Source organism: Amborella trichopoda, chromosome 10 (genome assembly GCF_054954075.1).
Source record: "Amborella trichopoda isolate Santa Cruz 75 chromosome 10, AtrichopodaSantaCruz75HAP2 v2.0, whole genome shotgun sequence".
Lineage (NCBI taxonomy): Eukaryota > Viridiplantae > Streptophyta > Magnoliopsida > Amborellales > Amborellaceae > Amborella > Amborella trichopoda.
Window position 1 is genome coordinate 3,517,672 of NC_142345.1, and position 68,675 is coordinate 3,586,346.

The 68,675-nt window shown below is 34.9% G+C and overlaps 3 protein-coding genes and 1 long non-coding RNA gene across 6 annotated transcripts; 2 read left to right on the plus strand and 2 right to left on the minus strand.

Moving 5' to 3' along the window:
* The first annotated feature begins 9,856 nt into the window (after positions 1–9,856).
* LOC18438461 (uncharacterized) lies at positions 9,857–13,884 on the plus strand. 2 transcript variants are annotated; one of them, XM_006848650.4, is made up of 4 exons: positions 9,857–10,462; positions 11,919–12,008; positions 12,710–12,806; positions 13,524–13,884. In XM_006848650.4, exons 1-4 carry the CDS (start codon positions 10,210–10,212, stop codon positions 13,660–13,662), a joined length of 579 nt encoding a protein of 192 aa, XP_006848713.2. In that variant the 5' UTR covers positions 9,857–10,209; the 3' UTR covers positions 13,663–13,884. The 2 variants fall into 2 exon arrangements, with proteins under 2 accessions (XP_006848713.2, XP_020525679.1); XM_020670020.2 differs by having other exon boundaries at positions 9,864–10,462; positions 12,713–12,806.
* An 11,443-nt stretch (positions 13,885–25,327) lies between these two features.
* On the plus strand, positions 25,328–38,796 carry LOC18438460 (appr-1-p processing enzyme family protein). 2 transcript variants are annotated; one of them, XM_088850082.1, is made up of 15 exons: positions 25,328–26,287; positions 26,400–26,540; positions 27,051–27,128; positions 27,283–27,338; positions 27,569–27,688; positions 27,800–27,870; positions 27,982–28,075; positions 33,468–33,680; positions 34,324–34,575; positions 35,204–35,312; positions 36,047–36,114; positions 36,634–36,703; positions 37,093–37,167; positions 37,351–37,442; positions 38,403–38,796. In XM_088850082.1, exons 1-15 carry the CDS (start codon positions 25,967–25,969, stop codon positions 38,482–38,484), a joined length of 1,842 nt encoding a protein of 613 aa, XP_088706208.1. In that variant the 5' UTR covers positions 25,328–25,966; the 3' UTR covers positions 38,485–38,796. The 2 variants fall into 2 exon arrangements, with proteins under 2 accessions (XP_088706208.1, XP_011625048.1); XM_011626746.3 differs by lacking the exon at positions 26,400–26,540.
* A 4,739-nt stretch (positions 38,797–43,535) lies between these two features.
* LOC148780007 (uncharacterized) lies at positions 43,536–45,648 on the minus strand. The gene is made up of 2 exons (XR_016043134.1): positions 45,529–45,648; positions 43,536–44,295 (listed from the first exon to the last, which is right to left on the minus strand). It is a non-coding gene; the product is annotated as an uncharacterized LOC148780007 (long non-coding RNA).
* A 10,202-nt stretch (positions 45,649–55,850) lies between these two features.
* Positions 55,851–62,440, minus strand: LOC18438458 (Saccharopine dehydrogenase). Its single transcript, XM_006848647.4, has 2 exons — positions 61,712–62,440; positions 55,851–56,764 (listed from the first exon to the last, which is right to left on the minus strand). The coding sequence occupies exons 1-2, from the start codon at positions 62,399–62,401 to the stop codon at positions 56,078–56,080; spliced, it is 1,377 nt and encodes a 458-aa protein (XP_006848710.2). The 5' UTR covers positions 62,402–62,440; the 3' UTR covers positions 55,851–56,077.
* Between the last annotated feature and the right edge of the window lie 6,235 nt (positions 62,441–68,675).

Here is a 68,675-nt window from a genome sequence, read left to right on the forward strand (position 1 = left end):
ATTCTTCCAATTGTTGTTTAAGTTCCTTAAGTTCTGCAGGTGCCATTTTGAAAGGTGCCTTAGAAATTGGGGCTACCCCTGTCAATAATTCAATAGAGAATTCAATTTCCCTGTCAGGCAGTAATCCTGGCAATTCTTCAGGGAAAACGTCGGGAAATTCTAGAATAACTAGAGTGGTATCCAAATTTATCTCTTCCTTCCTATCTTCTTTGATATAGGCAAGAAAGCCTTGACACCCTTTTCGAAGGAGGCGATTAGCTCGAATACAGGAGATTAAATATGATGGGGAGTCTTCTTTGATACCATTGAAGTAAAATACTTGTTGATCAGGAACACTAATGGTAACCATTTTCTTGTCACAATCAATACTTGCATGGTATGCAGAAAGCCAATCCATGTCTAAGATTACATCAAAATCTTGAATTTCTAAGAGTATTAAATCAACCAACAGTTCCTTTTCTTCTATCTTTATTACACAGGATTTGTACACTATATTGGTGTCACTTGAATTTCCCATCGGTGTGGTTACCTCTAGAATGTATTCTAATTGTTATGGTTCTACCTTTTTGTGACATGCAAAGTGTGGTGACACAAATGAATGAGTAGATCCAGGATCAATCAAAACATGAGCTACTTTTTGGAAGATAATAAGAATACCTTGAATCATTGATTTTGAGGCATGTGGGTCTTGCTGGGTGATTGCAAATACTCTTCCCTTCGTCTGAGGCTTTTGAGCTATTTCTTCCTGCTTTTGAAGCTGTTGCATCTGTAAGCTAGGATTCTCTAATCTGGTGCCTCAATTTTCCACATTTAAAACATGCTTCAGTATTTCAATAACAATGGCTCGATCCATGGTTTTTTCCACATTTTTTACATGGTTCTATTGGGCTTTGAAGTGGCAAGTACCTTGGCTTCTTGTTTGCCCTTTCAAGCTGTTGTCGATTAGATGGTGTGGGTCTAACCTGACTTTTTTGATTTTTCATCTTTTGGTAATCTTCGAAATCTTTTTCGACAATTTGGGCTCGATCCATTATTTCAGCATAAGTTCTCAATTTTAAGACTGATATTCTGCTTCTAATAGCTGGTCTAAGACCCCTCTCAAATTTTTTCACCGTTCTTCCCTCATTGTTAATCATATGTGGTGCAAACCCGGCCAATTCAGTAAACTTGGCCTCATACTGTGCTACTGTCCGGTTTCCTTGGATTAATTCCAGAAATTCCATTTCTTTTTAGTCTCGAATAAAATCTGAGAAATACTTTTCATTAAATGCCTCTAGAAATACTTCCCAAGTCAAGAGTTTATTTTCTTTAACCAATACCCCTTTTGTCATTCGCCACCAATGTTGTGCTTCACCTTTTAATATAAAAACTGCCAAGGTCACCTTCTTATCATCAGGACATTCCATTACCTCGAATATTTTCTCTAATTGCATAATCCATCCCTCGGCTTCCAGTGGGTTTACAACACCTTTAAAAGAAGGTGAGTTTAATTTCTTAAATTGTTCGATATTACTCCTACCATTTCCCGTAACTGACTGCCTGGGTGAATTGTTGTCTTTCATCTGATGTTGCATTAGAGCAACCATATATTCCAAGGCTTTATGAATTCCTTCCATATTAGCTTCAGCTAATCTGGATCTTGACTTCGTCCTAGTCTATACATGCAATAAATGTGATTTTAAGTACATTCTTTTTAAATTTCCTAAGAATCTTAAACCTATTGCTCTGATACCGTATTTGTCACGCCCCAAGAATTTACAATACTGATATTCCTGAGATGTGACAGTCAAAACATATATACATCTCTTGATAGGACAAATTTACAGTGGCGAATTCTTACAAAATAACAAAAGAAAGTTTAAGCACAACTACAATATCTTCCAGAGTTGATCCTGACGAGTACTCAAAATGAAACCGCAGTTATCCTGAAAAAATGTTTACCATAATTGGATGAGTTTGGCTACTCAGTAAGTGATCATCATAATCCTAAAAATAATCATGGTTGAAAGATATCAATATTTTCAAAAAGGAGATCTATTAACAAAAATGCATTAACAATTTCACTTTAAAAAATGCATAATTAAGTATAATCCGAATAATTGAAATGCATATAACATTTTAACGGTAGTGCATAATTCAAAGGATTTCACAAATTACCCTACTGGCGTCCCAAGTAGGTCACATATATACACCATCAGCATCCTGATGGGTCCACTTAATCCCTATTGACGTCCCAGATAGGTCCACTTAATCCCTGCAGATCCACTTATACCTCACTGGTGTACCGGATGAGTCCACTTAATCCCTACCGGCGTATCGGATAGGTCCACTTATACCTCACCGGCGAACTAGATGAGTCCACTTGTATACTTAAAGTATTTCTAAATCTCTTTAAATATTCAAAAGCAACAATATCATGTACTCAACATATCACTGAAATTATTAATATGAATTTCACAAAAACCATTAATAACAGTCACTCTCAATTACATTTCAAAAATAACCAGTCAAATATTTTGGGCCCAAATTTAGAAAGGTAGCAGTTCGTAAAGACATTTTAGCATAATTACCAATCTAATATGCATAGAAAAATTCTTATAGAAATTCAACAATACGGAATTATCACAATTTATGGGATGTCAATTCGTAAATAAACATTTCACAGACAATGATATAATCAATTGCAAAAATATCAGTTTTCAAATAATAAGGCAGCCATTTGCGCATGAAATTTACAATGTCTAAATATTAAAAAATAGTAGAAAAAATCTCACAATTTTACTAAAATGTATCTAAAATTTTCTAACAATAGACAAGAAAAATAAATAAATTTATTTCTAAGAATTTACAGCATTTAAAATTTCTAAAATAGATAAAATATCCCAATTTTATTAAAAAGATTATTTTCCAAAATAATGAGATCGCTTGCGAATAAAATTTATCGTGCCTAAAATTCATGATAATAAGCAGAAGTAATTATTTCATTTCATTTTTAAAAAGAACGGATTATTTTTCAAGATAATGAAGTCGTTTACCTAAAATATTTGAGAGGAAGCTTCCGATAAAAATTCGGCTAGAGAGAGAAAGAGCTCACTGCATTTCGACTAGAGAGGGAAAGATCTCAAAAAAATTTTAGGGTGGGAGTCCTCGCCTCTTCTATTTAAATTCTTAAGATACCTTATTATATTATCTTATTAAGTTACACCTCATACATGAGGTGTAACAATTATATTACATCTGAACGTTTAAAGCCCACGTCCACTAAAGGACGTGGCAAGGCAGCCAAAAACTTAAACCAAAAGCTTTTTAAAATAGTGATGGTCCCTAAGGACCATCATGCTCATATGGACCATCACTTATTAAAAGTTTCTTTTTTTTTTTTTTTGAAAGTTTAAGATTGTTACATTCCCAACTTTATCAAAATGTTCTCTAAATTAGACAAAATATTCTAGGTAAAGAGGTGGTCTATTGACTCGGTTACTTCGTCTTGGTTCAGGTAAATGTTCACTTTCTTTAGGGAGTTCAGAAAGAGGTTGGGTTGGTTTAGAAGTTTCAGGTTCAGGGTCTCGAACTACATCCTTGTTTTTTGCCTCATCATAAAAGTTTGCTTGTTTTATACTCACCCTTACTTCAATGAACTCTTCATCAAAGAAGTGAGCATCGCAGCTTTCAATAACCGTACCAGTTTCAAGATTGTAGAATCGATACCCCTTACCATGATCTAGGTAACCAATGAAAATGGATTTGACAGTTTTGGGTTGCAATTTGGTTCTAATTTGATGTGGGATAAGGACATGAGCCGAGCAATCCCAAACTTTCAGGTGTTCAAGGGAGGGAGTACGACCTGTGAAAATATCAAGTGGGGCAGCTTTTGTGGGAGTCCAGTTAAGGATGTAACATGCCGTTAATACGACTTCTTCCCAAAACTGCAATGAGAGATTTACGTGCCCAATCATACTCCTTACCATTTCCACTAAGGTTGTATTCCTTTTCTCAGCTACACCATTTTGTTCAGGAGCATAAGGCATAGTGTACTGATGGATGATCCCATTTTCAATGCACAATTATTTGAAAAAGTTAGATGAATATTCCCCCCCTCTATCGATTCTAAGGACTTTAATTTTCAAGTTCGTTTGATTCTTTACTTGGGTTTTATATTCTTTGAATTTTTCTAGGGCTTCTGATTTTGCATGAATAAGGTACACATGGCCATATCGCTAGTGGTCATCTATAAAAGAGATAAAATATCTTTTTCTACTTTTGGTAGTCACATTCATAGGTCCACATATGTCACTATGAATGATTTTTAATACGCTAATAGCTCTTTTTGCCCTGGTGATATTTTTCCTTATAAGTTTTCCTCGCACACAAGACTCGCACACTTTCGATAAATCTCCCTTATAATTATGAAGAATCCCATCTTTTTTTAATCTTTCCATTCGTTTGATATTAATGTGTTCTAACCTCATATGTCATAGGGTAGCATCTAAATTCATTAGGGGACGAGACATATGCAACGTTCTCTTTTATTTCAATGGTAAATAGCCCGTCTACAAGTCGTCCAGTCATAATCACATCTTTCTCATTCTTGACCACCACTTTCTTCTCAATGAAAGTGGTTATGAATCCAGCCATATACATCTTAGGGACCGAAACCAAGCAATTCCTCATATTAAGAGCATAAAGTGCTTGTTTTATGATCAAGGTGCTCACACTCTTTAGTTTCAGCTCAAAATCTCAAACTCCAAGTACATTAGTCTTCTGATTTCCTCCCATATAAATATGCTGCTATCTTGACTCCACGGGAGTGAAAGAATAATAACCTTCCTTGGTGTTTGTGACATGAGCCGTAGCCCTCGAGTCAAGACACCAAAAAGCTTCCTTGGGGTTAGTTAGCATGGACTCGAAAACGACACATGTCAATTCCTTGTTAGTTCCATCAGATTTGTTAGACAGACAATTATTGGCTATGTGGCCCACCTTCTTGCAAATAAAACAAGTTCGAGTCTCTCACTTTACTCCCTTATTTCCAAAATCTCTTCTTTTGAAATATCTTTTCTTCTCAAAAGGATTTCTTCCATTTTCTTTCTTAAATTTAAAAGATGGTTGAGATTTTACCATATGCACAATATCCCTTGGGGTTTGCCTTGAACTCCTCATTTCTTCTTCAGAGTTGATGGTCGTGATGAGTTCCTCCAATTTTGGTGCATTTCTTCTAGCAGAGATGGAAGATATGAAATACTCCCATGAATTAGAAAGAGAATTCATTAAATGAATCACTTGCATAGATTCATTGAGCTTCATGCCTGTATCTTCCAAATCTCTTATTAGCGCATGAAACACGTGCACAAGAACGTTCTACCATTTTTAAATCATTGTACCTTCTCATAACCATAATTTGCTTCATGAGAGAGGGTTCAGCATACTCTCTTTCCAGTTTATCAAAAATCTCACTTGCAGTATAGATTGACTCGTACTCAGAAGCATACGAGTCAGTCATGACACATAAAAGAATGTGTTTGCATCTCAAGTTCTTCCTTTTCCAATTGGAGTACTCATATTTGATTATTTGAGATAAGTCGTCAGTTGGACGATGAGGTCGGTTCTCAAAGAGTACCTCATGCAAGTTTTCTTCATAGAGCACAAATTTGATTTTTCTTTTCCATGAAGCCAAGTTGGTCCCATCAAACATTTCGGTTTTCAGGATTTCAGAGATGAAGGTACGAGCAGCCATTATTTTTTATTCTCAAGCAAAAATAAGAAAAGACTTCTAATGGCAATCAAGTAAAACTAGCTCTGATAACAATGAAAGAAAGACCTATGTAATCATTTGTCGGAGAAATACAATTTTTTTTTTTAAATAATAATCATCCCTTATAATTTTAGCAATAAGATCACTCACAAATGGTCTTTTTCCAAACAATAGAAATTCCAAAAATTAAATAACACATCAATAAAATAAATCTCAACTACATGATGTCATTCATACAACCTAATATTGTACTTGAGAATATAAAATAAAAGAACAAACAATTAAAAGAAAAGATGCTGGAGATTACCTCAACCGGGCTTTTTACACCCCACACCGAGTCACCACATCTAATGGCGCGGGATCACTGGTCCAGCTTCAATCTCGAACCGGAAAAGCTAATTTCCGCCAAACTAGGTAACTACCTTTAAATCTCTACAAAAACCCTAACTCCAAAATAATTAGGCTCAAATCCTAATTTTTCCAACCCTTAACTTAGATCATGAGAGAGAGAGAGCAAAAAAATATAAAAGAGTAGGGAGAGCTCAAGGGCGTGGCCCCTAGGGAAGAGAGAGAGAGAGTTTATGGGAGAGAGAGGGGTGTTGAGATGGGGGGAGACTATTTATAATGAAATTTAGGTCTAGGGTTTTTTTAGGGTTTCTCATAGTTTGCCTCGTTATTAAGATTGAATATGGACCGTTGATCAAGGTGACTTGTGGGGTGAGAGATCTGAGCCATCCACTCCATAGATGGGCCATTAATATAATGAAATATGCATGAACCATTATCTCCCTTTCCTTAAATTATTTTCCCATCAATATATTTAAATAAATTAAATCCATTAAAGATATAGTGCATACCATAAATTGCATATTCCATCTCATATTTTCCATAAGAATATTTCAATAATATCAAGTCAAGATATTCCTTTAATAATCAAGATAAGATATGGTTAATATTTCCTAATCAATATATGACCACATGCTACAAGATGTAGTTACCATATTTAACAAACTTGAAGACAAAGCAACAAAATAAGGTATCCAAGGGTGGGGCGTGCCACCCATGTATGGTATGTGGGGACTCACCTAATACCCACATGGTGGGCCCATGTGCACTATGGGTTCCCATGTATTTTTTTTAATAAATATTTTAAAATTTAAACAAAATGAATTTTAAAACATTATATCTTTGTAAATTAATAACTTCATTTTTATAAGTCCAAAAATAAGAAATAAATATCAAATGACTTATAAAAATTCAAATAATAAATCTAAAATAATTTAATAATAAAATCAACACAATTAAATTAATATGATGGAAAGTGGATCCATATGGTTCAAGAATTCAATCAACGTTCATGGGTATTCCACCTTCAACTGTGGACTACAAACTACACTTGCTTTATCGATTCGACCACAGCTCTATGGTGCATAGGGGTATCTCTTGCACATGCATATGCTTCACCTAAAGGTGGATATCTAGCTTTCCCAAATGATCTATCTATATGCATACCGTGTGATGGAACATGGATGAGATTTTGGCCCTTATCTCTGTAAGCCTACCATCACGCACAAGGGTCACACAGTCCATCGGCTCACTCATTTAGGCATAAGCTCCGATCTCATCAAGGGCTAACCCAAAAACCCTTCTCGGTTTTTTTTTTATGCCCGGGTACCTTAGGTTTTCCAACGGACTGGCCTAGATCGTCAAGTCACAGTCCGTTATCCGTAAATACCATTTGCTTAGTATGGTCTTCGATGGACATCACTCCCACTGAATTTATGTTCCACTATAGTAAATGTTTTTCATTACACACTCATAAGACCACATAAACCCAACAAGGTGTGCCTCTAAAATACGTCGAAAAACGATATTTTGATTTTATAAAACCATCTAGTTGATCATCTTAATATTGAAATATATGGATCTGGAAAAAAAGAGAAAGATTGGAAGTCCCGAAAATAATACATCTTGTGATACATTATCTAGACCATCTATTTTCAAGAATTTCATGTGTTTATAGATCTGTTGGATTTGAATCATTTTTGGAGTTTAGAATCTCATAATTAGAGAGGAAAATAGATTTATGTGTCATTTTTTACACCAAAATTGTATCATATAACAAAGTTTGGAAGTGGTTGCAACCTTATGCAGACCACACTATTTGTATAAAACTATAATCATTTGGAAAAGAACCCGGATTCTATGCGGCCAAGCCCATATATGTAGAACTACGGGCCTCTTAATAAATCTTTTTTTGAAATGGATTTTAAGACTTAATTTTTAAGGACATGTAATCTCTAACATAGAGATCATGAATATGAATAAATAAATAAATTTTAAAAAACTAAAATAATAATTCTAGTAATAAAATATTTGGACCATTAGTTTCTGTTATTTTTAGATGGAACACTTACTTACATCCATCTTTAAGATGGATGCTTTACACTTTTTGGACCGCATATGTAGAAATGCAGTTCAATCCGCATGAAACAATTTTCCTTTCGAAAAAGAGGAATGGGATCGGAGATTGATTACCTTTGTATGCAAATCTCACAAATACTTCGTGCCAGCATATGTGAAATCAAGCAATCAAGATGTGACATTTCTGTACATAAAATCAGAATGAATTTCCTCATATTTTAGCATGTCAGATGGTATACCTTTGGCCCTACAATTTCTAATCCGGTAGAATTGATTATGTATTTTTAGTAAAAGTGACCATTTATTTTAGTAAAAAGTGGTCACAATCACTTTTAGTCATTGTATATGAAATCTAATAGATGAAAGTGTGTTACCAACATTCGAGAAATATTGTTTTGGACCTTGTGTCCAAATAAGGACACATCCTCAACAATCCTTGTATTCAAAATAAATGGTCTCATTATATATATTTCTTTTTATATAAGGGTATGGTTTGCATATGGTTGCAACCTTAAATAATCAAAGTAAGGTACGGGCCTTCAAACTTTGTCATGGAATTTTGATTTCAAAATTTTTAGGATGGCCAAGAATCTATTTTCATCTCTTATTATAAAATTTTAAACTCTAAAAAATAGTTTAAATCAAACAGATCTATAAACGCATGAAAATCTTAAAAATAAATTATCCAGATAATGTGTTGTAAGATGTATGAAAATATTTTTTTCCCCATATCGAGACATCTCGATGTGGAGATGATCAATTAGATGATTTTCTAACGTCAAAATAGGCTTTTCCAATGTATCATTGAGGTACACCCTAATTCTACAATTTAATGTATCAACCTTATATAAACTCGATGTGGTTTGTACATGGCTTAGGCCCTAAATAATCAAAGTAAGGTGCACTTTCAAATAATGTCAAAAGATGTCTTTTCTGCCCAAAAATCTTGATGATGGCCTAAAAATTTACTTTCATATCTAATTACAAAATTTAAAGCTTAAAAAATAGTGTAGATTAAGTAAATCTATGAACACTTGAAAATCTTGATAATTAACCGTATAGATAATGCATTACAAGAAAACACCACTTTCAAGATTTGAAGTCTATTTTTTGTAATGTCCATATATCTAATGGTTGAAATGATCGGATTTAAAGATTTTTCCACATCGAAACAACTTATTCTAGTAAATTTTTGAAATAAGCCATTATTTAGGGCCTCAACATTATATACATTTTTTCCATTTAGACAATCCATTTAGAGAAGGAAAAAGTTTATATAAGTATCTTACCTTATAATGTAGAACTACAGATGCCCCTCAAAAATCAATAAGAGGTAGTTTTAATGTTGAAAAACCTTTTGATTGATCATCTGGATATCGAGATATATGCCTATGAAAAATAAAAAAAAATTAAGTTTCAAAAATAGTGTATTTTACAATATATTACCTACATCGTCTATTTTCAAGATTTTCATATGTTTATAGATTTATTTGGTTTTAATTATTTTTAAAATTTAAAATTTTACAATTAAATATAAAAATAAATTTTGAAATAATCCTAATAATTTTACTTCAAAATTATATACCATAATAAAATTCAGACAGGGCCGTATCTTTATACTTACGAGAGCGTCCGTACGACAACTGCGCCTTTTACAGAATAGTCCATCAAATTTCAAATCAAGACTCAAAGCTCATAAATTTTTTTTATTAAACTTCGCAACACATCCCAAATCATAAAGATAACTAATGATTAGGATACTTGTGTATCAGAAAAAAAAATAGTGTATAAAATCTCTACAATATATGTATTTTCTAACCCCCGCCCTCTCTCCGGCTCTTCTTTCTCTACACAGTGGATAAGCTTCTAACTCCACAATTAGTGAGCATTATTTCAAGTAAGCTTCTGTTTGTTTCTCACTCTATTTTGTAGATCTGGGCTTCTTGATCCTATGATTTCAATGGGATTTTCATTCACATAGTCATCGGTCCTTCAAATCATTGAGCCAGATTCTCTCAAAAAAGCCAGTAACCATGCTTTCCACATGTCTTTCACCACCCTGTGTCCCCATTTTAAAGCCCCAAAGGCCTCAAAAAGTGGTGACTTTGGGTAATGGAGAAAATCGATTCTCTCTCATGGATTTGTATATTCAGAAAAGTGGGCCTTTTAGTGCTAAAGAAAGGGGTGCAACGCATAGAGCTCCCGCTTTCACTGCAAAGTCCCAGGTTTTACAGAGGGCTTTAGCCATGGTTGCTTCCTTTTCGATCATTCTGAGCTCAAATCCAGGTACCCAATTAACCATTTTACTGTGAAATTTTTTAGCACTGCAAAATTGAACTATCAATTGTTCAGGAAATACACAAAGGTTTCTTTCTTGCAACACTTTAGAGAAATTTTGTGCTGGTTCTTTTATAATCTGGGATTTTTATTTTATTTTTAATTCATGGAGTTCAGTGGTCATTGAATCCTTATTTTGAATTTTGGGTTTTCCTGATATTTGCTGAGCTAGAACCATTGTATAAGGTCTCCTCTGTTTTCCCTTTCATTGAGGAAATTCAGTCCTTAAGCATGGATGACCTTCCTCTATTATTTTCTGCTTCATTTATCCTTCTCTCTTTATTGCTACATGGGGTTTTTGGAGAGAGAGAGAGAGAGAGAGAGAGAGAGAGAGAGAGAGAGAGAGATGGGGTTTTGTGTAGAGAGGGAGATGAGTTTTTGTGTAGAGAGAGATGTGGGCTGGAAATTGGGTTTACGTATTTCAAGTTTTCAACTATGCTAACCTGATTGAACTTCTTCTCCTTTTCTCTCTCCCAAGAGCATCATATTATGATGCATAATTTAGTTGGTTGCCAATTCTTGGCTTGTTGAAATCTGTTTTTCTTTTTCCAGTTTTGCATTAGTAGCATGCATTAGTTTTATCATTAATCTCGAAACTATGAACACTTTTCAAAGCGTAACGCATAATGAATGTTACATCTCCTAACTTCTTTTAAACAGGAATTTCACTGATTTTGGTATTAAGTGTGTGACTGCCAATTTCATTAGAGTTCTCTTTAGCTATTTATGCAAGATTAGATGTTTTCCTTTTCTTTCGTCCTTAATTTGGTTACGTTTTGAAACAGGCATCTTCTGTCTAGTTTTGATCTTCATGCAAAATCAAGTGCTTTTCTTTCCTTCCTCAATTTGATTGTATGCTTTAAAACTGTTTTAGCCCCACTTATTAAGCGATAATACTAGAAAGTATGAAAGAGTTATAAGAGGTAGTTTGGTTTTGGAGTTTTCCTTTACCCGGTTTTGTAAAACTCAGGTTTCCTTCATAAATGGGTGCTTAGCACCTGATTCTTACTAAAGACACAGGTCTCCAATTAATCCATTTAGTCCAGTCTTGGGGTTTAGGGAAAGCCTGCTGAGAGTGTGTTTTCTTAACATCTGGTTTTGTAGGACAACCAGTTTTTTTCCTACTCAGAGCCGAATGACCCCTTAGTGAGTGTGGGTTTAGCCTTCTAAGAAAAGAGAGAGATTGCTAATTGCTATCCCCTCGCCCGTGCCTTCTCCCCCCACCGCCCCCCCCAAAAAAAAAAAATACCCTTCATTTGTATTTCTGTGTGTAGCTGTAGCACAAGGTGCTTTTGTGATTAACTTTACCTCCCTTATATACGAGAACAAAATTTAATAATAATAATGATGAGCCATTATCAACCAGGCCAATTCACGTGCTTCTCGATATTTTCCTCTATTGCAGTTCATGCAGGCATACTCTCTGGGTTCTCGGGCTTGGAATCCATCCCTGGTCCTCAGCTTCCACAGTTTGATTTCTTGACACGATTCAATGGTTGGTTTGCCTTCATACCAAAGCTCCAATAATAGTTAATCACTTTTTCCATAATTGAAGTATCTCAAAAAACTTAAGGGGAGTTTGTTTGAACTTAAGTTTTATAGACAACCATATTCATCCTAATGAGCAAGCACATGAAAAAAAAGAAGAAAATAGTTATTTTGAGGAGATATAAAATACATTAGATAAAGGTCATCCATCTCAAGAAAAAGGGAGTGAGAGAGCTCTATTTTTTGGCTTATGATTGACAGTTTAAGGGAGCTAATTCTTAAAATCTCCATTTCTTACTGGTGGGTGGATGTGTGTGAGTGTGTGTGGGTGTGTGTATGTTTATGTGTGTGTGTGTGTGTGTATGTTTATGTGTTTGTGTGGGTGTGTGTATGTTTATGTGTGTGTGTGTGTGTATGTTTATGTGTGTGTGTGTGTGTGTGTGTGTGTGTGTGTGTGTGTGTATGTTTATGTGTGTGTGTGTGTGTATGTTTATGTGTTTGTGAGAGAGAGAGAGAGAGAGAGAGAGGGAGGGAGGTTGGGGGGGGGAGGGCAATTGTTAGAAGTAGAGAGACTATGGAAATGAGAGATGGGCCAACTAAAGAGTGATGGGAATCGATGGAGAGAGAGAGAGAGAGAGAGAGAGAGAGAGAGAGAGAGATTGTCTTTTTTTCTATTTGTCTGGACATTGGATATGTGTTTGCATGCAGAAGAGAACCAGAAGAAGTATGCTGAACAGGATGCTAGGTTTAAGTCCACTACCGTGCTTAAAGAACTATTGGAGCGTTCCAAGTTGAACAAACAAAGGTAACCTAAGACTATGAACTTTTAATGCCCATGAATTGATTGGTGAGTTTTGTTTGCATTCATGTTTGTGTTTGTGTATAATCTGTAGACAGCCATAAACTATTGACTTCAATTCTAACCGAGATTGGGTTGAGAGAGAGAGGGGGGATGGGACTCAATATCTTCTCTGCTTCCTAGCTTGAATAATGAATTTAATTTATACTACATTTCAGTGTATGCTGGTGTTTTTGTGTAGTGCCTTTTGATGGCTAGAAAGAAAAAGTGGGTCAGCTTGTTTGGTTTTTTGGGACAAAAATCAGGGGTTCAAACCCTTGAGCGCCCTCTCTAGGATTAGGGTTAGAGTGAGAGAGGGGATTGGTGGTGTTTTAAGTCTTCTTCTTCAATTAAATTCTCAGAGGAAGAGGGAGCTGGGGCTTTTGATGAGCACATAAGTAGCAAGGTTCAAATGAGAATAGCCTAGCAAATCCCATGCATGGGAGAAAGAGCAACAGAAAGTCAGTTCTTTTATTCTAGTGAAAATAAAGATACTGAATTCTTGGAATTTGGTTTTAAGAGTCTGGGCCGTTTTCATGATCTGTGCTCCCCATGTTCGCTTCACACCTTATATTTGTTTACTCAATCATTCTGATTGTTGAATTTGCTACGATAGAAGATTGTTTTCCATGTTATTTAAAGACAAGATACAAGGTCTGATAGAATTGGTGTGATCATTCTTAGGAACCAACAAGAAATTCAGGATAAATACTGCATTCGAGGTGCCGAATGGGGTGTTGGAGATTGTTCCACTCAAGGGATGACATCTGAAGACAGAGAAACTTTCATTGCCACCTTGAAAGCGAAAAGCACAGCAAAGTAACCCATTTGTATTTTTTTTAGTAAATGGTCTCTCTTTCTTTTCAAGTTAGATCAAAGTGAAGAAAAGTGTGCCCTCAAGAGAAAGTAATGTTCTTCAAATTTATATCATTGTATGTATGATCTTTCTTTGAAACATGATGGGGATTGAGTTGGCTAAACTCATTTGGATTTTCATTGGATTTCTTGTAATAGACAGAGGAAACATTTTTATGTGTTCCATACCCATGATTTGTGTTTTGAGAGCCACAACCGTCCGATCATGATAGGATGATTGGGAGTAAGCTGAGAAGTATGTTGAAAGTAGGTGTCAGTTGTGTTTGTCAAGTCTTAGATCAGATGGAGTCTTAGATCAGATGGCAAACAATGTCGTAGGTTGGCATTTGTTGTGTTTGTCAGGCCATAATTGATAGGTAATTTCATTGTCAGTTCATTGCCAACCATTCGATCTAGGACACATAGAAAGCTTGCCCTCTACACAATATTTGTAGATTATAAATTACATAAGCATGAACATCATATGTGAGGAGTTTCTAGTGTTCTTTGACTTCCATGTGGGGTTGGTAATGGCCAGGCCAGCCCTGGCTCGAGCTTCGCCTGGGTCTCCATAAGGTTGGCCCAAGCCTGCCTCATCTAGTATTGGGCTGAAGAACCCTTGGCTGGTCATGCCTAATAGTCTCAAAAGAAACAAAACAAAACCAAAACAAAAAAAGGCAAAACCGCAAGGCTGGTGCAGCCCTGTCATGCCCTGGCCCAAACTCAGCCCACGTGTGGCCCAGACCCTAGTATTACATAGCTCGGCCGGGACTCTCGGCCCAGTGCCAACCCTCCGATGATGATGATGAATGGCATGTAACATACCTTCTTACATATTTACATAAAGAGTAAGCCTTTAATCTTCCTAGAGGAACATTTAAAGATAATGTTTCTTTCTATTTGGAGCATTCTTTTGAGCTCCATACTAATATGTTTTTAGAAGTACTTTTGAAGGGCTCCTTCAAATGAGATAACAACTTTGAACTCCAAAAACGCTCCAGATCCGTTAGATCTATTTCCATTTTATATGGACAGTGTTGATCTAGTTGTAATAGATTTGGGCCACTTTTTTTCATGGGAGTTCCAGCCTCTAGGTCATGGAGTTATAAGACCGTATGGATGATATTGGGGAAATTTACATCCGTACCGGTTTTTTGAACCGTTAAAATGAAAAAGGACAAAATTAGGGCATTACTACTCGAAAGGATGACCTTGACAAAAATAGGGCATTATTACTCGAAAGGATGACCTTTGCGAAATTTTTATTTTTTGACAAATTCCCCATGGTCTGATTTTTTAATCATCATACCTTTTGGTAACATCAATTGCCCAATTAGACCTCATTTTTTGAAGATTTGAGGTGGTTCGATGTTAATTGCCCATTTAGAACTCATTTTTTGAAGGTTTGAGGCGAACCACATTAAGAAATATCAGATCGCGCTTAAACCTCAAATTTTTTGAAAGTTGAAGGTTGTCATAAAAACTAAAAAATAAATTTAATATGCAGTTTGGTATTTAAAAATCAGACTCGAGACAAACTTTGAAAAATAAATAAAAAGCTGGGGGACAAGGATCTCTGCATAATAACATATAATTTAGGACCATCACGTAATAACAGTCACATAAAATAGTACGACATAATTCTCCCATGATATTAACGAGGCCCATTATTTTATTTTTGTCGAATTCGAGAGCATGCTGTCCATCTACTCCCTCGGGTGAAATTCAACTCCTAAATTTTAAGAATGTAGTATCTTCAACATAGGAACTAACTTAAAAAAAACGAACAGTTCAAGTCTTACTCGTTGTATGGTAAAAAAAAAAAAAAAATGTTTCAAGTCTTACTGCCTATCCTTTTTTAGAGCTCCGCCTTGGGTCATAAAGAAGCTCTAGTCTTTGATGAGGAATTTCCTCTAGAGTCGCAGTCAACATAGAAAGAAGATTCACATTATTAAATGGTCTTTAGTTTGCATTCCTAAAAAAAAAAAGAGGCTAATGACACCTTACTTACTCACTAATTGGTGGTGGCATTTGTCGAGAAATCAGGGGCTTCTCTGGGAGAACATTATCTTTGACAATTATGGGAGAGAGTGAAAGAAAGATTAATGTGATTTTGTGGGGAATATATATTTTTATTTTTCTTCTTTTCACCCCTTTTCATTTCATTTCTTTTTATTATTATTATTCTTTTGGGAAAGATCATTTACAAGTAGTCTTATTACAATAACTCTTACTTCAAATAAAATAAAACAAACCAATCCAAGATCTTAAAAACCTTAATGCCACTCAACCCATTTTTTTTTAATCAAAAGAAAATATCTAAAATTCTTATACTTGAGAATATAAAAACAATATAATTAAATATAGCAAAAAAAAAAAGTGTCGGAGATTACTTCAATCGGGCTTATTATACCCTACACAGAGTCACTACTATCCGCTGGCACGGGATTAATGATCAACCTTCAATTTCAACAAGGAAAGCAAGTGTAGGTCAAGTCACACCAATAGAACATGAACCATTTTGATCACAAATCAAACCCTAGATGAATTCCCTTAGCAACCTAGTTTGAGAGAGATGGATTCCCTTTTTATTATACCCTAAAATCCTCAGCCATAAATCCATAGTTGAGAGATGGGAGAGAGATAGAAAGATAAAGTGCAGAGATTTTGGGTATAAACAATTATTTTTTATAGTCTTTAAACAATATTTGGGTTTCCTAGGGTTTTTCTTTGCTTGCCTCTTTTTGTGAGATTGAATATGAACCATTGATCTTGGGTGACTTGCGAGGTAAGAGATTTGAGTCATCCATTCTATAGATGGGCCATCAAGATTGTGGAAGATACTATAACATTTATCCCCTTCTTTCTTTTAACCATTATCCCATCAATATAAATCAAATAAAATAATATTACTCATAATGTTGTGTTTTATAAAAAATATGCACAAGACTTATCAAAGCCTTTTAAAAGATTCACTCAAATCTTCTTTAACCATTTATCCCATAAAAGATAAGACCCCCTAAAGTGGGGCGTGCCACCAATGGGAATAGGAAGCCCCAAAAATTGGGGTGTGCTACCCATGTGGTGGCTTTGTTGCCCCCACCAATTTAGGGCTTGGTGGACCCATATGCACAATGGGTCCCCCAATGCTATTTTTAAATAATTAAAAATCAATAAATGATTTTAGAATTAATTTGAATATTTAAAACATTAAAAATCAATATATTAATTTTTATAAATTCAACTTTTATCAATAAAATATCCAAAAATCTAGAAAAATTCAAATAATAATTTTAAAATCATATCATCATAAAATAAACACTATTAATTTCATAGATGGGATAAGGATCCATATAGTCTAGGAATAAATAATCTGGGGCACTCCACCTTCAACTGTAGACCATAGTCCACACTTGTTTTATCAACCAACCCAACGTTTTCCATGACCCACAGTCTATGCAAGGGCTCATTATTGCATGGGGCTTATTATTGGGTCACCAAAGTTTGGCTGATGAGCCAAGGGGTCGCAATCCTAGTCTGTAGATTTCAGGTTCTCCTCTAAAGATGGGCCAAGGTCACCTATACCTGATGCGACCAGAACTCCTATGACGCATAGGGGTATCTCTCGCACATATATAAGCTTCACCCTGAAAGGTAGTTTGCTTTTCCGAAACGATCTATCATTATGCATGCCGTGTGATGGTGCATGGAGTAGGCTTTGGCCCCATCTCTGAAAGTCACCATCACACATAAAGATCGTACAGTCCCTCGGCTTACTCATCCGGACATACTCCAACCTCATCAAAGGATGACCCATTAAAACCCTTACCGGTTAATTTTCTATGCCCAGGTAACATAGGTTTTTCCCAACTGATTGGCCTAGATCGTCAAGCACAGTTTGGTATCAACAAACATCGTTTGCTTAGTATGGTCCACGAGCGACCACACTCCTATTGAGTTCATGTTCCACTATATCATTTCATTTTACAAGCACTCATAAGGCATTTAATGGCCACATTCACCCAACCGAGACCAAGAAGGCCTTATTGCCCACCGTTCGCTTGTTAGAGCTAGAGTGTCCTGGGTGTGGAAAGGAATTCTTTCGGTGAGGAACTTGTTTCAGACTTACTCCAGGATGGTTGTGGGGTGTGGCTCATTGACTAAGTTCTGATATAGTAAATGGTTACTGCAATACCCACTTAAAGTAGCTTTTCCTGAGCTCTACCACAGGTCTACCTAGAAATTTGTGAACGTTGCTTCAGTAGTCTCACATTATGGTTTTCATCCAGTTAGGGAGGTTAAGCTAGACGTTCGACAGGTAAATGGGATAGTAGAACAACAATTCGTGAAAATGATGGAAGCCTTACATGAATTCTTCTAATATCCTTTCAGGAGGGATAGGCTGGTTTGGACACCTAATGCTAGGAGGGCCTTCTCGGTGGCTTTGTTGTATGACATTCTTTGCCATGATCCTTAGTTGGACGTCAACTGCAAGGTTGCAACCTTCTGGAATTGCAAAGCACCGCACCGTGTTAAGGCTTTCTTGTGGTTGCTCGGCCTTTGTCGCCCTCTAACCCTATACTAGCTTCAGAAGAGAGGTATGATCACTCACTTTGTGTGCCTCATTTGCAAAAGTGATGAAGAGAATATAGACCACCTCTTTGTACACTGCCCCCTGGCTTATGAAGTGTGGAACTGGGTCCTTAAAGGTTTCTTCTAAGTCCCTCATTCCTCTATAGATACTACACTTCTACAGATTGGGTACCCCCCACTCCCTTCTCCTAGTTTAGCACTATAGAGGATTCTCTAGGCGGCAATGATTTGGATAATTTGGAAGGAACGAAACCTTCGCTCCTTTGAAGGCAAAAAGAAAAATGTTGCTCAGATTATTAGATCAATACAAATTGTCTTAATCCTTTGGGGATCTGCGGTTGGTCCCTTTCGTCTGATCCCCAAGGACATTTCTCCACTCATCTTAAGGAGCTTCTAGTCTTCAGGAATCTCGAAGTGCCTCTTGGGTTAGATCTCCTGAAGGTTGGCTTAAACTTAATTTTGACAGAAGTCTTAGATTAGAAGATGGCTTGGCAGGTTACAGAGGTCTTCTAAGAGATTCCATTGAGGTGGTCGTATGGCAATATCAAGGAAGGTCCCATATCTGCGATATTAACGAGATAGAGTTGAGGGCTCTGATAGAAGGGATTATTAAACTGCAACCTCGAGATGATAGAATCATTATTGAGGGGGACTCAGCCAATGTCATCTCCTAGTACAAAAGCCCAGACAAGGTGCCTTGGGTAACGTCCACTATGGACGTCATTGTCTCTCAATTGCAGGGCAAGGAGGTGGACTTCCGACACATATTTCAATAATGTAATACGAAGGCTGATTCTCTTGCTAAAGAGAGCTTTGTTGTAACCGCTCTCTCCTTTTCGGCAGGGTTAGTTTTTTCTTCTTTGTTGCTCTTTGATCTTGTAACTTGTCATACAAACATACAAAAACTAAGGCCCGAGCCGCAAAATACAATATGTGGAGCGGGCCAGGCTAGTGCTGGGAAACCATAGCCCAAGGATAAGGACCGAGCCGGGCCGAGGCTTGGGTCAAGGCTATGATAGGGCAAACCTGACTCACCCTGCCTAGCCTTAATTTGGGGTGTCCACTCTTCTCATTTAAGCGCACCTAATAAAAATAGCAAAACATATAAATACCCCCAAAAAATTTAGTGGTATTTTGGTTTATTTAATTTTTATAAATATTTTTTGGTAGTTTTATTGGATTCGCCTATTTTTTAATATAGATCCTCAAAATTTCCAGTAATTTGGATTTATTGAAACAAACTTAAAATTCATATAAAAAATGTAATGATGATCAGTGGATCGTTCTAGATTTAATTTAGGGTATCAGGTTGAAATCAGATTCACACTATATATATAGGAAAACACTACGCAACGCCTATAGGCGAAAATGAGCAGTGATTTCGCTTGCCCCCATTACCGTTCAAATTTCATCGCGCGGTCACGATTGTCTGGTAGTATTTTATTTTTTATTTTTTTTTACAAATTGGAATGACCTGAAATTTGAAACAAATATTCATAAAAAAATAGGGAAATCTTTGAAAAATACAAAAAAAATATTTTACATGAAAACAATTGACCAAAATACCCCCAAAATTTTTGAGGGTATTTTGGTCAAATTGTTTTTGCGTATAATTTTTTTATATTTTTATTACATGTGCATCAATAAGATATACATACCTTCCAAATTTCAGGTCATTCCGATTTGTAGAAAAAAATAAAAAATAAAAAACTACTAGACAATCGTGACCGTCCGAAGAAATTAGAACAGTGATGAGAGTAGGCAAAAGCACTATTTATTTTCGCCTATAGGCATTGGGAAGACTTATATATATATTTTACAACCCTTCAAATTACAAAAATTCAAGATAGAGAGAGTTGTGAAGGGTAGATTTATTAATTTTGTAGTCTATTTTTTTAAAAAAATTACTTTTGTAAGGCAATTTTGTAAATATTACTACAAAACAAAAGGGTACTTTTGTCATCTCTATAAAGGGTAAAATTGAAATTTTAACCAAAAGACAATGACACTTTACAAATAAAGTTTTAGGACAATAACTTCCAAAATATGATCGTATTTTTGTTAAATTTCAAATTTGCTCTTGTTGAATGGTAAAGTTACATATTTAAATAATTTTTTAATAAAAAATAATGATTTTTTTGATAAATATACCCATCACAACCACTTCTAACTTGAACCATTGTATTTTGAGGGGTTGTTAACTCTAGACAAACCTATATATATATATATGTGTGTGTGTGTGTGTGTGTGTGAAATATATAATGAGACTATTTACCTTTGGTATAAGGTGGTCATAATTAATCTTGATCATTAGATGTGAAGTTGGATGGCTGCATTTATTTCATTGACCAAATTCAAAGTTCAAAATAAATTTTTTCGAACTTTGTGACACACCTAAGCTTCAGATTTCACATCGGATAGTTGTACATTATTGTGACCACCTTGTAGAAAAGGTAAATGGTCTCATTATATACAATCCCATTAGTTATTTACATTATAGGTAATTTTCTTTAATTTTTTCCCCTATAACTATTTTATTATGCTCTAAAACCCAAACTCACTCTCTTCTATAGATTTTCATTGGTGTCAAACCTTCGCAACAATTATCATTTTTCAATTATTATTGAAGTTTTAGGAGGACATTATAGTGTTTGTATTTTTTATCGAGAATTGCATAAGTTTTCCTTAACTTAATTAAGAAGTACTAATTTGAGGGAATTCATATAATTTTCAGAATTTATTAAGCCTTATCTATTATATCTCTACTGTGTAGTGATAAAAATATTTTTCATATCCTTTACTTTAAAATCGAAAGCTTTAAAAAATAAAAGCAGCAATTCATAATTTTATAACGAAAAAGCAATCCATCATCATATTTATTTATATCTGGAAAATATATACAGAAATAAATAAATAAAAAAATTCCGCTTATTTTTGTGTATGTATGGAGACCTTGTGACCGAATGATCTGCATGCTTTTCATTTCCAAGAGTGTAATTACGATATCAAGAATGTCATAGTTATTGTTTTTTTTTTCAGAAAAAAGAAGAGAAATTTATATGCACATCCCTGTTAATTCCCATTATTTCAAGTTCCGAAGTTTAACTAAGGGATTACTACATATATAAGTTTGGTGTATGGCATACATTTTAAGTTGTTTCTCAAAAACTTAGGGCCTTCATGGTCAGAAGATCTATAAGTTTGGACCTTGAAGGTTCTAGGTTGATCTTGGATCCCAAGAGCCACTTAGGCATCTCAAACCACTTCTTGGCAATGCCCAGGTCGCTTCTAGGATCTAAGAAAATTTTGGGACCTTCAATATTAGAATCTTGCAAGTTCTTACCTTGAAGATCCCAAGATGCTTCTAGATCCTATTTCCCAGGAGCCACTCTGACGTTGTCCTAGGAGAACTGTGGACCTTTAAATGTCCTAAGCTTATCCTATATACTTCCAATGTTGAAGATCCGAAATAGGGCAATTTGGAAAAAAAAAAAAAAAAAAGTTGAAAAATAGGTATGAAAGTAAGTATTAGCTTTTAAAGCAGATTTTAAATAATAATAATTATGGAGGATATTTACATAAATTTCTCCCATAAAGAAATAAAATACATACATTAATGTTAATCATATATATATATATATATATATATATATATATATATATATATGAAATCCTTGTTTTTTACTGCTATGAGGAAATATTCCTACCACAAATATCTAAGCCACGCTTCATAAAGTTCATCAAATATCACTGAATTTATATGTAATGTAACCTTAAATCAATAATATATGATGCCCCCACTGCCCATAGCAAATCGATTGATGAAATACTACATTTGCACAATGATCGAGAGGGTCTAATGGACATCCCAAGAATTTTAGTTTAGGAAGCATAGATGAATTTAAAATACACAAGATTTAAATACATAAATATTTAGAAAAATTTATGAGATTATAAAGTTGAGTATATTTGCTAGTATATATCTAAATAAAATATCAAAAGCAGTGTCTAACTTTAACTTCAACTTATGTACCAAGTCTTACATTTTGGGGTGGCAGCGGATCATGTAGGGATCCAGACCCGAAAAAATTTATGGGAACCAGACCTGACTCAAAATAAAAAAAATATTTAAATATTTTGTTAAATATAAACATTTGTTATTTAAATGTTATAATTAAAACTATATAGTTATATTTATTTATATATTATTAAAATTATATATATTAAATATTATTTAAATAATAACAGGTCGGATCCACGTGGACCCAGACCCAAATAATGTTCGGCTCTAATTTTTGGACCCATACTTGGACCCAGGTCGGGTCCGGGTCCCCTTGCAATTTGCTCACCATCAGTCTCAATGAGACATTAGAGCAATTATTAGTCGACATTTTCTTTTCAAATTAAATTTGTTATTACTGCTTTTGAGGTACAGACACTATTATCATGGAACTTTGTTTTCTCACAATAATAAAGAGAAAACTTAGAGCCTCCAAATAAATTAATTTTATCAGATTTTTTGGAATTATCATGACCATTTGGATGTTCTTCGATGAAATAAAGGTAAAAATAAATTTATAAAAAAATAACTCATCGAGATCTCCACTTTCTACGGTCCCAACTTTTGTTGGACCCATGTCTACGCCAACCAAGTAAGTAGGCCAAATATCAATTAAATGGTCAAATAACCTCACATTATCGGTTAGGGGTGTGGCTTGTATAAAGCTGAGGCCCTGAACAATACAAAATGTTATTTCAGTACTGGAAATCTTTGTAATGGCTTGAAATTTATTTTTATATCTAATTATAAAATTTAAAGCTTGAAAAATAATATAGATGGAGCACATTTATAAACACTTGATAATCTTGAAAATTGACGGTTCAGAAAATACATTACATGATACAGTATTTTTAAGACTTGAAATCTAGTTTGGGTGCAGTTGACATACGGATGCATCCGTAGCTGTAGAGGTAAGGTGCACCTTCAAATTTTATCATGGTATATAATTTTGATATAAAATGTTCTTAGGATTATCTCAAAATCTACTTTTATATCTAATTATAAAATCAAAAATTTCAAAAATGGTTAAAATCAAGTAGATCTATAAACATATGAAAATCTTGAAAATGGACGGTGTAGATAATATGTTGTAAAATGCACTATTTTTGCTATTTAAAATTCATGGTCATACATCTCGATGTCGAGATGATCAATCAAAGGGTTTTTCAACATTAAAACTACCTTTTCCGATGGATTTTTGAGGTGCATCTGTAGTTCTGCATTATAAGGTTGCATCTTTATATAAATTTTTTCCATCTATTTTTCTCATGCATAGATCTTGAGGTCCAGATGATCGATTAAAAGATTTTTGAGCATCAAAACAACATCTTCGAGTAAATTTTTGAGGTATGCATTGATTTAATTGTTTAGAGCCTCACCCTTATATAAACTTTTTCCAGTAGTTAATGGTCAAATAATCTTATAAAATCATTTAAGAAATCAAATGATCATTATTTAACAACAGTAATTGCAACTCTAAATAGGCAAAAGCATTTTGGTGATTTTGCCACACTTGAGTGGCCATAGCAATTACAAGAAACATACTATCGATTGTTTAGAGTTAAGACATGGAATCACACTGAAAAACGTGACTCATATGTTGCTAATCTTGAACGTCCAAGTGTATTTTTATTATTAGATAGCTCTATGTTGCTAAACTTGAAGCAATTAGGCAAATTTTTGTCGTCACTAAATAAAATTAATTATCAAAATGCCATTGCTTATTCAGGGCTTTCAATCTTGAATAAAGGCAAATTAGTTAATATATTGTTATATATCTTAAAAGGTAAACCAAAATTTTTAATAGCAACACTTCTAATTCTAATGTCAAATAAGAGGATTTAATTTCGAGCGCATACAACATCTTGTACAACAATCCCTCTGTTCCTATGAGAATTTTACTAATCCGAAATTTGGGATACATTTAAGTATCACTAGAATACTATTTTAAAGAAGAAAAAAAATTGGATTTTGAGTTCTTGAATATATATAGATCTTTACCTCCAAAAAAATTTGACGGTCCTTGTTCAACCTTGGGATGTTATTTTTCATTAAGCACATCAAGAACCTTTTTTTTTTTTTCTTGGGGCTGATCACTAGATTCTAGAGATGGAATCTCTAAAATTTTGGATCCAAAAATTGTGGGTAGCTTGAATTTTACTTGAGAGAGAAATAAGCAGCGTGTTCCCGTGGGAGCATGAAATCTTTTCACTTTTCTCCTCTAATGATTTGCAATTTTAATCTCAAAGTGCCTGTCAAATACACGTAATCATGATTTTGAATTCGTAAAGATGGGTAAAATATTAAGCAACTCGTAAGTGGGATGCATTTTGACAAATTTCCCTTTCTTCCCGCAAAGGCCCGAGGTTACTTACGGTTAGCAATAGGCCGAGCCTGACCCTAGCCCGGCCCTAATTCTCATATGGTTGGCCCCGGACCAGGCCGGGGTAAATAAAATCAAACAAAAATTAAAGTAAAAAACAAAGAAAAATAGGACCGGGTCATGTAGACTTTAGTCGGGCCCAACCTGGTCTTAACCTCCGGCTATGGTTGCCCGGCTTATACATGAAAAAAAATAGATTTCAAGTTTCATAAATAATATATTTTGTAACACATTTTTGGATCATCAATTTTCAATATTTTCAAGTTTTCATAAATGGATCAATCTATACTATTTTTGAAGCTTTAAACTTTATTATAAAGAAAGTTGAAAATATATTTTAAAACTATCATGAAGATTTCGAGTATTGAAACCACATTTATCTACACTATTTGAAAGTAGGTTCTAATTTGATTGTTTAGAGCCTAGGCTCTATACAAACCGCACCCTATAAAATATAGGGCTTTTTTTTTTTCGAACTTTTCTCGAGGCCGTATGTGCAAACAAGAAATCCAATAATTTACATTCTCAATTCGTTCCCTCTCTCTCTCTCTCTCTCTCTCTATTGATATAGAGAGGGAAGCTGAAAACCCTAAATTCAGTAGCTTCAATCATGGTTGATGCTGAAATACAGGACTCGCATTCTAATTGAGGTTTTATTCATTAGAGCAACCTTCTATTGGGGAAAATTAGGGTTTCACAGTAGCAGTTGGAATGTATCGATCCTTCATGGAATATTTGCGTCCTTGAGGTTCTATCTGCTATATCTTTTAGTTTGAAATCCTTAATTTATTGAATTTGTGATGATATTTGATGGTGTTTCCATGAATTCGTGGTGATATTAGCTGAATTGCTATCGTGAATGGCGATAGATATAGATAAAACACGGATTTTGTGTTAAAAGGATCTCAATTTTGGGATTTGGGAGTGCTTGTAGTTCTAAATTATATGATTTGAACTGAGTGCCTTATAAACAAGATATTATTTTGTATTTTGTTTCTAGGATTTGGGTTCAGGGAAATTTTATTTGGTGTCTTACAGCTTCCATTTTTAAGGTTCAATTCCTTGAATTAGGAGTCTGGTTTTCTAGCGTTTTCTTGTTCTGGGATTGGACGAATGGGCCAAAAAATGGATGAAATTTGGGGAATACGAGTTCCTGATGATTGGTGAATTTGGCTTTTAATTTCCCTTTTCTTGTGGCCATCAATATACAAGAAATCTCAGCATTTTCTGAAAAAAATGTATCGACCGGTGACTTCAGCCACTAGTCGAGGTGGAATACCCACTGATAGTGGTGGGGATTATGTCGTGAAACTTGACCAAGTTCCTCGTTGGAGTGATGCAGAGCAGCGATCTATATCAGTTGATGGGGTTGAAGATCCTTCGTTTTCCAATTCATACTTTTCTGATCCTTTGATGACTTCAAGTGAAGGGGACACTGGTCTTGAAGGAGGTGTTTCAAGGTTCCCTGTGGACCATGAAATCAGTTCAAAAATTTATCTTTGGCGGGGTCACCCATGGGATCTCGAGGTTGATGCAGTAGTTAATTCCACAAACGAGGTAAGGTCTTTATCATTTCCTTTGGAATCAATGTTCATGAATAATTGTTTTAGGTTCATGACATATTGTTTGTTGAATTTGAGTATCGTTGCCTCTTTTGTGTAATATGTATATGAATGCCGAAAGGGACTCTTCTTTTGTTCAATCCATTATACTGGATGAGGAGTTGTTTTTGGTTCTTCATAGTTTAGGTTTCCTAAATATTAAACCTTTTGGGCCCTATTGGTTGCATCATGTCAGCTGGAGCTATAAGGTAACAAAATTATTGGTGGATATTGCAAATGATGCATTTTCAATGTCTGGATTTTGTCTTACTTACAAAAATATGGTTCTATGGGTTTATTTGTCTCCTAGTCATAGACACTTAGTTTTTAAATATTCCTGCTAGTCCTGTGCTTTCTGGGCCAGCTGACATATTCGATTTTATTGCCTATGTTCCCAAATCATACCATATTGTTGATTTATTCATTTAAGCCAAACTTACTCTGTGACTCCATGACGCCTCAGTGAGCCATAATCAGATTCATTGCTTCTTGTGAAATAACAATATAATATTCTAGGAATTGTAATTGAATATAGGAGTAACTCTTGTTCAGTGACATTTAGCTATGGTAGTTGTCTAACTTTAGATATTGCTCATCTTTTAAAAAGTTTTCATGTAGTTTGGGATTTTAGATTGCTATTTCCTATCATGAAAAATTTCCTTCAATAAAGAAACCATTTCATTGTGACACTCAATATTTATTTTTGTGCTTTCAATTAGAGTTTGGATGAAGCGCATAGCAGCCCTGGTCTTCATGCAGCTGCAGGACTTGGCCTTGCAGAAGAATGTGCAACTCTGGTGATATTCCTTGATATTGCATTTTGGCCTTATGCATTATTCTTTGTATTTCATGTGTTAACTTCACCCAAGTTCACTGGTATTTTTGGTTGTGCATTTGCTCAACATATCTAGAAAGTTTGGAATATGTTCTCATTTCAATTCTATTTGGCAGGGTGGATGTCGGACCGGAATGGCTAAAGTTACAAATGCATATGACCTTCCTGCAAGGTAGCTATTTGAATCTTGACATATTATTTTAAAAGGTTGAGTTACTTCCCTTATATCGTTGTACTTAATTCTTGTTTCTCATGCAACTCATTGCTTTGAAATAAAGATTCTGAATATTTTTTGCATTTAATGCCTAGACTCACAACTCATGCTGTCAACATTTGATTTTGAGGCATCGTTATGTGGATGTATTAGAAAATGAATTGCTCATATGCTCTATGATATGGCAGGAGGGTTATTCACACAGTTGGTCCAAAGTATGCTGTCAAATACCATACGGCTGCCGAAAATGCTCTCAGCCATTGCTATCGTTCTTGTCTCGAGCTTCTTATTGAGAATGGACTTCAGAGGTGAGGTGGTCATATGTTAGCTTTTGCATATCTTGCATGGTTGGGAGTGATGTATATTATTCTTCTCTTAAGTTTTGTAGTGGTTGGGCTAACTTGAGAGTTTGGTCGCAGTATTGCTATGGGCTGCATATATACAGAGGCCAAAAATTATCCTCGAGAACCGGCTGCACATGTAGCTATCAGTGAGATTGCCACCCTATTTTCTTATTTATAGGACTTCCTTTTTCTTTTTTCGACAGAGTGGGAGTTCTACTTTGACTATACCTTATAACTGCTTTGTTGGACTTGGGTAGGAACCGTTCGGCGGTTTTTGGAGAAGCAGAAAGACAAAATCACTGCAGTTGTTTTCTGCACCACTACGGCATCTGATACAGAAATTTACAAGAGGTGACTGCCCTGCTATTTTTTTGTAGCATAATACGATGTGTTGATTGAACTTGATTCAGTCTGTATGCCACTTGTCTAGACCTGGTCAATTGGACTTGAATTTTGCCCAAATTCAAAGATCTTATGTCTAGTTTTCTATAATATTTTGTGACACCATGGTACTATAAGAATAAATTATATATCAATCAATCAACATAATGAGGAAAACAATTTCAATTATTGATTTTCTTCATGAAGACAAGTTTGTTTTACCCAATGGGCCATTACTGTTCTCCAGAAGCCTAGGCGAGGCTTCGGAATTGCCAATGATTTTACAGATCGTTCAAAACCAACAACTGTACATGTTACAGGCTCTCTGAGTAATGGTCAAGTCTTTGTAAGTCCTGGTCTGAGTTCACTCATTGAGTGACTGAGTTAAGTTGGATGAGTCGCGAGTTGGCTCACCAAGTATTGAAATCTCAATTACAAAAGAAGTTGGAGAACAGCAATCTTGCTTTCTGAGATCATCTTGGAATGGATATGATGACAAGAATATATTGTTGTAAGTCTGGTGCACAGACTGGGTAGATCTGAGACTGATTGAGCGACATCAATCCGTCGATCATGCTGGTAGATCAAACAAGGAAAAATTTTCTTTGATCACCGTCAAGAAAGGGAAAGGAACAAGGGTCTTTCCAGCCCTTTCCATGCCATTACACTTTTAGGTTCTGCACCATCATACTTGGTAGGTTTTCTATCACACATGTTGGGCAAATCTCAACTACACCAGGTAGGAGGAAAAGTTCATTTCATTAATCAAAAGCATTAACAACCTTTTGTTGCCGCAAAGTGACTCTCCTATTCCCAAACCGTAGTGAAACAATGAAGAAAATGCCCTCTAAACAAAAGAGAAAGGATGCGGTTAGCATGCAGCCAGCCTGCATGTTGAAATGCAGGCTTGGCAGTAAATATATTTTTAAATATAATTTGATCCTAATTTTTAGAGTATATATAATCTTTAACATGGAGATAATGAATATGAAAAAATAAATAAAATTTGAAAACTAGAAATAATAATTATATTAAGAAAACATTTGGACTGTTAGTTACAATTGTTTTTAGATGGACCACCTATTTGCGTCAATCTTTAAGATGGATGCTTTATACCTCTGGACCTCATTTTGTAGAAATGCGGTCCAGCCCACATGAAACAATTGTTCAAAGAGAAATGACTAAAATACGCTCATTCTCCAATTTCCCACACAACGAAGTCAACATGCATCATGGATGCAGCCTGCATCAATCCCAATTCCTGCATGCATCCAAGTCCCACCTATAGGGACCCTCAATACATCAACTCTAGATCACCTTGAGTGACTCATTGGAACTCTTGACTGTTGACTCTGACTCCTGGGAACTCAAAACAACATAACCTACTTTGAATCCACGCAGACACCTCACCTTCTACGTTACATGGAGCCCAATCTTGTCCCTTAACTATAAATTACAAGAAAAAAGGACTTCACTGGCATGACAATTCCAACACGCGCAACTTAACAAATAAGGCAATTTCAAACATGTCTGCCTTCAAAGTTCAGCTCAGCCTAGCTCTTGGGTTTAACCCCAGCCTCAGATGTGATCTACATCATCCTCCCCATGTTGGAAAGGACTCGCCTTTGAGTTTTTGGCACTGCATTCACCATCCTTCCTTCGCAAATGGTGAAGGCCTAGGACTCCTAGGTTTTTCTTCTTTTGAGGCACAAGGTCAAATATTTTTGGCATGTTCCAAATGGTTCCAAATTTGGCATGTATAGTAAGCAAAAAGCTGTCAACTTTGGGGCTGGTGTCGAAAACCCTTGCCAAAGTTGAAGCGTTAACTCCTGTTGACGAAGTTCTCCTTCCACCAAATGATAAAATCCATGCGCCTTCTTTAAACCACTACTATGGACGATAATAAAAACCCCACAAGAGCTTCCTCTCTTTTGAAATGAAGCAAATAATCGGCTAAGTTGTGAGCTGTAAAGATTGGTCATGAAGAGGCATTAACTGATTTCACAGCCTCACTTCTAGTACTATGAGATGCAGTGCTCATAGCTCAACCATGGGCTCTTAAGAGGTGAGGGTGATATGATGATTTGGTCATTAGCTTATGGCATAAGAGCTAGGGCCTGGACACAAGCATTGATTAAGTCGATGAATGCTTCATGTGTGTATGCAAATCCGTTTTTGGTGCCAACCAGCACTGGGATTACTGTCTTGTTCACGACTTTGGCACTTCTAACTGTAACTTCAAGGGGTGGCTGATTTATCTGCTTGCTGAAAGGAAGAAATGCATGGCCTTGCAACTGAAAGTTGGGTGAGGAATGATAATTAGACTACAGCGTAGACCGAACAGGCTTGTCTCCCATCAGAGCATTGGAAACAGCAGTGCTAATTAGCCCATGTGCATCACCCACGTTGCTCACTTCATAGCCAACACAGGGACCAATACGTTTGGCTCTCACATAGCCATCAAACACACCGTTAACATTTAATGGTGCCATCTGAAAATAAAGAACTTCAATGCAAATCTGGTACGACTGCAAATGATAACCGTATTATAGTTGACACATGTATCTTACCTATCTCTTTCCGCTCCATTTGCAGTAAAATGAGGGGCACCTAGTCCATCTAGGTAGCCACATCATAATGTTTCACCTGCAGCACCTACTGGGTCTGACTCGGTCGAAGTTCTAAACTGCTTTCCGATTTCAGTGGAGTTGTAGATAGAGAGAACAAATAGAGAGAACAACCCCAATACTATCAAAACCTCCACATCTCAAATGCAGGAGTTCTAGTTGAGACCAGGCACTGAAGCCTCCTATTGTTAACACGTTGACAGGAGTGCCTTTCCCATAACAGCAATGTTCGAGAGAGGTCATGACAGCATCAAAGTTCTTTGCCACGTTTGGCCTGTCGTCATGCACACTGTTGTCACATCTATACTTCCGCTAATCTTCAAAAGGATAGGCCCATCAAGAAACTGAAAACATTTAAGACACCCAGAGCATGTCTACTCAAATATGCGATGACTTTTAGGTCTCATTTTCAGTATCAGAGCATGGGCTTGTGTGACAAGCTTCAGAATATGCAGAGCAGCAGAAGCTGACAAGAAACCAGCAGAAGTAGGCGTATTCATTTGATGTCCGAAGCCATGGCCTCTTGAACAAGACTAAGGGCAATGTCCCATGGATAATGATGGCATAAGCTCCTCTCAGAGAAGTCCAACTAGTACCATCTCGGCTTACTGAATTCTCTTAAGAAAACCAAGTGCTTCCGCACAAATCAAACACAGCCTGGAGAACAACAGAAGGATTTCCCGTCGAAACAATGGAAACTAAGCTCCATCTAATATTTAACCCATGAACTTGATCAAGACTGAAAGTCTGAACTCAAGCACAATTATGCACTGATTACATCAGAATGAGCAAAGCTGCTGAGGTTAAAATCATGATTAAGCACAAGAAGAAAGACATTAAGTCTCTGTCATGCCTCCTTTGAAAAGTCCAATCAAGGCATCCTCACAAGGAACTTGACATCTGTGATTCATAGAGTTGGACATTAAATGTGCAGGCAGAAGACTTTCTACTTTGCAGTGAGTTGGAAAGTGCGCGCTAGCAGGTCAGTGACCTCCATTTGACCAACATCTCAAAGCCTCAGCATGGGTTGGCCTACCTGCTTCTTTACTTCCCATCGTGCCATGCTAATGCATAAACACAACAGTAAGGTTCGATTGAGAAGATCGAAACCTATAGGTTTTCATCTCTTGGGAGCATTGTGACTCAATCTCAAAGAGATACAATTCAACAAGAAACTAGAGATCAATGCGTTCCAGGTCACGTTGCCCCTCATAGACATCTCATCCCTCATGTTTTGTGACATTGAAAACTACCACAACTGCGATGCAAGTGCAGAACTCTATTGGCCACAAACACACCTGAGGGGAACTCTTGTCTTAGGATGCCAAACAAATTCTTTATCTTTGAGGCTGACCTATGCGGATTGTTGTGGGGTTGAGATGCGAGTATTAGGTTCCTTAGGTTTGTTTTTGGCGGAAGATGATAAGGAATGAATTTGGTTCTATCATCAAAGCAGAGTGACAGCTCAGCCTGAATTCTCTTGTTGAGAGTGATTTCTACAGCCCTTTGAGAGCTTCTCCTACGGCGGACTCACCAGCTGATAGTTCAGGAGGGGTTACTGATACAGGCACATCCTTAGGCAACATCATGAATTGGGCAAAAGAGAGAACAAAAGCCAAAGGCTTGGGTGTGAATTGAGCTTCCAAGACTCAAAAACCTCATGTTTGAGACTCGTGCTTTTAATCCATATATTGGAAACCAAAAAGTTGCATTATCTTCCTAGATATATCAAATATCATGCAACCAATTTCCAAGATAAATTAAGATTTAAGTAAATTATTTATACCCTAAAATACCCTTTGAACAAATAAAAAAAAGACGATTATTATGAATGACAGTCTTTACCCCTAACAAAGACCAAACTACACTTTCACTCATTAAGAATTTCAGAAGATGATTCGGGGTCTTTAGAAGCATTCTCCAGCAAAGCCCATTGGCAAAACTGGCGTAGCTTGTAGATCTCTTTGTTAGCTTTCCAACAGGTGGTCATAATAGTGAATCTTAGCATTGAGTAAAAAGTCTTGCCTATTGGAAAAATACACTGTTCAAATACAAAAATTGACCTAAGTAGCAAGGTAGCCGCACAAGTACTATCACCCATTTGGATATTGTGAACAAGCACAGAAATGCAGATAATGCTGCTCTGGCTGTAGAAAAAGGCTTAGAATGGCCAATTTGACCTTGTTTTCTTATGTTTGGTCCAATTCACGCCCAAGCCTTTGGCTGTTCTTCTCTTTCTTGCCCATTGATGTTACCCATGTATGCACAATACATCACATGTCACAGATCTTTTTATATTGGATGAGTCTGTAAAATCTAGGGTTTGTATTGTAAAGATGCGGATATTTGACAGCCAAATACTCTTTTGTGGTTCTTATTTTGCGTCTTATTTACGTGAGCAGTTGCATTCTTAATTCTCGGTTGCAAGAATTTTTTTGGAACTAAGTGTCGGTGATGACCTATGTCAATTTTCTTTGTTAAAAAAGAGATGTCAGCCAATTGAAATGAGGTTACTCATTTAAGTTGCAGAGGCTGTGAATATGGATAATTTTCCTTGTTCCATTTTACATTTTATTTTCTAAACAGTTCAACTTGTCTTGTTGCGGTAAAAAAGATAAGTTCAACTTCTTGTGGTTGCTTATTAAAAAAAGTAGAAAAATGAATTTTATGGTTCAAACATTTCTTTTTGTGTGCTTTACTTCACCAATTTCAATCTTTTTTACTTCCTTTTGCAGATTGCTTCCACTTTACTTCCCTCGGGATAAACATGAAGAAGAGGTGGCATTATCAAAGCTTCCAGCAGATGTTGGTGATGAGAATGGTGAGACAACAATAGATGAACGCAAAATTAGAATAAAGCCTCTTCCTGCTGTGTCCTCGACCATTCCTAAGCCTCCAAAGGCTCCTGTAGAGCTTCCCCCCAGTGATGTTGGATTGACATTGAGACGGTGGGTTGTAATTGAACATTGTTTTTAGTTAACTCCATTGGCCACTCATTGTTGTCTTTGAGTTTGGAAAGTATTGGAATGGTCAGATCCATCAGCGCCAGTACACCTTCTCTTAATATTCCTATATACTGCTTGAAGAAATATTTGTTCACAATGAATTCATATGTTCACCTTGTGATGGGAAAGAGATTGTCCTGCAAATATGGCTTTTCACATGCCATACCCAAATCATTGACAGTATTGACCATTACAGTTGCCCCTTGCATGTAGTGTTAACTGCTAAATTACTGATTTTCCTTAAATTTCGTAAAGCTTGGTTACACTCTGGACATAATGTACCACTATGTTCTCAACTGGGAGGTGTCTCTTTGTGATTCTATTTTCCGGTAATTATTTTGGTTTTGCATTAGCCTTCAGATAATGGTTTCCTCTGCCTTTGTAAGTTTCATGTTTTCGTGGGTGTCACACTGCTGGATAAGGTTTATCCCCTATTTGTCTTATCTTGCACACAAAACTCATACATTACTGGGGATGCAAAACCTTTTCTACGATATACTTTACATTGCATGGCTATCTAATGAGCACGGGTTCTACTGATTTCTTTGGTCAATTAATCTTTACTGAAGAAATGAAATGCATGCAGGAATTCATCTTACCTGGATTCATACTTGGATCCGGCTTTCATGTCCTTAAGTAAGGATCCAGACCAAAGGCGGAAGGAACAATGGCATAAAGCTGCTCAGGCTCAATCTGGTTGGAATTGTACTAAATTGCTGGGATTTGGTTACCTTGGAGGACCTTCACTTTCTCCTGCTGAGGAGTATTCACTCCATTCAAGATACCTGGCAAAAGCGAATTCTCTTAATCTGGCAGAAATTGCAGAAATGAGGATTGTGTAAGCATCTAATGCCTTCTTTAATTTGCTCGTGTTCCTTTTACTGGAAGTTTTGTCTTGGTGTATTGATATCTTAACAACACCAAGTGATATACTGATAGCTTTGTAATTATGACACGTTTGTGCTTCTATAGAGAATATCTTTCATTGGAAAAAATGGATGTGAGACATGGACTTCTTAGGTCATCCATCCTCACACCAGCCTTGCTTAAAGATGCAAAGAGGTACTCTGAAGTACCTCTTCTAGCACTTTTATCTAAAAAGAAATCATGGAAATCGTAAATAATTAGCTCACTAAGTGGGATTCAAATTCAAAACTTCCCATGAACATGGATGAGTGCTTGATTTGTGGCATGTTTCTAAAAGAGAATCACTTGATTTGAGTCATCCTTTCAGGGGGGAATATCTTTCATGTATTCTGCTTATTCAACTTTTGGATTTCCTAGTTTCTGAGGATGTGCTGTCTGCTCAATTTGGCTTCCTAAAAGTTGTATCTTTTTGAACGTATTTACTTGGTCTAAGTTTTATTTTTCATTAGAGATACTGTGGTGGTGTAGGTGGTGATCCCAAAATTTGACTTTTTTGATGGCGGTTCTATGCTAAGTTTAATATTTATTTTCCATTACAGATACCGTGGTGGTGTAGATAGTGAGGGGCGTCCAGTCATGGTTGTGGTCGGAGCTCATTTTCTACTGCGCTGCCTTGATCTGGAGCGGTTTGTCCTATATGTAGTAAAGGTTCGGTTTATTGGTCATGTTTATGCTGTGTCCTTCTATATTATAGATTTAGGATGCTCAAATTCAATCCAGAGCAATTCTGAAATCTGAACTGTGTTTCTTTGATAATAGGACTGTGTTAAAGCACAAAAAGAAGTGCGCTAACTTACTGACACTAAAGAATTATTGAATAATAAAAAACATTGACACTAAAACATTACTTCTATTTAACCATGCTTCTTTGATCTTGCTAAATATGTTTCTCTGTTTTTTCCTTTTGGGAACTTCAGCAAGTCAAATTTTTATGAATGAAATGCTCTGATTGTCAAGAGAATAGTGCAAACAATTCTTTACCTGAAATTAAGGCGATGCTCCTTTTATATTTTATGTCTTCATGTATAAAGTTACTGGACCTAGAAATCACTGTGCTCTGTTAGATCCACAGGTGTAATCCTAGCTGACTTGTCAGCAACTGTTACTGATATCTAGAATGCATAAATTAGTCTTTCTGTTTGAGGTGGTCATATTGTCTCTCCTTCAACTTCAGAATCATGAGATTTGTGGCTTAACTGGTTGTCACATATTGTAAGAAAAAAGGAGAAGTGGGAGTTATGTGTCTGTTAAATCAATGATGATAACCGGTGTAACATGCTTATCGTGCTGAAAGCCTGAAATTCTCTCATGGAGATGTTTTTGTAAGCTTTTGTTCTACTTCTGTAAGCTGCTACTTTGATTAAATTTTTTTTTTTTTTCAGGAATTTGAACCTTTGATACAGAAGCCTTATACCATTGTCTACTTCCATTCGGCAGCATCTTTACAATTGTGAGTACTGTTTAATTTATTTCTTTATGTAATTTTCTAAGTACTATTGTGAATGCAGTTTATTAATTTATTTATTGCAAGATTTTGAAATACATTGGATTAGTTTGTTTCTATAGGCACTCATTTCTTGTTTTCTATGCCCTCTTTTTTGGGATTTCTGTTTGGTTCGGTTCTTTGTGAGTCAAAGTTTGGTGTGTGCTTAGAATCGTCGAGTTGAGATTGGGCTTACCCAATCTTGTGTTAGCCCTAGCCTGAAAAGAATTATGTTTTGTTATTGTCAGTCCCCTTTGATTAGTTTGGCCTGGGTTATGATGGCTACATGAGATATATAATTAGTTGTACACTGTTAGCATATGTATTTTAGATTCACACTGTGTACAATATTGACTAGCCTAAATCATAGAGCCAATTAGTTACCAATCCGCAATCCTTTTTCTTATCTAGCTTTAAATGTTCTCTTTCTCCTGTGAAGCTGTCTTACTGGTCTACTGAGCATTCTACTCCATTTGAGTTGAACAGGCAGCCAGATTTAGGATGGATGAAGCGGTTGCAACAGATACTTGGCCGAAAACACCAGCGTAATCTCCATGTATGTAAAACTACAACTAAAAATAAGATGCCATTCCCATGGTTATATTATCATTTAATTGGTTGTACAAATAATAAGGGAAACTTATCAAAATGCACTTAAAAATTGAACCACTTAACAATTATCCTAGGTGTAATTTGATAAATTTCGAAATACATTTTGATGTGTCATTTGATGGGCTATTTGAAATTTGATCAAAAGAGTCGTGAGCTATTGAGAAATATAAGTAAAATGTAAAAATAGTTCTAATTTTATGAGTAGTTTGATAAATTTTCCAAATAACACAAAAGGAGTTCTAGTGTCACTTCATTGGTCTCTCTTTTTTCTTTTTAGTGAAAAAAGAAAAATTGTCAGGCGGGTTTCTTATATTTTGATGATAATTTATGCAGGCTATCTATGTTTTGCATCCTACAATGGGGTTGAAGGCAGCAATCTTGGCTTTACAGTTGCTAGTAGATGGAGAAGTCAGTTCTCTTTCCCCTATAGTTTCAGTAATGAATTCCTTGATATGGATTGGAATGGAGTTCCCTTACAAACTGCACCCCCCTCCCACCCAAAAGGATCAAAATAATATATCATGAAGTAAAATAAAAAATGAAATGGATAGCTATTGAAGTGTATTTGAAAATTCTGGTTTTTTTCTTTAGGTGTGGCGAAAGGTTGTGTACGTTGATCGCCTTCTGCAACTGTTCAGATATGTTCCTCGTGAACAGCTGACCATCCCCGATTTCGTGTTCCAGTGAGTTTCTCACATCAAATTTTTCCTGTTCATGTTTTCCTTTCCTGTGATCCATGACTATCGGGAATGGTGGGAACTATAGAGACAGCACAGATTTAAGATAATTGCATCAGAGCATTAGCTTTTTTTAGATGTTTATTTTTTGTTAAGGTGTAGATCTTCTGTATTACTAAGAGCAAATATTAGTTTTTTAATATTTTAAATAACAGTTTCAAAACATTACCGGAAGTCCTCCATTAATCAAAACTAGACTTATTGCGATCACCTTTACCAATTAACCATTTTTATTTCTGTGAACTCTGATATCCATTGCTTGGCCATTTCCATTCTAACAAGTCAGAATATTATGACCTTTTCAACAGATGCTCATGACCCAGTCCTAAGCGATATCTCTCTTTTTTTTTACCCTTTTCCTTACCTCTTTATTTGTTGCTTCCAAATTTAAAAAAGCCACGATCATGTCAGATATATCAACGGATATATTGTTTCCGGATCTAGCCTGTCATGATATGAGGACAGGTATGAAGATCAGGTGATACCATCAAATATCACTGCTGTTTTTGAAGTACATTAGCTGTTACATAATGGTGTAAAGGGCTTAGATATTGGGTTTTGAACTACCAAATGACAAACAGCATTTGGTATTTTTAAAATATCACCTTATATATTTCCACTTTGTATTAGTTGTTTTAAATATAAAAAATAAATAGCAGAAAAATAGAAAGGTAAGAAGTGCATTATTATTTTTCTGAATATCCATCAATATATCCAACCTTTGGTTATCAGATTGGCCTCTTCTCAATGTGACTATTTATAATTTTATACCCTTTTTTTTGGGTAAGTCGGTGGGGCAGAAGGCCCCCTTTTTTCGAACCTAAAGGCGCGTCACTTGGGCTACTACTGTTTGTGATCAATTGACAGGATTTTTAGCATTGATCTTTGCAAATATTTCTTGTTTAGGCATGATCTTGAGGTGAATGGAGGAAAAGGACTCATTGTCGACCCAAGAACAAAATACATATATCAGAGACATGCTAGTTAAGACTTGAGAAGAGGCATCAAGTTCCATGGTTTGAAGGTTTGGCTTTCTTATGCTCTTTGATCACAAAAGCTTGATTTTTCATCTTTTGTATTGTATTTGTAGATTGCTTGTTGTTATTTATTGAGGAAAAAGAAAAAAAATGATTGCCTGTTATGTAATTCATCGATGTTCCTAAATGAGGAAATGGATACAATAAGAGCTTTTGTGCTTTTGCAACTCTGATAGTGTTCATTCATTTTACAATTTGTTGATCTGTTGTATAAGCTTCCTGTATTTGAGAGAAATGAGAGCTCATTTTGAGTTTGGTTTGGAGCTTGGTGTGTGCTTTATTTCTGTGGGGTTGGGCCTCTACATAGCAGGTATTGATTGCAAGTAGTTTAGCTGTTAGGATTTCTTGGCAATCTCTCTCTCTCGCGCTCTCTCTCTAGTTTAGCGATTGGGAATTCTTGGCTCTCTCTCTCTCTCTCTCTATATATATATATATATATATATATAAAATAAACTTTACCTATTAATTGTGAGGGAAATGAAAGATATGATGATGGCATTTGGGTTCTGAAATTTGAACAGCATGCTAGAAGCTCCTCAACTCTCCGATGTTAACAATGGAATGCGTTAATTGTTTACGTCAGACAGGATAGCTAGCATGCTTTTTGAGGCTAAAATTTTATGGGAGTATACTTCTTATTTTAGACCTGAATTATTTTCATTTTTCAAAGATTCAAAATGGGGCTTGAGCCGGAGCAGCTAGGGATGTTACCGGGTGTGTGTCCGGACGCTGTCCATCCTGGTTTGGGGCCAGGCCTGGGCTGTTAGTGGCCTAGTCCAATTTTTTTAATTTTTTTTGGAAAAGTGTTTTTTAAGTCAGCTGACTCACCTATCGATTTGTAGGTCCCCCCTGAAAATTCATCTTTACATCAATGATTTTGGGTCCAAAATTTTGAGATTTGTTAATCTCAGCTATTGTGTTGTTTTGTTTATGGATTTTGTTTTTAAGAACTAAAAATTATATATTTTTTAAAGGAAAAAGTTTTATATTCAGTCAAGGTTCTAAACAATCAAATTAGAGCCCACCTCAAAATTTTTACTAGAGTAAGTTGTTTTGATGTCCAAATACCCTCAAAATGATCATCTCCACATCAAGATGCAGACATGAGAAACATGGATTTCAATTTTTGGAAATAGTGCAATATATTTTAAGGCTGTTTTTTCAGTATTGAAACCACATTTTTCAACACTATTTGAAGGTGCCTTTTACTTTGATTGTATAAGGCCTCGGCTCTATAGAACCACACCTTTTTTTTAGTATGTTTTTTCACATACATTTTGAGGCAGGGTGAAAACATTTTTTATTTTTTTACGTCCATCTCTAAGATGCATGTTGGGATGGACGTATGATGCATGAGACATGTTTTGGTGAGTCTGATGCACGAGGGGAGACATGTTTTGGTGAGTCTGATCCATTAAACCATTTTTTTTGAAGTATATATTTCAATAAATACTTTTGTGGGATTTATATAGTGCCTAGCCCATCCCTACTCGATTTTTCGGGCCTGGTTTGCGCTCGGACCTAGTTGTAGTTGTCATGAATTCAGGACGGGTGGAACTAATCTTTCGAGCATGTGCCCGTGGTCTATATACTACGCTGGCTAGGCCAGAACTTGCCGGGTTAATAGCCCTAATCAAGCCTGAAATTATCTTGCTGCTTGAGCATGGCCCGAATTTCAAGAGAACAGGTTTGCCCCACTTGCCTGTGCCGAATTCAAGAGAACAGGTTTGCCCCACTTGCCTGTGCCTTGCGCACCTCTCCATTGCACAAAACCAACTCCAATTTCAGTGTCCCTAAATGTTTATATAAGGGGTCAAGCTCCTACATAGGAGTGAGGTGGATCTAAAAAATCCATTTGAAAAAGGCTCCTCCACCAAAAAAAAACCAATTGATGATCTTATCTTAAAATTGTATGGATAGGAAATGAAAAAAAAAAAAAAAAAATTAAGGCCTAGATTCATCTTATATCACATTATTCTAACCATTCGTTCTCAAAATGAGATTGCCTACAAAGAGATCATTTACTTTTTGTGTAAGGAGGTCACAACTATTTTCACTCATTAGATGTCAGATTGGCTAGCTTGGCCGGTCAAGATTTTTTTTTTTTTTGAAACATTGTGTCTAATCAATGGCATTTTTATAACCATCCATTTTGAAATCCAAGAGACAAAAATGATTGTGACTTCTTTGTACAAAAGGTAAATGGTCTTTTTGTATCCAATCTTTTTCAAAAAATTCAAATGTTTATAAACTCGTTAAATCTACTTTATTTTCGGGGGCTTTAAATTCTATATTTAAGGTGAAATATACTTTCTGGTCATTGGGTTTTTTTACCCTATGACTACAATTTTTTTTAGCTATATTTAAAAGTGCGCCTTACTTTGATAGTTTAAGGTTGAGACCTTACAAAAGCCGCACCCTTTTCAAAATAACATTTTTACATTAGCATACGTGGCGCATGTAACATCCATCTTGTTAGAAAATGGTAGACCCACAAAAACTCTAAATCGACTGCGTTAAAACCATGCCAAAAACTTGTCTTTTATTTTTAAAATTTATTTTTGCAGGTTCCTACTTATCATGGTTGAGATCTTCATTCCCTCCAATTTTGAATCCAAAATGGATCTCCAAAATAGTTTTTTAGATAAAGGATGCATTTAAGAGATTGTAAAGACCATTTATCTTTTTGAATATGGGTGATCACGAAGTCTGAGAAATTTTTTTCGAACTTTGTGTGTATTCAATGACATTCATACAACGATTTATTTTGAAATTTAAAAAACAAGAATAATTGTTACCTTATAGAAGATAAATGGTCTCCTTATAAACAATCCCTTCATTTAAATAGATCAGCCAGCTCACAAAAAAAACAATCCCTTCATTTAAATAGATGAGTCAGCCAGCTTATTAAAGAAACCTTGTTTCTAAATAAATGCCTAAAAAACGATCTTACACTATCGCATATTAGCACGTAAATTCAACAGGACAATGTAAATTCAACAGGACAACTGGGACATATTAGCACGTGACGTGTGGCACGACAACGGAATCCTTTATGCGAGGGAAAAATTTGAAAAACCTTCGCATCGATCATCTCTATTTAAAAATTATGGTTGTAAAAATAAATTAGGATTTCAAACTATAAAAATAGTGTAGATTGTAACAAATTATTTAGAAAATAGTATATATTGTAACAAATTATCTAGATAGTCTATTTCGCCCTAAAAATAAGTGTTTATAGATCCACAATATCTATCTCTTTTTTAGTTTCAAATTTTATTGTTAGCCTTGGAAATTGATTTGATAGACATTATGGAGATTTTCTTTGTCGAAAGTGCCTATCTCTTTATTAGTTTCAAATTTTATTGTTAGCCTTGGAAATTGATTTTATAGCCATCATGGAGATTTCATTTCCCGAAAGTGCTTTCCGAACTATTTATCAAACTCAAAGTGTATTCGCCCCCGAAAATGCTTTGATGTGATCGATTTTTCATAAGGAAACTGGCTGGTTACAAGTAAAAGATTCACGGGAGATAAGGTAATCATGAAACTTTGACCAATATATTTTACAGCTCGCACCCAGTAAATGCTCTGATATGATCGATTTTTCATAAGGATACTGGATGGTTATAGGTAAACGATTCACGTGAGATAAGGTAATCATGAAACTTTGACCAATATATCTTACAGCTCGCACTGCTTGTTGACATAATTCATGAACCCAATTACCATAAGAAACATATTGTTGATATTTATGAAGGATGACATTTTATTTTGTTTTCATAAAACCTAGGTATTATAGAAACCTCATCACTAAGTATAAAGACTCAGTATTAAATTGTCCACCTATATGCAAGAGACGTTTTATTTTGTTTTCCCTACGTCTTATAGAAACCTCATCTAAGTATAAGACAGACTCAGTATTAAATTGTCCACCTATATGCGAGAGAGCAAATATTAAAGGATAAGGTTTCTTTAAGGCCTCGGTTTTATGAAATCAAAATAAAGCATCGCCTCAAATACTTGTCTAGAAAGAACTTTCAGTAATAAAAATCTCTATGATGGATCTAAAATCAATTTTAAACAACAACAACAATGAAATTTAAAACTAAAAAAATGGTAAAGATCTTGCAGATCTATGAATACGTATTTTTAGGGTGAAATGGACGTTCAAGATAATTTGTTATAATTTACACTATTTTTAGAACTTGAAATCCTAAAATTTTTCACCAATTATAATGTTCAAGCCAAGATGATCAATGTAAAGGTTTTCAACACTTGAATTGCAAATATTCGATGAGTTATGAGGTGAGGCTTTACTTATTTCGATAGGGTTGCAGTCATATCAAACCATTTTTCAATTTTAAAGTAGAGCTTTTTAAGAAGGTGGGTAGTTTGTATAATGTTGGGGCCCTAAACAATGCACACCTTCAAATGGTATCGAAATATGTTTCAATAGTGAAAATCTTTGTGATGGCTTGAAAATTTATTTCACCTCTAATTATAAGATTTAGAACTTCAAAAATAGTGTAGATTGAGCATATCTATGAACACTTGAAAATTGATGGTCTAAAAAATGCATTACAAGATGCACTAGTTCCAAGACTTGAATTCCATTTTCGTTCATATCCATACATCTTAATTTTTCCTCTTTTTTGTATTAGATTGCACCTAGATCCACTGCACTGCACAGCTTTTTGGGTGTAAAAAATACCTCTAAAAAAGAATCACGGATAAATTGATTCAAAATAAACACATAACAAATACCTCTTTGGAAATTAAAATTTTAACCTAGTTCATTTATTTAGTTGATCTTACAGTTTTAAGTTTGTGTGCTGAGATACGATGCTGTTTTTGGTTAAGGGACTTGGGAAATCATTTCAAAGGATCAGAAAGGAGAAAAAACATGGATCAGAAAGGAGAAAAAACATCGAGGCTGTTTACTTAGATCAAAAGTGACTCATTGTTCTTAATTTCCACAAAGAGATGACCGGTCATAATCTTTATTTAGAGAGAATAATTTTATTGAGAGAGATGAGTATCTACATTATTCAGCCAGAATTAAAGGGTGAACACATATTATGAAAATAAGAAAGTGTTTTAATTTTATAGAGATTATGAGACACATTCGAGAAATAGAAAATGCATGTATGAGGTTTGGTGTGAACCAGAGTATCTTTCCGAGAGAAGAAGCTTCTCGGTAATGGTAGTTTTAAAGATCTGAAAATTGGAGAGGGGCTTGTTTTTGGAAAGCTGAGAACGATAGTGCGTTGTTTTTTCTTGTGTTTTAAGAATGGTGAAAACCCTAAATTGTCAATGTCAATTCGTTTTAGAAGCTTCAATTGAATGTCTTACAAATTGGTTTCTTTGAAATGATGCTCGCATTGCTATCATTTTCTAAAAACTATTTGTATTTTAATTTTTGACAAATTTAAAGAGATTTTAGAAAGGGGCTTTTTATTGGGTAGTGAAGTATTTTTTTTGGATAATTTTTATTTAAGATAGAATTTAAAACAGATATCTTCTCTATCATACTCGTACCAGTTTTCAATCTGGTAAACTTAATAGCATCATCATATCACTCCATTCCAGAGAGGTAATGAAAAGATATGTATTCTAAATATAACCTTCATCAGCTCCATATCCATATGCATATTGTTCAACCATTTTTCTTTTACTCCATTCGAGAGAGAAGATGAAAAGATATTTACCCTAAATATAACCTTCATGAGCTCCGTATCCATACCACTTTTTCTGCACACCTATCCGCACGTTCTTCAACCATTACAAGAAAACAAATTATTCTATTAACAAATCAAAATATTTTTTAAAAAATTTATAATTGAATTAGAGTTCCTAAACATAAAACAGACCTTAAGTATGAATTACCAACCAGAATTTGTATAAATTACAAAAAAAAAAAAAAAAAGTCAATCACAAAACAGAATTTAAACATAAATTACAAAAGGAAAAAAGGTCATTCAAAGAGATCTATAAAGAAGAGGAGGGAGAGAGCAATTTTCCAAGAGAGAGGGAGAACAGAGAGATAGAACACAATATTTAGAGAGAGATAGATTTCACAATGTTACTAGAGAAAGAGAGAGAGCAATGTTGAGAAAGAAAGAGAGCACAGTGTTCTAAGAGAAAGATGAAATGTTCAGAGCGAGAGAATACAATGTTCAAGAGAGAGTAGGGAAAGGCAGAGTACAATGGAGAGAGAGAGCACAACATTGAGAGACAGAAGAGCACAATACACTCTCTCTCTTTCTGCCTGCCAGAATAAAATAAAATAAAATAAAATATATTAAGAGGTAGTTTATCGATACGGTTTTATCGAATGTAGGGAAGTACAAATCCGGAATGGAATCCGGCCTTGGGCTGGGCCAAGTAACTGGGTCAGGTCTAGGTAACCCGGTGCTAACTAGGCAGGTCATGGCCAGGACAAAAAAGTGTTAGAAGAAGAAGAAGAAAATATATAAAAAATCTCAAAAAATATGAAAAATATTTTTAGAACAAAATTAAACAAAGCCACATCTAAATGAAGTTAAAAAATTAGTGAAAAATGAATTTTATTTGAAGGGTATTTTCTTGCCAACTATGACTAGAATTACCCGACTTATTGATATTCTAAATTTCTCTTTCTTTTCCATCGGAAACTACCTATTCGAGTGTCTAGGTTTCTTAAAATGTGATATTTAGGGAATCAAGAATATCTAAACAATATTCTAGGATGGATGCATTATAGTTTTGACATGACTATGGTTAAGTTTGTCTTATAGTGTATCAGGATAGTGTGCTTCCGCTCGAATGGCTACGCTTAAGGCTTTTCCTATGCATTTGGGAGGTATTTCTATGCCTCAGATCTAGAAATTCAGAGTAAATGTCATCTCCAAACTAGGTGCTTACAATTTTGAGTAGGGCAAACATATCAAATACTTTCTATTTTAAAATTTTAAATTGTTTGAGAAAACCAAATAAATAATTAAAAGCTTTACCTTTATAGCCTCTTTGGCCTTGTTCAGTCTCCTCTAATGTTCCAATAGTCCACAGCATTGATTTTTCCGAGCCTTCTTTCCATCCTCTTCTTCATAATAATTTCTATCAAACCCTCTTTCTGTCTTTCTACCCCACTTGTCTACTTAAAGCCTATCAAAGTCACTAGAAAGGCATGAGAATAATGAGCTAGGTTAAAATAATGCGCCTTTCTCATTGAAAGTCATCCAAAATGTATTAGGATTCTTAAATCCTCTTATATGCATAAACATGAATATTGAGAGTTGGATTCTGGTGGGATCGTTTACTTAACCTGCTAAAAATAAAATAGATGAGTGTAAACTATATTTCAAAAAATAAAATATAATGGGTTATATCATAGATTTTGAGACATATGACAAATTAAATCAACGATATCCATGAGTTACATCATAGATTTTGAGACAAATTAAATCAACTATATAATGGGCATACGACAAATTAAACCAACTATATCAACGAGTTACATCATAGATTTTGAGACACCGAGTTACCTTTTTAACTGTTGAAAAACCTCAGTCGAGCAAGCCTTTTAAACCAAATCTCTCATCTGACGTTACCAACTAATATCACATATCTAATTCACAACTAAACTATTATCCGGGGGAAGAGAACCAAAAGTGCAACCAAGAGTTTCTCCAACTAAATGGGAAACCATTCAAAATCTACATGAGAACGAGTTCTGTACAAGAAACCAATCTCTCAATCTGCAAGAGACACCATCGAATTGTTTCTCTCTATACAAATTCACTTCTCTTAAATTAACTATACAAATTCACTTCTCTTAAATTAACTAGTTGCCTATTCTCTCTACAAAGAGGAGTCACCTGTCCTTACCTCTCTCTAAAAAAAGGCACCTTTCCCTTATGGTGACCATAGGTACACAAATTGTTTGTCTCTCTTCCCTATATAAGGTCATATAGGTATCTATAGGTATCACATATATCTTAAACTTAAAATATGACTAAGAATTTTAATTTAGTTGAACTTCCTTATCAATATTAATATCAAACCCATAGAACATTAGATTCCTTTATGGGGGTGATGTTTGGGAAATCAGCATATCCAACAGAATGCTTTGTATTTCCTTAATTAAAATTCCAGCATTGGTTTATCTTTTTCGTTATACTTAGAAAAAGATTTGATACATCTTTCATTATTTTTTTATAATTATTTTTTAACAAAGTTGCTTAACTTTTATTGAAATATTACAAAACAGATGTGGGATTATTTTGATGCTTACTTGTTGCATTAATTTTCTAGCGTTCAGAGAGAGACATGAATAACGAGCATTCTTATTTAGCTCATGTAAATGTGTGTACAGATCAGCGTTTAAAAACTCAGATTCGTGGGGCAGGTAGATTCATATTGGACGGCTGGATCAACGATCTGGATTGGGTCTAAATATTCCAAATTGATGATCTAAAAAATATTAAAAATAAATATAATAAAACAAATAATTAAGAAAGAGGTTTATAGGATAGGGATCGAGGGGACTTAATAAAATATTAGATAAAGTTTAAAAGTTATATATATATATGGAAAAGTTTATATAGAGCCGAGGCTCTAAACAATCTCAAATTGATCATTCAACATCAGGATGCATGGACATGATGAGGAAACAAATATATTTCAAGTTTTGAAAATAGTGTATTTTGTAACGCATTTTTGGATCGTCAATTTTCAGGATTTCCAGGATTTTCAAGTTTTCATAGATCTCTTGATCTACACTATTTCTTAAGCTTTAAACTCTATAAATAAAGGTGAAAATATATTTTAAGGCTATCAAAAGATTTTCAATATTGAAACCACATTTCTGGACACTATTTGAAGGTAGTATCTAATTTTGATCGTTTAGGGCCTAGGCTCTATACAAACCACATCCATATATATTATATAAAAGAGAGTTTAGGGGGAAACAAGACCGAAACCCATACCATCCTAAAATCAGTTTTGTCCTTGACCGATTGCAATTCGGATTAAAAATCGTTGGGTTTTAAAGTCCTAGTATGGAATATGGATATTCACTCCATATGCTTCTATCCACTCCGGTTACTCTTTGCACAGTTTTCCTACACTAACCCGGTCATACCTATTGTAAGCCAACTTTGCCTTTGAACTTTTCTATTACACTACCAAATTTTGGGCTTTCAGCCCTCTTTTCAAAAACTACCCTTAGATAAGTTTTTATCAGGGAGCATGTACTCATCAGTGCATTAGACTTTTCACTGTAAGGACCATCCATCGAATAAATTTTTTTTTGATGTTGGAAACCTGTCAAATCGATCATCTCGACTCGAGATATATAGTTACGGAAAAAAAAAGAACCCATCAAGACCTAAAAATACGGTATACTGTGTCTAGGCTATTCGTTTTCAAGATTTTTAAATATTTATAGATCTGCTTTATCTACACTATTTTTGTAGCTTTAAGCTTTATAATTAGCAAAAAAAATAGATTTTTAAACCATTATAAATGGCTTCCTGCCCCTAAATTGCATCTTTAATGGAATTTGGTGATGTACATTCCTTTGATTGTTTAAAGTTGGCAACGCCCCCTTACCTTATACTTTTAGCTTAACATATCTTTTTCACATTCCAAAGTTTATTACACAAAGCCATGCATACAGTGCCTGACCAAGGTGTTTTTCCCTGTGACCTTGTGGGATGTCGCCATGAGAGAGAAAATATTTTTGCCAAGCTTAGTAATAAATCATTGACATGTTGATTTAACCGTTCAAAGTGATTGTGGCCACTTCATATTTCAATCCTATGCTATGAGCCCCTTATATGTCAAATACAAAAACTTTTCCCAAGCTTCACAATAAATCTTTAACATGCTGATTTAAATCTATTGGTTTGAGCTTCAGGGTAATTGCGACCTCTTTATATTTCAATTCTATATTATAAGCCCCTTATACGTCAAATGAACCTTGTACTATTCATATAATTTTTAAGATCTATTTAAGGGCTTGTTTGTATGGACCATAAATACTTTTTTTGCCTTGCTTTTGGCCATTGGGTAAACATTTCTACTGACATGTTTATACATTCCATTTGGAGCCCCAATTGTGCAGAAGATACCACCAAACAGCACCTGAATTGAAAAAGCTGGAGGAGAAAAAAAGTTTAAAGCTTTTGTTTTTTTTTTGTTAGAAAAAGTGTTTTGTGAGTCAGCGGACTCACTAGGCATGCACAGTCACAAACGTCCATCTTTCAGATGAACATCCACAACTAAATATTCCTATCCAATGGATAGGAAAATATTTTAATAAAAATATTTTAAAATCTTATTTTATCACATTTTATTTTTTATATTCATGATCATCATAGTGTAGATCCAAGATCGACACAAATAATGGGTGTTCAAATGAGCCCGCATGAAAATAATATGAGTTGGGAGACTCATAAAAACCGGGTCCTTTTTTATAAAATAGAATAGCACCAATAAGGGCAATTCCAGGGCAGTACAACAAATAGGCCAAGCAATGTATATATGTAAAGATAAAAAGGAAAGATAGGTGGATTGGATGTGTACAAAGCTTATTTAATGACACACAAGTGTGTATTGTCTACTCATATATAATAAGATATTCTTACTAAAGGTGTGGTTTGCATACAGTTGCAACCTTAAACAATCAAAGCATGGAACACATCCAAACATTGTGTTGAGATGCAATTCTGGGTCAAAAGTTTCCTATGATGGTGCGAGAATATATTTTTCATCTCTACTCTTTCAAGGCTTTGTAGTTGTCTTTCCAAGCAGGAACCTGATTTGCAAGGATATATTGTTAGAGTTTTATTAAGGTTGAAAATTTTGACATCCAACTTAGACTTGCCCGAATTACTCCGATTCGGCAGGGTGCTGAGTTCATGACCAAAACCATAGCAATTGGCTTCCAAAATTTGTTGCTTATCTTTTTAGGATGGCTCTCTACCAGAGTCAACCGTTTTAAGTTGCCTAGCCAGGGCTCATACCCTTAACCAGTCCTGTCATGGGTTCTTGTTTTATAACTAATGTTAACCACATTGCCTTAGCCAAGGCAAGTTCTTCAGGAAGTTGGAGTAACTCTCTCGAGTCATGTGCAGTGTAGATCTAGTACAATATTTGTTAGGAGGTGTGAGAGTTCAAGTGAAAGGTTAAAACAAAAGCAAGTGGTAGACATGTGGTTGGAAATAGTGAGACAAGATAAGGGGACTTATGTCCCCACTGAGGGTATGACCTTTGATAAAGTAGAATGACGGACTAGAATTTGTGTAGCGACCCCAAATAGTTTGAAAAAAAGCTATGAGGATGATCATGATGATGATATAAAAATAAAAAGTAAAATAAAAGTAGTAAAAGTGAAATAAAAACAAAATCAGCTTTAAAACTTCCATATATGCTTAAAAAATATAGAAAATAGATATAAAGTATTGATTTATTGTTGGCACATTTTAAAAAAATAAAAAGAAAAAAAATATAAAAATAGAGATTATGGCAAAATAGACACACCAATCTTTGCCGAATAGATCTGAATTATATGTAAAACAAATTACACAACATTCCCCTATTTTTCACTTTTCGTAACATCTTTTAAATTTTTTATGTACCCCAAGTTGTACATACAACTCACCCCAAGTTGTACATACAACTCAATATTACTAGGCCTCATCGATATGGCAAAGGCCGAGTAACTCGGCTATGTCTGAGTCCCATGACACTGGTTATAACTTTCGTTTAAGGCAATATTAAGGAAGCTCAGTTTTGCGCCAATATAAAGACCCAAAATGCAAGATTAAACAAGCTCAATTTTGCCCCAATATCAAGACCCAAAATGCATAAAGATGCATCCACAATTCATTCTTGCGTCAGGCTTTTTAATAATGTTGATCCAGATTGGAATCGTCTGATCTGAATGAGAAATCAGTACGACTGTGCATGTTCCCTTAATATAACGGAACCGGGCATAGTTCTATGAGTGAACCGAATGATATGGAACCGGCCAGTCTTAATAGTGAAACTGGTGATCTGATTTTGTCATAAAACCAACAAGTTCTATAAGTGAACCGGACGATCCAGTGGTTCACATGTTTTTATATTTTTATTTGTAATTTTAAAAACTTTTAATTAAAAAAAAAGGGGGTAGTCCACCCATATTTCATATTTTTCTGGCCCTACCCCCTGTGATTGAAATCATTAGAATGTGATTGCAAATTTATATTCCAAAATCTATATTTCTCTCCATACTAATAATTATATCTTTGATCTATTTAGTTGGCAATATATATTTTTTCTCGCTAAATCTCATGCAGTGGGCATTTTAGAGAGACATTTGAAGATGAAAGTAAAGAAGGATTTGGTTAAAATGCCTAGTAACGACATATTTTTTTTTCTTTTGCGGTTGTTTACTTAGGGTCATGTGGATACTTAAAATCTATTATAAGGAAATCAATTACAAAAAAATCTAACATTTTCAGTATTTGGGTACACCAAAGAGTAAGGAAATGAAAAAAGAGTACATGTCATTTCTCCAAATATCGTCAAAACTATTACGCAGCTAAAAAATCTATTACGGACCGGTAATTGTTTACGTGCAATTTCCCCAAATCCTTTCGCTGCTAACTCTATCTCTTCCAAACTCCCTTCCTCTTCGAGACTCCCTTCTTTGTACTCTCTCTACAAACAAGCCTTGGGTAACTTCTACGAACAAATTTGCTACCTCTCTTTCGGATCAACAAACTTGAAGCAACCTCTAACAAAACTGCTGCCTTTCTCTCTCTCTTGGAGCAACCTCTAGCAAAACTGCTGCCTTTCTCTCTCTCTTGGAGCACCCTCTAGCAAAATTGCTACATTTCTCTCTCTCTTGGAGCAACCTCTCTCACCGTATTCGAAGTCAGTATTTGTCTCTCTTAACATGTCTAAGTATGAGCAATTTCTCTCTTTGTTAAAAAATTAGGGTTTTATCTATTTTTTTATAACATAAATTTGCCCCTAAAAAATTTTGGGCTTTTATTTTTTCTGAGCTCTATAAAAGTAGGGTTTGGTGGGTAAAAGATTCTTGCAACAGTAAACATTTTATGGGCCCAAGGGGTTAATTTGAGCATATAAGATTAAGTTGATTTGGTTCGTTCTTTATTACTCTAGTTTCCATAAAATCAGTAAAATTATATGTTGATTTGGCTTAGTTTACATAAAATCAGTAATTATGAGAGGTTTCAGAAATCTTGATCATGGGGTTATAGTCAAAGTCAATTGCTGGTAAAATGTTTGTAATGCATTTTCCATATTTCTTCCAGACATAGCCAAACAGTAGTAAATTTGAGCATATAAGATTAGGTTGATTTGGTTCGTTCTTTGTTACTCTAATTTCCATAAAATCAGTAAACTTATGTGTTGATTTGGCTCGTTCTTGTTATTTTAGTTTACATAAAATCAGTAATTATGAGAGGTTTCAGAAATCTTGATCATGAGGTTATAGTCAAAGTCAATTGCTAGTAAACTGTTGGTAATGCATTTCCCATATTTCGTCCAGACATAGCCAAACAGTAGTAATGTATTTTTCAGATTGCTTCTAAATACTACCCAAACAGTAACAATCCATTTGCAGGTAATGTATTATACATTAATGTATTACGGCAGTAATATATTTCACAGATAAAATGGGACAAAAATTATCCATTACCCCTTTAAAAGCAACTCACACCCCTTTAAAAGGACCTCACACGGAGTGGGAGAGCCAAAGTCAAGAATAAAGTATTGAGAGGTCCATCTTCTTTCGAAAAACATCTTAGGAGGTTATTTTCATAAAAAGCTCTAAACATATTCCTAGGGGCGATCACACAAGGGAAAGGTTTCTATATATCTTCTACAACATAAAAGATATATACTTCCTCTTATCTAGTTGTCTAATTTAGATTAAGTAAGCCAGTGACATTTTGATCTAGAGTCGACGCTTCATAGTATTTTATTTTTAGTTTTTTTTTTTATATATAAATGATATGAATATGAAATTTGGTGTGTGCCATCTTCTCAATGCGGCACGCCTAAAAAAATATTAAAAATAATTTTTCGATAAAATATAATAACCAAAATACCCCTTGAATCTTTCAGGGGTATTTTGGTCATTTTATTTTATTGAAAATATTGTTTTTTATATTTTCTACAAGTATTTAAGAGAAGTAGACGCCCAAATTTTAGTGTCAAAATATTTTATAAAAAACATTAAAAATAAAATAATGTATTGTGATTGGGGCCATCTCAACCGTCCGTTCAGAATGGACAGTTGGACAGGGGAAGTATAAAATTTTTAAACAGTGGGGAACCATAAAAAGCTTGCCTGTCATACAAACAGGGTCCAACATCGTATGTTTATAAAATTAATAGGGAAATCAGTGGAGTGGTTGTATAGAACAATAGAAATGCGATTAAGACGCATAATGCACTTTTTGCTTTTATAATAATACTTCATATATCAGACATTCCATAACTTTTCTTATTTTATAATGATCCATATTTTTAACTCGATTTTTTCTTCTGAATTTTTTGAATAAAATCGATTTGTTACATTCTATAACTTATCTTATTTTATAATGATCCATATTTTTAACTCGATTTTTTCTTCCGATTTTTTAAAATAAAATCAATTTGTTGCCGATGTTTTGGTTTGACGATATAGTACTATTCCCTGACTTACTAACCATTTTCTAGTGTGTTTGTTTCTGATCCTCCTAAAAGCATTTGTTTAGCCCTATACCATTAGGTTTAATACAATGCCAATCAACAAATACTACTAAATGTATTAAGATGCAGTATATAAGTCATCTAAAAGACCACACATTCGATATCTTAGGTCAATAATCCAAAAAAATGGAGAAATTGAAGAATATATCGCATACATAATTGAAGCTGAGTGGGCAAAGTGGAGATGTACAACTAGAATTTTATGTGATCACCACATACCAAGGAAGTTGAAGGGCAAGTTATATAGGACAACTAAAAGACCAGTTTTGCTTTATACAACAGAATGTTGGGTGGCCAAAAAATAATATACCCGTAGAATAGGTGTCGCGGAGATGAGAATGTTGAGATGGATGAGTGACAAGACAAGAATGGATAGAATTCGAAATAAATCCATTTAGGAAAATTTAAGTTTAGCAACCAATAGGCAATAAGAGAAACGAAAGTAGACTTAGGTGGGTTGGCTATGTATGGTGCTGACTAAGTACAACACCTGTTAAGAGGTGCAAGCTAGTTCAAATAGAAGGATTGAAAAGGACAAAGAGTAAGCTCAAAAAGACATGGTTGAAAGTAGTCCGAAAATATATGGGGACTTATGGTCTCCCTGAGAATGCATTTACTAGAGCAGAATGACGAACCCAAATTCATGTAGCCAACGCCAATTAATTGGAAATAGATATGATAGTGATGATATAATCCATTCATCTAAATTTTTCCTTTGTTCTTCACCAATAATGGCAATATTTTAAGAGTTATCATGAGAAATTTAATTTGGGAAGATATACCACTACCACAGGTTTTCCAGTGTTGGAAAACTCGTCCAACTGAGACTCACCTGAATTATTCCATATCAGCCAATTAGGAGCCTAGAACTAATTTTTTTAGGACTTGGTCGGGTCTCTAATAGACTTAGCCGAATGGAGTTGCCTGACTTGGGCTAGGAACCCAAATGGATCCTGACACAAGTATTTGTTCTATATCACTGATTTAAGGGCAAGTTATTTATTCTATATCACGATTTAAGGGCAAGAATAAGCAAGATCCGGTTTGCCCAAAACTCCCAATTGCGGTTTTATCTATGCTTTCCCATCTGTATCCATTCAATAATACATAAACTAGTGTTTTAAAAAAACAAATTGGTGGAACCCGACAATCCCAGTCCGGATCAGCAATCTAGTCCGATCTGGCAAATTCCTTTTGAACAAAAAGAAAACAAGAAAAATGCTTTATATTGTAAAATATGTACAATCCAATCATATGTTTAGCACAAATGGCTTAATTGGGAACAACTTTGACATTTCTTCCCATATCATTTGCTTTTATTTCAGAACACCAATCAAAAGACATTATATAGTTACAAAAGAATAAAATGTTAAATAGTTCATCTCTTATGGGTGTTTTGTTAAATTTCCTTATATTTTATATAAAAAAATCACTGATTCCGACAAGGAATCAAATCAGCGAAGGACAATTCCGATCCAGGTTGGCAATTTCCAATTTGAATCAGTGAAAGCACTACATAAAATAAAATCAATATGACACGTTCAATGCAGAAGCTGTACACACCAAACAAATTTATATCTAGACTTGGAGAAAACCAGTAATACATAAAGAGAACTCAAAAGTAGAAGCATCAGAGACCTGACAAAGAACTTCATATACATCAGAAATCGCCCCAAAACACCAAAAATTTTGAATAACAAGCTCATAAGACATGAAAAACCAACATAAACAGTAAAAGTGGTAGCTATAGCATAACGAATTCCATGCAAGTATCGTAAAATATCTCAATTTTGGATACAGAAAACTAAAAAATGAAGCTATCAAACTCATTGAGACCACCAAAATTTTTGGAAAACAAGTGAATAAACTAAGAAATGTTAGCAAGACACAGTACGAGTGTCAATGTCTAACATGAATATGCATTAACAACAAACTTTGCCCTTCAAACATGACACCATCTGGGACGATTGAGAGGTGGGATCTCAAGTAATGACAAAAGCGCTTAGATTTAAATTTTATAAAAAATATTTAAGTTTCTAAAAGGGTGAGGTTTGTATGAGGTTCCCACCTTACACACAGGTAAAGCGCACCCCTAAATTTTGCTGAAAAATATAGTTCCAATATCGAAAACTTTACGATGGCTTGAAAGTCCATGTTCAAGCTTAATTATGAAATTTAAAATTTAAAATTCAAAATAGTGTATATCAAACAGATCATTAAAGCTTGAAAATCTTGAAAATAAACAGTCACTCGTTAAATTTTTAAGACTCAAAATTCTTTTTTCTCCCCTCATATCCATACATCTCAAAATCGATATGATCAATTGAAAAATTTTCCAACTTCATAACATTCTTTTCTACTAGATTTTTGAGGTGCACCTTACTTTTATGATATAAAATTGTACATGCCCAAGCCTTGGACACGTGCGCCTAAGTCACATCGAAGCAATGCAATCTCCAAGTGAGCAGAATTTCAATGGTTCTTGAAGTTCATCCTAGCTCACATTCCCATTAAATGAAACAAAGCGTAAATTGTAGAGAGAGAAAAACAAAGTACTCAAAAAGCAGCAAAACAACTAAGAAACCAGCTTCATTATTACAGCCATCGCCCCAAACCTCTACTAGTTCAAAAATTACAGGCCCATAAATTTTCATAGGTTGATGAGCGTTGGTACACGATGAGAACAATGCAAAAAGGCCAGGATATTATGGAAAAAAAGAGATGACTAAGTTCATAGAGAGAGAGAGAGAGAGAGAGAGAGAGAGAGAGAGAGAGAAGCAAACCACTACATCAGGTAGGTTGAGCATTCTTAGAAATGAGCTCGAAAGACAATCCATTCTCTTGGAGATGCTTTTGCAGATCGGTAGGGCCAAAAACAATTCCCGGTGTGTAAACGCCACCGCGGGGCAAATTCCCTCTTTCTTTGAGCAAAACAAGAGCACACTGAACAAGAATTATTGGTGTCGTAATATAACCAATCTCCGGCCCCGAGACTCGAGTTATCACTTCCTTATCCATCTTCCCTCTTTTTAGTTGGCTTTCATCACTATAACCACGTCCCACAAACCACATTTTGAAGGAAGCACTTCTCACTTCTTCCTCTGTAGGTCCCGACTTCCTAAACCACCCGAGAGTGAATATTTCAGGGTATTTCGAAAGGAGACTACGGCCAAAAGCGCATCTTGTTAAAATACCCATAATGATGCCAACCACTATAAGACGTATAATACCCAATGGAGATTTGTACCCAATTTTTACACCGAAATGAGCAGGCTTTATTTGGGACCAGAACTTCTCTCTCTTTGAAATGTGATCTGGGGTCTCATTAACTCCTGAAAGCCCATTTGGGTTCTCAGTCAAAGATGTAAGTGTTCTTCGAACAACTATGGCATCGGCAGAAGGTAACTTAACAGCCCAAAGTCCAACTGATTTCTGGTGTTGTATAAGCTCTCCCTTACTGGTAGGGGGGCCTGGAATCTATGGTATGAAAAGACCAAAAGAAAGTCCCTCAGTCAAAATTTAATGAAAGCAAGAGGCTAAATCAGTTGATCTTCCTCAAACCACATGAGAAATACAAATGCAATCGATTAAAAAAAATAGAGAGAGGATAGGTCAGCTTGTTTTGGTTTTATGGGACCTACTTCAAGGGTTCAAACCCTTGAAATCCCTTACCAAAACCGCAATGTTTCCCACTCAACCAAAGGTTCAGGGAAATATCACTATTCAATCTTTCTTCCACTTTCTTTCATTAGCGAGCATGTCTGGGGAGATTATAGCAACCCAGAGAAGCTGTAACCAAAACCAGGCATCTCGAGTGAACAGGATTCAAAGCAATTGGAGCAACAACTATATGTGTGTATGCGCGTGTTGAGAGCAATGAGGAGGAGATATGTTAGATTACACCACTCTAATGGTCACTGAAAACTTCCCAGTCCGAACTGTTTACCTAGAAATACAATTATGAAAACAAAATTTATATTCATACACATTTTGATATGTAAGGGTTTTTCAAGGAAATTTTTTTGATGAAATTAAGAGTATATTTGTAAATGTCTAAAGTTCAAACATGATTTTAAAAGTCTTTTTAAATCTGAAGTTGATTTCCAGAAAGATGTTTGGGTGCTTTTGACAAATAGAATCAAAACAAAGTTCATATTGTCTGTTCATGGCTACATAGTCTTAGGGCATCGCCAAATCTAGAAATACATTCAAATGAGTTTAGGTTTATGTGAAAGCTTGGTGGAATGGATGAGCGCTACCTTACGAGATACCTCTTCAAAACTCATAAAATTTGGATAACAATTGATGGTATCCTCAAATTCATCACGGTTCCGAATGACCTCAGAATGCCTAGCCATGGTCAATCTCAGATATTCTACTCGGTCTGAAACTTGGTAAAGCAGTTATATTAATGCTTCAAGGCCCAACTGTCCAACTTTCAAAAGATTTAACATCGTTTGAGGGTGTTTTCAAATTCACCACATCTACACACTATCATGGTCAATTTAGGGAACCTACTCAAATCAACTCAATTATGATCTGAAACTTGATCTGATGCCTTTCTATGGTCCCGATAACCTACTGCAAAAGTTTCAAAAGATTTGGAGATTGTAAAGTAAAAAATATTGGACTACAAAATTCTAAGTTCACAATTAGAGTGGTGTAGCACACGCATATATTTTGATGAAAATGTGACAACTATGTATATACACAAATAGTATTTGCACATGAATTTGAACCAAAATAAATGAGCATCGACCCCTCGGCAAGTTGCATTGACATATAGCAGGACATTAGCACTAGATTTACAGGACTAACACCATTCCTCAACGAGAACTCTGCAATATTATGTTAAGGCGAAGACAAATCTTGACATGGAGATGTAAAAATATAAAAGAATATACCATTAAAGGAAAATTATATTTACAAACAAAAACATGCGCAAAGAATATATATTTAGGACTTGTGCATAACCATATATGTTCATATTTGTGTGTATGTTACATTTAGGACTTTTATATTTAGGACTTGTGCATACTGCATCCATATATTGATATTTGTGTGTGTCAACATGCTTAGAATCACAACTACAACATGCACACATTTACGAATACAAAAGGATATATACACACACAAAAAGAAATACATCACCAATACACACATATGCACACAAACACGTGCACATGAATTTTTGGTCACAGAAGTATACTCACCAGTCTTGTTTGAGAAGCTCTAGCAAGTCATCTCAAGAGTTGGTGCAAGCAGGGTTAGCATGAGTACTTCTTAGACACAGCTCTGGTACTGCTCCTGACCACTTATGGTGATCACCAGGACATTCTTGACTTGAAGCAAGTTATTCATAATAAGTTTTAAGATAATGGATTAGACGATATGACCTAATTTTTAAAGCAAGTTCCTCACAATCAGTCATGAAGTAGGCCACATGATCTAATTTATTTGGTTTGGAAGTAATGAAACTAAAATATATTTACTCCACAAACAAAATATGGGCAGTAATAATTGCTTTGACATCAAAGGATGATGTATACTCCCTTGGACACAATTGAAATGCTCCAGATATGACGAAGTACCACTATCCCATGCATAAGTAGAGGTCAATTAGCAGTTTGTTATATCTTGCGGTCTTATACTATAAATCATCCAGACATTGCCCATTTCGTTAATATTGTCAATTCATTTGTTTCTGATCCCCTGTGACTTCTCTAGAGTGACATAGACTGCATTTTTACCATCTTTTTCTCTATCTATGGGCAATCTTATGTTGAGCACTTTCCTTTCGTACTTCAGTTCCCCTGAATCTCATTTCTCATTACTTTTGGCTCAGATGGATTTGTAGTATTGCCATATACCATATGCTAGGGTTCTGTATTTTCTAAGGCAAAACTTAAACAGCTAGAAATGTAACTAGGATATTGTGGTGAACTCCAGTATGAACACAGAAACAGGGTGACATCATACACATGTACCAAGATAATTTCCTAACAAAGAGTACCACAGGAATTAGGCGTTTAAGTACCTAATTTCCATGGGAAACTATGTTAGTGACATGAAAGTACCTTCTCCCTTACCTTTATATACTAATAAGTTTGATCTATATGCATTGGTTCGAACCCCATGTTCCATAAAGGACAAAATGTTGAAGCTGACTGCACCTTAGTTGGGAGAACATTCTTTGATATGTTACCTAGACATGGACATCTGTCCACATCTAATGTATGTGTAAGTATCTAGTGGTTGGGCCTAAAAAGCCACTAAGGCAAGACACATCCATGATATTGCTATTTTATAATAAAATAATAGACTTCTAATGTGCATATAATAAACAATTCATATTTATTACACTTGGATGCAGTTGGCAAAGAGGTAAATCACACGAAATTGGTGTAGGACATATTGGGTTAAAACCTCTCCCTTCTGTTCTATACATTTTTCTAATATCCTGTGTCTGGAAGTGTCTCGATAAACATCTTCTGTATGATCACATTTCTTTACCGCATAGCAGCGCAAAGTCGCAGTTTTACAGGTGTGTTCATTAAAGCAATCACTAATCCTCAGCACCAGAGTCTAGTTGGAAACCATAGTTGTTGGGAATTGGGATCAGGAGTGGGAATGGTACCAGGAGTGGGATCGCAAGTGGGGGATCATGAAATGTTAGAAGATCCCTATGGTTGGGAACACCATCTGTACACGCACATGTTAGGGATCCAGATTCTAACCTTTTGGTGATCTTGATCCCGACCTTTCCAGATCTTGATCCCGACCTTTCCAGATCTTGATCCCAACTTTTTGGGGATCTTGCTACCAACCTTGATAATCGATGATTATATATACTCTTAAAAGTAGGGATCTCATTATTTATAGCAAGTAAACAATATTAACTAAATTAAAAGTATAGTGGTGCCACTAGCTGGCTATAAACAAAGAAAACCATTTGTTTGGTTGTTGTCTTGGTCGTTAAGGCTGGGATCACGATCCCTAACAGCAAGAATTGAGATCCCTAACAGTGGAGATCGAGATCCCAAAATTTAAAAATCGAGATCCCTGAGAGATCCGTTTTGGGATATGCTGGTTGATATACTAACATAGGGTCAAAACTATTATTTTGTGATATACGCTCTCGTTCTTTATAGGTGAAATTCCAAACAACCAAGGCATGGTAGAGCCTATTGATTTCTCTATGTTACTTTAGTTGCACTCTTTGGTAATCAGATCTTAGTTTGGCTTTGAGAAATGAGTTGGTATGAAGGAGATAGCATTGTTTCCATCTTTGAGTCTCATTGCTTTCACAAATTGATAAAGACAACACTTTCTTCAACTTTGAGTCCAATGGCATATTTCTTAGATCTCCTTCCATTCTAGTAATTCATCTCTCTATATAAAATAGGGTATTTTGGTCTAAACAGGTACACATGAATGTGTGGCTGTATATACACATATATACATGGGAAAATATAACTATAAGATTGTTTACCTTTGATACAAAAAGGTCACTGACACCCCTAGCCATCAGATGTGAAATCAAAATGGCTAGGGGAGTGCCATTGATTGCTAAAATCTTGAGAAAATTTCAGACTTCAGGCAAAGGGTGATTGTGACCTTTTCGTACTAAAGGGAACCACAATCTCATAGCGTACAACCCTTACATACATATTATTTACATATACACTCACACACATGAATGCATTTCTTTTTTCGACCTTGATACCAGTGAAAAGCCACTATTCCAAATCTTCATTCACCATATCTAACTTACCACTTCTAACAGTAAAATCAACCATGACCAAATGCCATAATATAATTGATTATTCAAAATCCAAGCTAAACTTTCAGCTAGATCTAAACAAGGTTTACATGTTAAAAATTCATGCAGTGTTAATATGTAGATATAAATGTTCCATAAAATGGTATACAATTTTCATCCTCCAAATTCAATTAAATTAAGCACACAATTTTCATGCAATAGAAAGTCCAGTATCACCATACCTTAATCACAGTTCCAAATATCCTGTTCTCTATATTCACACTCAGTAAATCAGAATCTATTAAAATTCAAAACATTTATCTCAAAAAAAAAAAGAAGGAAGAAAATCTATCAGACCAAAATCAACAAAGAAAAGCTCCATATGACAAAAACATGTATCCTAAACCTTCAAACTAAGTCAATATACCAACTCACACTTCAGAAAAACAAAAGAGAATTCAATCAGAAGACAAAAGTCCATGTCCAAATGCTGGTTCAACATAATACCAAAGCAATACACAGAGAGCAAGAGCACCCATCGTTCATATCTAAATGCAGATTCAACTTAATACCAACGTGAGAGAGAGCAAGTAGCCAAAATTCATGCTAAATGCTGGTTCAGTGTCAACTTAGTCGCAAAGTAATATAGAGAAAGAGAGCACCTGCGGTCTAGGACGCTTGGGTCTCGACCTCCTTAGCCTCTGCAACTCGTCAAAACTCGACAACCCCAAAATTGCAGACTCAAGAGTCCCCACATTACCCACAATTCTCTTATCAGATTCCAAAACCAAATAAGCATCGATACTGTTCAGTATCGATGGTGGTTCCCATTGCCTTGAATTAAACACAAACCCTAATTCAGCAGGAACTGAATCGAACCCACAAGCTGAAATCACAAGGGAATTACTCTGAACTGCTTTTTCATGGTATAAGGCCTCAATTTTTTCCATGAACTCTGGTTCTCCAGTGATATCAAGGTAATCTATACCAGCTCTGATGCATTCAGATACAACCGGTTCACCGTAGAGGCGAAAGGGGCCGACACAGTTGAGTAAGAGCCTGGTTTGCTTGCAGAGAGAGGAAAGAGAAAGTGGGTTCGAGACGTCGGCTTCAAAAATGGGGATTTCGGGTGGAGGAGAAGGGGATGAAGCCCATTTGAGAGCTGATAAGATCTTGGGTTTTGATCGACCCGCAAGGCCGAGCTTTAATGGAGGAGAAGAAGATGATGAAGGAGAAAAAGAAGAAGGTGAGCTGTTGATGAATTTGAGGGCTTCTCTAATAACGTATTTGCCTGTGAACCCTGAAGCTCCAAGGATCATTATGTCCACCTTTTCGGGTTCTTCTTCCTCCATTGCAGAATGTGTTAACAGGGCAGAATTACCGAGAGAAAGTGTGAAAAAATGGTGGAGCTAGATGGAAAGTAGAGAGAGAGAGGAAATAGCAACAGGGAAACTACTCGTGATGAAACTAATCACAAGAATGAAAATAACGAGAGAGATGTAAAATGGAGAGAGAAATTTACAGGATAGAGAGAGGTGTAAAATGGAGAGATGTGCAGAACATTGTGAGCAAGCAGGGGAGTATCAATATGGGAAAAGTTTGTATAGAACCGAGGCTCTAAACAATCAAATCAGAACCGACCTTAAAAATTTCCTTTTAAGGACTATTTTGATGCCTAAATATCTTCAAATTGATCATCTCGACATTAAGATGCATGAACATGAGAAAAAAATAGATTTAAAGTTATGAAAATAGTGCATCTTATAATATATTTTTGGACCATCAATTTTTAAGATTTTTAAGTTTTCATACGTTCGATCTACTCTATTTTCTTAAACTTTAAATTGTATAATTAAAAATAAAAATATATTTTAAAGCTATCATAATTATTTCTAATATTGAAACTATATTTCTTTATACTATTTGAAAGCAGACTCTAATTTGATTATTTAGAGCCTCGGCTCTATACAAACCGAATATCAATAAATCCGCTCACCGTAAATTTAGAAATAAATTGGTTTCATTTTAAAAAGTCTCATGAAAAAATTGAATCATAAATACGGATCCACAAAAATACTGTTTAATAATATCCTAATATATCAGATTAGGGTAAAAAAATCAGATTGAATAAAATGAATAAGTTCAAAAATTTTGAAATTTTAAAATTCTAAAAAGAAGAACTCAAATCACATCCATCTTTTTTACAAAAGGAAAAAATTGAAAGTTACTAAGTATCATGGAAATTATTCCTTGGAGCAATAAAAAAGTTATTTTGGGTCCTTGACATCGTGTTGTCCGAACAAGTTGACTATTATATATCACAACATGTATCTATCTAATGGCCCTCAATTGATTGACATAAATGATGATATAGAAGTATTTTATATGTTGGGATGAGAGTCTTGGAATATTGTTATATACATTGCATCTGTAATAGAGCTGAAGCAAAAATCAATGGAATTTTGAACTATAGAACCTGATGGTGATGGCCCATCTACAAAGAATAGGTACAAAAATAATTCACACTTTCATCTCTAATTTGCTTTTAATTGAATTGTCCATGTTCACAAATGTTTATGATTTGTTCAGTTCAACTTATTGTACTATGTCTTTTATTAATAGTCAGTCTAATGCACCTTTACTTGACTGCATAGAGCGCAACTAAGTGGTGCCCATCCAAATAAAGAACGAGCCCGAGCTCATACTAGAGCATGATATGGAGAATATCGAACTAATTGGGAGCCCACGAAGAGGACTTGGTAAAGAGGTTGTTTTGAAAATTGGTCAGTATTTCGAAAATGTTAATAAATGCTAGTATCATCTGGTTGATTTTGTTGTCTACAATAATTTATTTTTAAAATTTGTCAAAAGCGAAGAGGGATGAGTTTGGGCAAGTTGCAAAGCATATGAATGTATCTGGCAAGTGCATTGTTGAAGGTGTTAGTTACAAAAAATATCACGAAAAGTAACTTAACACCTTTGTAATTTAAAAGGTTGTGAATTGTGGATTATCCCGATCTATACACACAAATCTAATTTTATCTTTGTAGTTAGGAAGAGAAGGATGCACTCTCTGAAGTTGGGCTTCTAGAAACAACATTGCACAAAAACCTAGGGAATAAATGCACATTGTGCTACCCCATAAGTGTAGTTTTTGGGGTATTTTATATGTTCTTTTATGGGAATAACTTCTATAAGCGTACAGGTTGGGATTATAACACCAGTATGAGCCGAGCTCCATAACACATACTATAAATATTTTCTTTGTATTAAAGTTTTGAATTCCATATTTAAAAATAAAATATTTTGAACAATATTTTTTAGTTCTCGAAAGCTCTGATCCAAGTCAACAAAATGAATAACGTGGCATTGGCCAAAAACCATAGACTTGTATTATTTTCCATTTGCATAGTTACTTCTTTATTTTGATGACATAAATGATTTTTTTTTTGACAACAAAAAATTTCTTTGTTGGCCCTAGGATTCGAACTTATGACCAACAAATAAAATTTTTATTTGCATAAAAATTTAGGTAAAAAAAAATCCACTTTGAAATTCACATCAAAGTGGTAAACCTACTATTTACTGTGGATAAATTTTGAGCTATCATTGTGGTGCGTGGTAGTTGCATTGTCAAGATCAAGGCGTCAGCATGGGAATTCGAAACCTTGAAGCTTGTCCCATGAAATAAAGCAAGCATATATTATTACTGGAAAAAGAAAAATAAATCTAAGCGTCTTTTTTCTAAGTAGATGTGAATGGGGGTTTTAAAAATGGAAAAAGTTTATACATGTGTGATGTTCTAAATAATCAAATTATGACTCATTTCAAAAATTTCACCACAAGATAGTTGTTTTGATGTCCAAGTATTCTCAACTTGATCATCTCAATCTCAAGATGTATGGACATGAGGAAAAAAAAAAGGATTTCAAGTTTTGAAAATAGTGTATCTTGTAATACATTTTTTAACCGTCAATTTTCAAGATTTTTAAATTTTTATAGATCTGCTTGATCTACACTATTTTTGTAGCTTTAAATTTTATAATTAGACATGAAAATAAATTTTCAAGCCATCACAATGATTTCTGATACTGAAACAATATATTTCGGCCTGGGCCCTATAAAAACCACATCATTCATTCAATAAGGACCCCTTCTAACTCTGTTTTAGGATTACAAATCGGCCCAATGTTCATATAATTGCTTGGTTTTGTCAATAAATTATGCGATTTGGCTTGTCGAATCATCGATTCTGATTGGTGATTTTGCATGAAATATATTTTCTTCATTGTTTTTAACAAAACTTTTTTTTTTTTGTTTCTTTATAGTGATTCTTGTGTTAAAAATTGTTCATTTTATAGCGCTCTTTTGGATGCATACAACCATTTATTCAGCTGAAAACCAAAATCAAATAGCTTAAGCGTGGAAAGTTTGAGCGGTTTGTGACAATCCTAGCTCAAATCTACAGATTTTTTTTTTTAATCCACGATTTATTAGGAGATTTGTCTTTAAAAAGTCTTGTATGTTACTTTTAAATATTTTTTTGAATATTTTGAATTTTTGTGCTCAATTGTTTTTCTAGAAATACCCTTGGATTTGCGAGAAGTTAACTTTACTTTTGCCCATAATATGGTTGATTTAGTTGGGATTTTTGGTCTACATGGTGTTGGGCTACCGTTTTTCTTGGACACAGGTTCTTTTGAGTCCCTAGCCTCATATATAGAAATGCGGCCCAGCTTAATAATCTCTCTTTCAAATAAATTTTGACCTCGATTTTCAAGGAATATACAATCCCCACGATCATTAATGTGTAAAAATTAAAAGTAATAATAATAATAATAATAATAATACTTTTAATTTTTTGTTTTTCTTAGACACAGGTTCTTTTGAGTCCCTAGCCTCATATATAGAAATGCGGCCCAGCTTAATAATCTCTCTTTCAAATAAATTTTGACCTCGATTTTCAAGGAATATACAATCCCCACGACCATTAATGTGTAAAAATTAAAATAATAATAATAATAATAATACTTTTAATTTTTTGTTTTTCTTGGACACAGGTTCTTTTGAGTCCCTAGCCTCATATATAGAAATGCCGCCCAGCTTAATAATCTCTCTTTCAAATAAATTTTGACCTCGATTTTCAAGGAATATACAATCCCCACGATCATTAATGTGTAAAAATTAAAATAATAACAATAATAATAATACTTTTAATTTTTTGTTTTTTGAAAAACAAAAAATTAAATAAATTCGATTTTTTAAAAACCAAAATTATTCAAGACCGTTATTTTCTCAGTTTCTCTCTCAAATCTCTATGTACACGTTAAAAGAAGAAGAAAAAGCCACTTTTCTTTCTGTCTCTATTCTTTTATCACCATTGATTTTCACCAATTTTTTTTTGGATAGATTTGATATTGATCAATTACGTCAGGAAAGTAGCCATATAGTACAACAACGACAAAAAAAAAAAAAAAAATCCAAAACTCTTGATTTAGGTTTTGTCAGTCTTGTGTAGAGAGAAAACAGAGGGATTTGCGATGTAAGTAATAAGAATGTTAATGATCTTAGAACGATAAAAGAGAGAGAGAAGGTTTATGTAGTCAAAGATTGAATAAAAGTGTTGGGGTTTGTGAAGAGGGCCCCATAAGTATTTCAGAAGCAGCAGGATTTGTTGATGATACAGTAGTTCAGGTAATCTCTTGCTTGAATGACAGAGATGGGCAAGCATGGCAGAGAGGACCTCATTAGATATGCGAGCTCACAAGCTCGATTTAGTAACTACTTCCTCTGTAACTGATGTCCTAAGCTTCAAAAGCTTATGTCTCGTGGCTCTGATTCAGTGAATGGCATTATCAATATCCAAGCAAGAGAAATTAGAGATAAGCAGTGACTTTTGCTAACTTTTATCTGATGCTGCTCCCTCTGTGATGCCTACAAGGCACAAGGCCTTAGAAAGCCTACAAATTGGGCCTATTTTTGCCGAGAGCTCAAGAATTTTGGTTTTGGGTTTAGAAACAAAACTCAATTTCGGTTTTTGAAAAATCGAATTTATCTGATTTTCGGATTTTGAAAAACCAAAATTTTCTAATTTTTTATTTTTGAAAAATCCAATAATCTTATTTTTCAGTTTTTGAAAACCCTAATGTTTTAAAAAATTCAGTCTTTCAAAAATCGAAAAGGGTAGTTCTATCTTTTAAATAAAAAACGTTATAAAGTTGACAAAACGGGTATACCTATAATAACCGAAACTTCGAGGTAATTTTGTAATAACACTAAATAAAACGGATATATACATTATTTTTCCTTTAATTTATTTTCTACAAATCATCTGAATATAAAATTTGGTGCGTAAGAAAATATATTTTTAAAACATCATCATCATCATTATAGTTTTTTCCCAATTAATTGGGGTCGGCTATACGCATCTTGGTCTTCCATTTTGCTTTATTTAAGGTCATACCCGCCGTGAGGCCATAAGTCCCCATATCTCTTTGAACTACTTCCAACCATGTCCTTTTAGGCATACTTCTTGCCCTTTTCAATCCTTTTACTTGAACTAACTTGTACCTCCTAACATGTGCGATACTAAGTTGATGCCATACATGTCAAGCCCACTTAAGTCTATTATTATCTATCATATTATCGCCTATTGATACTACACTAAACTTTTTCGAATGGATTCATTTCGAATTCTATCATTTATTGTCTTGTCATTTATCCATCACAATATCTTCATCTTCACTACACTCATTTTATAGGTATATCATTTTTTGTCTGCCCAACATTTTATCTCATAAAGCAAAGTTGGTCTCAATGTTATCTTATAGAATATACCCATCAGCTTCATAAGTATATAGTGATCACATAAAATTCCAATTGCATATTATCACTTCGTCCACCCTGCTCTAATTCTATGTGCGACATCTTCCTCAGTCTCTCTATTTTCCTGGATTATCGACTTAAGGTATCGAAAGTGCAGCCTTTTTTCATACTTCCTCGTCGTCAATCTTAACTACTTCTTTGTTTCTACTCTTATTACAACTAAACTTGCATTCCATATACTCGTACTTAGTCTGACTAATTTTAAAATCGTTGAATTCTAGAGCATCCATCCAAAGTTCTAACTTTGTGTTGATGTCGTTTTGGATACTCAAAACTATGTCATCTATGAATAACATGCACCACGGTACCTCATCCTACAGGTGCTTAGTTAAGTCATCCATAACTAAGACAAAGACGTACGGGCTCAATGCTGACCCTTGATATAGACTTATTATCACTAAAAACTCATCTGCCTCTCAACTAGTTGTTCGCACACTAGTTAGTGCTCCATCTTACTTATCTGCCACCAAGTCCATATAGTATCTGAAGACTCATTTCATTTCTAATACCTTTCAAATCAAATCTCAAGGCACTATATCATAACTTTATCTAAATCAATAAATACCATGTGGAGGTCTTTTCTTTTTACCCTAAACTTCTCGATCTGTTGCCTAAGTAAGAAATGTATTTTTAAAACATATTTTGTAAAAATAAAATGACTAAAATACCTATGAAACTTTTAAAGGTTTTTTGCTCATTTTATTTTATTAAAGATATTTTTAATATTTTTTGTTGGTGCCA

What these genes read in the sequence shown, in the direction of transcription:
- LOC18438461 (XM_006848650.4), top strand. Translation starts at nt 10,210, where the DNA reads ATGCTTTCCACATGTCTTTCACCACCCTGTGTCCCCATTTTAAAGCCC. An exon ending in CATTCTGAGCTCAAATCCAG is followed by an intron (nt 10,463 to 11,918) that starts GTACCCAATTAA and finishes CCTCTATTGCAG; the next exon opens with TTCATGCAGGCATACTCTCT. An exon ending in TTTCTTGACACGATTCAATG is followed by an intron (nt 12,009 to 12,709) that starts GTTGGTTTGCCT and finishes GTTTGCATGCAG; the next exon opens with AAGAGAACCAGAAGAAGTAT.
- LOC18438460 (XM_088850082.1), top strand. Translation starts at nt 25,967, where the DNA reads ATGTATCGACCGGTGACTTCAGCCACTAGTCGAGGTGGAATACCCACT. An exon ending in ATGTCAGCTGGAGCTATAAG is followed by an intron (nt 26,541 to 27,050) that starts GTAACAAAATTA and finishes GCTTTCAATTAG; the next exon opens with AGTTTGGATGAAGCGCATAG. An exon ending in GCATATGACCTTCCTGCAAG is followed by an intron (nt 27,339 to 27,568) that starts GTAGCTATTTGA and finishes ATGATATGGCAG; the next exon opens with GAGGGTTATTCACACAGTTG.
- LOC18438458 (XM_006848647.4), bottom strand. Translation starts at nt 62,401, where the DNA reads ATGGAGGAAGAAGAACCCGAAAAGGTGGACATAATGATCCTTGGAGCT. An exon ending in CCAAGCGTCCTAGACCGCAG is followed by an intron (nt 56,765 to 61,711) that starts GTGCTCTCTTTC and finishes TTCATACCATAG; the next exon opens with ATTCCAGGCCCCCCTACCAG.